At 45.0% G+C, this 72,089-nt stretch overlaps 1 non-coding gene and 1 pseudogene across 1 annotated transcript; both read right to left on the bottom strand.

Moving 5' to 3' along the window:
* Positions 1-28,806: 28,806 nt before the first annotated feature.
* LOC141583606 (large ribosomal subunit protein P1-like) lies at positions 28,807-50,164 on the bottom strand (annotated as a pseudogene).
* On the bottom strand, positions 32,913-33,029 carry LOC120361912 (U5 spliceosomal RNA). The gene has a single exon (XR_005577950.1). It is a non-coding gene; the product is annotated as a U5 spliceosomal RNA (small nuclear RNA).
* Positions 50,165-72,089: the final 21,925 nt, after the last annotated feature.

The raw sequence follows: 72,089 nt of genomic DNA, 5'->3' as shown, positions 1-72,089 counted from the left end.
TTTGTATACAATGTGCCCTTTCCTCATCCCTGGCTAATTTTAAGATTTGTTTTTTTATCACTACTTTTAAATGATTTGATGATACTACACCTTGGTATAGTTTTTGTTAAATGTTTGTTTTAGCCTCTTAAATCTACAGGTTTATAATTTTTATCAAATTTGGAAGCTTTTTGGTGTTATTTCTTCATACATACAAGTGTTTGTGTGTGTGTGTGTGTGTGTGTGTGTGTGTATTTGAGACACAGTTTCACTCTGTGATGCTATTTCAGCTCATTGCAACCTCTTCCTCCTGGGTTCAAGCAACTCTTATGTCTCAGTCTCTCTAGCAGCTGTGATTACAGGTACATGCCACCACGCCCAGCTAATTTTTGTATTATTAATAGAGATGGGATTTCACCATGTTGGCCAAGCTGGTCTTGAACTCTCTGACCTCAAGTGATCCGTGCACCTGGGCTTCCCAAAGTGCTGGGATTATAGGTGTGAGACACCTCACCTGGCCTCAAGTATTTTTCTGTTTTCTTTAGGAACACTGATGTCCAAGTCACTCACCATCACATTTTCCTTATCCCGTTCTCTGGAAGCTAGTCACTAAGCACAGCTCACACTCGATGAGGGGTTTACACGATGGCATGTGTAGCAGGAACTGTGGATCAATTGCTGTGCAGTGTGTTTTACAGTAACTCTCACTTACACTTGATTGCTCGAAGTTGTCCTACATTTGGCTAATACTCTGTTTATTTGTGTTTCAGTCTTTTCTGCGTTTCATTTTGATTTCTTTTTATTGATGTGTCTTCAAGTTTGCTAATCTTTTTTTTTTCCTGTGATGTACAATCTGCCATTATTCCCTTCCAGTGTACTCTTCATATCAGATATAAAAAGTTTTTCTCTTTAGAGATTCTGTTTGGATCTTAGTTATATCTTTTGTTTCTCTACTAAACATGTTCAATCTTTTGTCTAACTCCTTAGAGATATAAAATTTAGTTACAGCAATTTTTTTCTTTTCGGTGAGATGGAATCTTACTCTGTCCCCCAGGCTGGTGTGGTCTCAGCTCACTGAACCTCCGCTTCCCAGGTTCAAGCTATTCTGTCACCTCAGCCTCCTAAGTAGCTGGGACTATACATGCATACCACCACTCCTGGCTAACTTTTTTGGATTTTTAGTAAAGATGGGATTTAGCCATTTTGGCCAGGCTGGTCTTGAACTCTTGAGCTCAAGCAATTTGTCTGCCTAGGTCTCTCAAAGTGCTGGTATTACAGGCATGAGCCACCATGCCCGGCCCTATAACAATTATTTTAATGTCTTTGTCTACTATTTCTATCATTTGTGCCATTTCTGGGTGAGTTTCCATAAATGAGTTTTTTCTTCAGTATGGGGTTCATTTACCTTTTTATGGTGATTTTTAAAATTGGATGCCAAACATTGTGAATTTTATTGGTGTTGGGTGCCAGATATGTTTTCTTTCCCAAAAAAATATATATATATATATATATATATATATATATATATTTTTTTAAAGAGATGAAGTCTCACTATGCTGCCCAGGCTGGTCTCGAACTCCTAAGCTCAATTGATCATCTGCTTTGGCCTCCCGAAGTGGTAGGATTATAGGCATGTGCCACCATGCTGACCCAGGACATTTCCCCAGATATCCTGCTTCATCTCCTCAAACTCAGAGAAGCCTTTAGCTTCTGCCTGGATGTGTCCTCCCTGTATGTAGGGCTCTCTTGGTTTCACTAATCTTTGTTATCCAAGGTCTAATGTCTTCAGAGCCGTTGCTTCTTATATTTGGTCTAGTTCTGTATTTGTTTCAGGTGGAAAGGTCAATCTGATTCCTAGGACTCCATCTTTGCCATGTCCCATGCCTTTTTCTCTTAACTCTCATTTTGATGGAATATTTTCTGCAGCAACTTCCTGAGGAAGAATTTGTGGACATAAAGTTTTGCGATCTTCCAAGTCTGAGATTTTTTTCTCAATTTATATTTGATTGATAATTTGGCTGGGTATAACATTCTATATTTGAAAAATATTTTCCCTCAGAATGTTTAAGAAAGTACATCCATGTGTTTTTAGCTTTTAGTTTTCTGGTTGATTCCTTCCAGAAAATTTAAAACAAACAAACAAACAAAAAACTTTCAGTATGTCTTCTTCATACTTACTACTATTCAATTTCATAGCAGTGTACTTTTTTATGTCCAACATTATGCTGGGCATTTGGAAAACCTTTTCTATTAAAAAATGTCATCTTTAGGAGACCAAGTTGGGTGGAATGCTTGAGCTCAGGAGTTTGAGATCATTCTGGGCAACATGGTGTAACGCCATCTCTACAAAAAAATACCAAAAATTAGCCAGGCTTGGTGGTCCAACCTGTAGTGCCAGCTACTTGGGAGGCTGAGGTGGGAAAATTACTTGAGCCAAGAGGCTCAAGGGTGCAGTGAGCTGTGATTGCATCTCTGCACTTCAGCCTGGGCAACAGAGCAAGACCCTGTCTCTAAAAAATATATATATAGTTTTTAGCTCTAGGAATATATATATATATATATATATATATATATATATATATATATACTTTATCTCTAGGAAATTACATCTAGCTGTTCTTACTGAGGAAGTTAGTTTCACTTTTTTTCTCTCTTCTCAGTCAGATACCATTCATCTATCTGTTTTCACATTTTTAGAACTTTGGTGTCTCTTACTAGCTGCTGTCTCTTAGATTGCTCAACCTACTGAAGAAAGACTATTCTTCTTTCTGCTAAGTCAGTTACTACTAATTCATTTATTGTGCAGCTTCTAGAATTTTGTAGATATCTCTTGTCCACTGTCCTCTGCTCTCTCATTCTCTCTGCCCTTGCGGTTTGTGCCTTTTGCATTCCTTTGCTATCATGTTGGTGGGAATCCAGGAGGGAATGGAGAGAATGTGTGTTTCCAGGGGCCATGTATTGGAAAGACAAGGCAGCGGCAATCAGAATCTTCAGGGTGGAAACACGTGGTGATCAGGAAGCTCAGAGTCCACTTCCTGCTGGCCAGAGCTTGCTGACGTCCACTGCCCAGTCAGGACTAGTTCAAAGAAGAGCAAGGAGGAGACCATAAATGTGCCAATGAAAGAGTTTATGCCCCCTAGAAATAGCTATGGAAATTCATTTAGTTTATTCCAAATGCTTGTGTTAGCAACTCCTCTGTGCAAGACCAAGGAACAGCCCAGCCTGCCCAATTCCAGAGCTGTCATTCTTTTTTTTTTTTTTTTTTTGAGATGGAGTCTTGCTCTGTCACCAGGCTGGAGTGCAGTGGTGTGATCTCAGCTCACTGCAACCTCCAACTCCTTGGTTCAATCAATTCTCCTGCCTCAGCCTCCTAAGTAGCTGGGATTATAGGCATGAGCCATCATGCCCAGCTAATTTTTGTATTTTTAGTAGAGATGGGATTTCACCATGTTGGCCAGGTGAACTCCTGACCTAAGGTGATCCACCTACCTTGGTCTCCCAGAATGCTGGGATTTCAGGTGTGAGCCACCGCACCCTGCCCAGAGGTACCATTCTTAACCACTGATGTATTTCATACCAAGAGAGATCAGAGCAGAAACTTCACCTGCTACTTTTTCCTCTTGTGAGATATCTCGGCAGCTTCTCTTCTTGAGTTGCTCAGAGCCTATGGCCAGAGGCCCTGTGTCCTGCCTATGCAACAGTCATTTGATATTAAAGACTGATGGTGGCGGAACTACTAGCTAATCTAGGTTTTCTGGTGGTGAACTTTAGATGAACAATGCCCCTTTGATCTTCGGAAGCAGGCCACAGGATCCTGCCTGCTTGGGGCTTGCTGGGCACAGGCTGCGGAGGTCAGTTGGAGGCCCCGAAGAGTCCAGTTTCCCCAGCTGCAGGTTGGAGTGATTTGCATTTCAAAGGCTCTGGATAAACTGCAAAGGACCACATTGCGGAAAGATTACTTCTAATTCCTAATGACTCAGAAAGGCTTGGTAATCTTTGGCCACCCAGCTGAAGCCTGCCCAAGAGTGAGTTTTAGAGTGAAATAAGAGAAGGTAAATGCACCCAAGCACTGGGGGAAGCACACGGAGAGGTTGAAATGAGAGAAAAAGAAAGCACGGGGAACTAAAATCAGAAGCACCATGTTCATATTTTACCTGCATTTTCATCCGTTTTCTTTCATTTCCAATATAAGAGCAGGAATGGCCTTTTGTAATTATCTGGCTAACACCAGCTGAAACCATGGTGACGTGGTTTCACAGAGAAACTTTAAAGGTCAAATATCTTGTTTATGGCCAGATGGGTGAAGCTTGATTCAGGATTGGAAGTCAAGTGTCCAATCCCCTAGTCCTAAACTCTTCTCCTCTATAGCTTAACTATCTGAGGACACCGTAGATATTACGGCAGGCTGGAGAGTTTGGATTTGGAAAGTATCACCATGAGACACAGAGGAAGGAGATTATGTGGAAGAGGTCTGGAGTTATATGATTGGCCTTTCCATTTCTCTTGCTTTGTGCTTAATTTGGAAGTTTTGAAGTTTTCACAACTATTAAAACCACACCTATCAAAAGCCTTAGAATTGTGTATTTTTAACCTAGCAATGCATTTGTAAAAAATTATTTTCCAAAAATAATTGAGATACGCATAAAATTTTAGCTAAAGCAATGATGATCTCAGTCCTTTTTGGTTTTTCTAAGCAAAAAAATTGAAAAGAAATATCTAACAATAGGGGAGGAATGAAGTAAATGTTGACACATCCATGTGAGAGACCACTGTGCAGCTATCGGTATTACAGTGATTTTACAGAACGTATGTAATAAAATGGAAAAACGTTTTACATGTAAATGAAAAAAGTAGGTTATACAAGAGAATGTAACATGTAATCTTATTTTTGCATAAATAATATATATATGAATGCAAAAATAACTGGAAGTATATATCAAAATTCAACAGTAGGTATCTCAGGTAGTGCGATTATTGTCTTTGTGTACTTGTCTACATTTTTCACATTTTCTAGGTCTGAATATGTATTACTTTTATCAAATAAAAAAACTGTAGGCTTCTCCGAATGAAAATAAATTGCCAAATAATATAACGGGACTATTTTTTACTCAATTCACTTGAATAAAAGTGTGATCTTTCTACGGATCAACTCCTAAACACTCTGTAATAGTTATCCTATCCTTCTGGGTCACCACTTCTCATGTGCTGGCCCTCCACTTAGAATTTAAAAAAAAAAATTAATTCAACTGAATTGGGGTGGGTGTGTGTGTGTGTGTGTGTGTGTGTGTGTGTTTTAAATCACAGAAGAATCCTTATCAGACAATAGATAAAAGAAATGTTTAAAGCTTTGAAGCAGAGACAAACAAATCATCAGGGATCTTGGCTTGCAAGTTTTAAAAAAGGATACATATAACTGTCCCCATTGAATGACTTCAAAACAAAGCCTGCAGTATCAATCTTGACAACCCTCAGACGGTTTTACCTTGTAGGTTTCAAACCAAACAGTAATAAAGAATTTACAAGAGGCAGCTCTGACTATGAGGTCTGAAGCCAGCTGTTGCCAAAACAAAACATGGATGGGGAATTTGTAGGGTGAGCATATCACCCAAACCAGGACACTTCTGAAAATCCAAGAGGGTGAAATTGTCATGACACAAGGCAACAGGCAGAAACGGGCTAAGACGAACTGGGACTTATAAATCGACCCATGAATTTGGCTTCTTTTTAAAGACAGTTCTGTTTGAGAGGCTATGTGGTGTGAGAGAGTGATGGAATGTGGGCTTGGACACGCCCTTGGAGGCCCACTGCCAATGCAGCCACCTCGTTGTCTGATGGGGAAGCTGAGGTGCAGATGGGAGGGCCTAAGCCGAGGCTGCACTAAATTTGTGCCAGAGGCAGCTCCTAACTAATGATCCAAGGCTAAATGCCTTTCAATGATTGTTTTCTGTAAAAGAAACAAAATCCTTTGGCTAAAAACCAAAGGCCATGCAGAGGCCACGAAGGTATTCAGAGAAGAGGCAGCACACAGAAGCAGAGAGAGACCCGTTGGAAAGCCCTGGCTTGCATCCCAGCTTTGATTCTGGCTTTTTGACTTGGGAGCAGTCACTCAACCACTCTGAACGTCCATTTCTTCATCGATCAATTTGGAGGGTAATAACTTCCTCACATAATAGTTATTCAGTTTGCTGCATGCTGCAGCAATCACTGCTATTATTCAGATTGCACGTTGACTTTGCTTTTGCACTGTGGTAACATACATAAGATTTATGATTTTCACCATTTCTAGGCGTACAGGTGAGTGACATTAAGCGCATTCACGATGTTATACTACCATCACCGCTATCCATCTCCAGAACTTTTTTATTTTTTCAAACTCTATACCTATTAAAAAAATGACTCCCCATTCTCCCCTCTCCCTAGCCACTGGCAACCAACATTTTACTTTCTGTGTCTATGAGTTTGCCTCCTCTATATATGTCACGTAAGTGTAATCATACGGTATTTGCCTTTGTGTGTGTGTGCGTAGCTTCTTTCACTTGGCGTAATGGCATCAAGGTTCATTCATGTTATTGCATGTTTCAGCATGTGATTAGCATGTAAGTCTTTTAAAGGCTGAACCACATTCCATTGCATGTACATATCACATTTGTTTATCGATTCATCTGTCAATGGACATGTAGGTTACTTACAGCTTTTGGCTACTGTGAATAATGCTGCTATGCACATAGGTGTGTAAGCGTTTGTTTCAATCCCTGCTTTCCATTCTGTTGTGTGTATACACAAGAAGCAGAATTGCTGAACCATATGGCTGTGCAGTGAATATTAAGAGATGCTCGTGGCCCAGCTCGGTGGCTTATGCCTGTAATCCCATCACTTTGGGAGGCTGAGGAGGCGGATCACAAGGTCGAGAAATGGATACCATCCTGGCCAACACAGTGAAACCTCATCTCTACTAAAAATACAAAAAATTAAGTCGGGTGTGGTGGCATGAACCTGTAGTCCCAGCTACTTGGCAGGCTGAGGCAGCAGAATTGCTTGAACCCGGGAGGCAGAGGTTGCGGTGAGCCGAGATCGTGCCATTGCACTCCAGCCAAAGCAACAAGAGCAAAATGCCATCTCAAAAAAAAGAAAACAGGCCGGGCGCAGTGGCTCACGCCTATAATCCCAGCACTTTGGGAGGCCAAGGTGGGTGGATCACGAGGTCAAGAGATGGAGACCATCCTGGTCAACATGGTGAAACTCCATCTCTACTAAAAATATAAAAATTAGCCGGGCCTGGTGGCTCAGCCTGTAGTCCCAGCTACTCGGGAGGCGGAGGCAGGAGAATTGCTTGAACCCAGGAGGCGGAGGTTGCGGTGAGCCGAGATCGAGCCATTGCACTCCAGCCTGGGTAACAAGAGTGAAACTCTGTCTCAAAAAAAAAAAAAAAAAAGAAAAAGAAAAGAAAACAAAACAAACAGATGCTTGCAAATAGGATTAGAATCTTGGGCAGGTTATGAAATCTTTCTGAGTGTCTTTGGAATAATAACTCTGTTAGACCCTACCACAAACATAATTTACTATATCAATAGTGATGATAAATAAGATACAGGTTTTTACTTTTTTTATTTAAATTTTTTTTTTTTGAGACAAAGTCTCACTTTGTTGCCCAGGCTGGCATGCAGGGGCACAATCTTGGCTCACTGCAACTTCTGCCTCCTGGGTTCAATTGATTCTCGTGCCTCAACCTCCTGAGTAGCTGGGATTACAATGCACACCACCAAGCCCAGCTATGTTTTTGTACTTTTAGTAGAGACAGGGTTTCACCATGTTGCCCTGATGGTCCCAAACTCCTGAGCTTGAGCAACCTACCTGCCTCAGTCTCCCCAAATGCTAGGATTACAGGCTTGAGCCACTGCACCCGACAGCCAGATTCAGGTTTTTAAAAACGAGGTAGTGCTGCAGGGTCGTAAACAGGCTGGGGTAACCGAAAGCATTCGTCCTTTTGAGAAGGTCTCAGTAGGTCTCCCCTGCTTGTGCAGAATCCACTGTTCCAGAGACTTCACTTCCCAGCCCAAAGCGAGTGCCCCTCACTTCCCTTCGGCAGATTACGCTTCTGGAAAGTTGTGTTTAGTAATATCTTAAACACTCATTATTCAAGGAACCCTGCAGTGGTTCCTTCTGTAAAAGCAAGGCTCTGTTGGTGAAGGAAATAACAAGCTCTAAATGACTTGTAATAAATTAGAGCTTTGATATAAAAAGCTCTGACCTATGTGTAGGACTTCACAGTTGACAGAATTCTCTCACCTCAGTTTGTCTGCGCCATCTGCTATTTATCGGGGTGAAGCCACGAAGGGATCCTTTTCTGCAGAGGAGAATGGGTTAAGCATTGCAGTGGAAAATAGCACTCTGGAGGCCCACAGTCCTGCCTTCAAATTCCTTCCCTGCTACTGACTATGCAATCTTGGCTGAATTATGTCTTCTGTCTGGGCCTCAGCTTTGTTAGCTGGAGAATGGACAGCAGTTACCTCCTGGGGCTGCTAGGAGGGGCTCCAAGAAGGCAGTTCTACTAGCGCAGGAGCATGATATTCACATGAAATCTCAGAAATCCTATTCTTACAAGTACTTCTTTCCATGAGAGTGTCAGACCAGCAAAACTAAAGTTATTTTTCCTGCAGAAATGTTCGTAATAAAGGTCTTTTCATTACCATACATTTCTAGCTTTCAAACCACGTCCCTAAAGATTACATTGCGCTCCCCCTTACAAGCTAGGGCCTGTTCTTTATAACAAGAAAGTAGAAAATTCTACAAGGAGCAAGATTTTTCAAAAATGGAAATTGTGATCAGTATAATGCAAATTGTTCCCTAAGCAATGGCTGCGTATATAATCTAGATGAAAACTGGAAGCGGTTTCCTCTGGGGGAGAGGGCGGGGGGCTGTTCCTGCCCCACAGGAATCAGGATAACTGCCCTGCCATCTGTTCGCTGCTTTGGAATTTTCACATTCTTCTGATTCCACTAGCACTCTAGATAGGCAGTGCTGAGGCCACTGTCCCCATTTACAGCCTGCAAAACTGAGTTCCAAACAGGTAAAGTCACTTGGCCCAGGAGGCCCAGCTGATGGGTAGATAAGAGGTGTTTCCTCTCTCCACCCCAGACCTGTGGGTCCCAGAGCTAAGGGTGTCCCTCGGCGTTTCTACCTCTCTGTCCAGGGCCACCCTGAAGGTCTCCACTGAGGAACGCTTGCATCCCGCCCAGCTTCAGGCGATGACAGACTGACGGCAGAGGGGGCCCTTCGTGGGGCTAGAACTGAGAGCTAGAGATGGGGTGTTCCTCCAGGGGGAGACCCCAGTTTGTGGAACCGTACAGATCCTTGGTTCAGATCCTTAGTTCATTAATACATAATAACTGTCATTCTAGATGTTTCAGAGCCGACTGTGCAAGAACTGAGGAGGCAGCCACCTGCCTACAGGCCAGAATGGAATTCCCCAGTGCAGGAAGCAGCGGGAGAACAAAGCACTCTTGTCTCTGGCGAGGCAACTGAGGTTTCTTGGGCTCCTGCCCCCTCCTCTGCACTGGCCCGCCCTGGCCTCTGGGGTCCACTATCTGGGAGCAGCAGCCAGGTCAAGGGTGGGGCTTCTTGGTTAGCTAGTCCCCCAAACTGGAGCATACTTGGTAACCCCTAAACATTTGTTGAACGAAGGACAGATTCACCCTCTAAGTCTTGGTGATTTCATCTGTCAAATGGGTCTAATAACTAATTAATTTGGTTCAGCTGTGAGGATTGAGTGAGAAAAATCAGCAAAGCAGCCTGGGAATGTGGAAAGGGTGCCCTCAGTCGGCAGTGATCCTCCCTTTGACTGTCATTAGCCGGGGAGCAGAGAGGAGAGCTGTGTCTTTCGGGTCTGCCCACGAAGGCCTCCTGCCTCGGTGAGCTCGAGACTGGATGTGGAAGGAAACGAAGACTGGACTTTCTGGAAGAAGAAACCACAGCATCATAGATGGAGGGGACCATGGGGGCAAAAGCCAGGGCGCGGGGCAGGGTGGTGGGGGTGGGGGCAGGATGGTGGGGGTGGGGGTGGGATGGCAGGGGCAGGGGGGCAGGATGGTGGGGGTGGGGGTGGGATGGCAGGGGCTGGGGGCAGGGTGGTGGGGGTGGGGGGTGGGATGGCAGGGGCAGGGGGGCAGGATGGCGGAGATCGGGGGCAGGATGGCGGGGGCAGGGGGGCAGGATGGCGGGGATCAGGGGGCAGAATGGCAGGGCAGGGGCAGACCTGGTGCATGCTGGCTGCCAGGCCTCTTCCTTGGTCTTTATTCAGAGCCAGAGAGGACACCCCTTCCTCATGGCTCTTCCTGAGGCTCAGTTCACAACTCAGGAGTGAAAGTGTACACACTGCACAGCCAGCTTCAAACTTCCTGCAGCCAAGAGACCAGCTTGGACTGGAGCAGGCTTCTCACGTTTAATGTGCATGTGAACCTCCTAGGGCTCTTGTAAAAATGCAGATGCGGACAGCCTGGGGTGTGCCCGAGGCTCTAACAGGCTCTCAGGGACGCTCATGCTGCTGGTCCTGGTTCAGGGACCACCCTTTGAGTATTGGGGCTGCAGACTAGCGACACTCCTGGTGCCGTGGCTCCCAGGATCCACAGTTGATAGAAAACGAGTTATTGCTATGTTGTTTGGCCAGGATGGCCTCCCCTATGTCTCTCTCTCTCTCTCTCTCTCTCTCTCTCTCTGTGTGTGTGTCTCGTTTGTGTGTGTGTGTGTGTGTGTGTGTGTGTGTGTGTGCATGCACACGGGCATGCACTTTCTCTCCATCTACCACTCTACTCCTCTCCGGCTGATCTCTTTTTCTCTGATTCCGCCTCCATCCCTGTCTCTCTGGGTGTCTGTCTCTGGCTCACCGGCTCCACTCCATGGCTCTCTCGCCATGGGTCTCCCCCTGACTGCAGGGTGCTCGGGCTTTGAGTGCCGTGTGCCCATCAGTCTGCCTGTCAGGAAGCTCCTCTGGGCTCTGGCTGATGATGGGAGCTGTCACGTGGCGGGGAGGGAAGCAGAGTACTAACAACTGGTTGACAGCTGGTCACAGCTGGTGACAGCTTGGGCAGGCCTGGGCGTGGGAAAACACAATTCAGGCAGCAACAGCTGGGACGGGGACCACACTCAGAAGATGAGCCGATAGACTACCACATAGTGTGCAAAGGGCAGCGCCCAAGCCCCACTCCTACCAGCCCGGCCACCATCCCTTGGAGTGAGGCAGGCGCCAGGGATGGTTCTGAGGCTTTCACACTCCTGACATCCACTGCCCCTGCTGGGAGGGGGCCACAGGCAGCTGCTCCTCGGCTCCTGCTTCTGCAAAATATGGATTCTATTTGTGGGGGTTCAGAAAGGGTGAGAAGGAGCATCTGTGTGCATCCATGAGAACACTCCTGGGAAGCCGTGTGTGTGCCCGCCTGCGGGTAGGGCGCTGAAGGAGAAGGGGGATCGCGTCAGGGAGCTGCTCCCTCTGTAGGGCTCAGGGCCTGCCGGAGGAATGTCATAGGTAAATACGGTGCCTGCAAACAGCATGCACTGAGAAATACAAACACGGGTTGCTACCATCGTCTTCATTATTGCTGCTTTAAGCATCAAAATTTTCTCTTATCCATTTTGAATAGAAACAATTCTAAAATGTGCTACAGATGTCCTGCTTTCTTAACGCAGGGACACTGAGTATTAAGTAACCCGAGAGCATGAACAGCCACTGGAGACGCAGACACAGCCACAGCGGGGAATCCTCAGGCGTCTCACTGCAGAGAGCCAAGGTTGCCAGAACTTGGCACAAAGTAAGAGCAGGTGAGCTCTCAGTGAGGGGCAGGGGCTTTTCAGGAAGGAAAGGATATGGCACTCGGAGTTCAGAGACTCCTTTTCTCTTGTTTACCTACTTTTGGCTCTCTCTCTCTCTCTCTCTCTCTCTGTGTGTGTGTGTGTGTGTGTGTGTGTGAGATTGAGAGAGAAAGGAAGAGAGAGAGAATGTGCCACAGACTGGCCACTCCCCAGCGACCCAATGCTGCCTGTCCTGGCAACCCAGTCTACCCTGTGCGTCTGTTTCACAGGTGAAGGCTGCCTTCTCTGTGTCCTCTGGAGAGACCAAACTCAACATTTCTAGAGGTTTTATGCCCTCACTCCCACCAAGGACCTGTGGGAACGCAAACGTTGACAGGAGGCGCCGTCAACAGTCTGTTCGCTCGGGTGCAGCCAGTGCTGGAAAGTGAGACCAGAGAGCTACTTGGCAAACTCACGAAGTTATACAAATGTGCTGGAAAGCCTCCCGTGGCTCCCCACTGCCTTTAGAAGAAAAGTCAAGCAGTTCTCCAAGGCCCACCAGGCTTCACGGCCCGCCCCCTCCATCTCCAGCTTCCAGCCTGCCTTGGCATACCAAGCTCCCATAATTGCCTTTTTTTTTTTTTTTTTTTTAGATGGAGTCTCATTCTGTCATCCAGGCTGGAGTGCAGTGGCATGATCTCGGCTCACTGCAACCTCCACCTCCTGGGTTCAAACAATTCTCCTGCCTCAGACTCGCAAGTAGCTGGGACTACAAGCGCCTACCACCACGCCCAGCCAATTTTTGTACTTTTTTAGTGGAGATGGGGTTTCACCATGTTGGCCAGGCTGGTCTTGAACTGCTGACCTCAGGTGATCCACCTGCCTCAGCCTCCCACAGTGCTGGGATTACAGGCATGAGCCGCTGTGCCCGGCTCACACTTGCCTTCTTTCATTTCCCCCAAACTTTCCAAGTTCATTCTGCTCGCAGCCTTTTCGGTCATTGTCCCATCCACCTGGCGTCTTCTTCACACCTGTCCCCACCCTGCCCAAGTCTCGCTCGTTGCACAGCGTCAGTGTTGCTCTCTTGAAGAGGCCTTTGCCAACCATTCTACCCAAATAGGGCTCCTGTGTTTCTCATGTGACATTATGCACCATAATTTGGATTCATTTTGTAATTTCCTCCCCACACCTCCACATAGACTGTAAGCCCCAGGGGGCAGTCACAACGGCTGGCTTGTTCTTAACTTGGTCCTAGCATTTTGTTGCCAATATTCAATAAATATTTATTGACAGAATCAATGAATTTAAAACATTGCACATCTCAGAAGTCCAGGCATCCCAGAGCAACAGGACAGAAAGGGGTGTGGAATTTCCTTAAGGAAGGGCTGGTTGCCCTAGACCCTGAGGGCTCCTAGGCTCAGCTTGCTAAGGAGGGAAAAATACAGTCTCTCTCCTCAAGAAGTCTGTGGCCCAGTGTGTGAGTGTTCCAATTTCTATGACTGCATCAAATATTACCCCAAAACTTAGTGAGTGTGTAGAGCAACTGTTTGTATGCTGATTTTGTAGATTGGAAACTCAGGCAGGACATGGAGGCAGGAGACTATCATCTGCACCCTCCTTAGCAAGCTGAGCGAAGAAACGCTCTGCTCCATGATGTCTCAAGTAGGAAGAAACTCAAAGCATATGGCCTGGGTGATTCCTGGGTGATCGCCTGAAGTTTCTTCCCTTGCATGATTGGTGGCTGATGCTGGCTATCTGCTGGGGGTCTCGGTTCCTCACTATGGGCTTCTGCCCGTGAGCTAGTCTGCTCTCCCTCACAACATGGCGACTGATTTCAAAGATAAGCATCCTAAGATATCCTGGTGGACACTATATTGTCTTTGATGAACTAGCTTCAGAAATCATGAACATCACGTCTACCACACTCTACCCCACAGTCCATCACCATGTCCCACCTACATTCATGGGGAGGGAAAATAAATTCTCTCTCTCTCTCTTTTTTTTTTTTTTTGAGATGGAATTTCACTCTTGTTGGGCAGGCTGGAGTGCAATGGCACGATCTCAGCTCAGTGCCACCTCCACCTCCTGGGTTTAAGCAACTCTCCTGCCTCAGCCTCCCAAGTAGCTGGGTTTACAGCCATGTGCCACCACACCCGGCTCATTTTTATATTTGTAGTAGAGACAAGGTTTCATTAAGTTGGCCAGGCTGGTCTCAAACTCTTGACCTGAGGTGATCCACCCTCCTTGGCCTCCCAAAGTGTCGGGATTACAGGCAAGAGCCACCGTGCCTGGTCAGATTCTAACTTTTGATGGTGGTAGCAAGGCTCTGGAAGACCGTGAGGAACTGCAAATATTGCTTTGACCATTTTTGCAAAATACAATTGGCCACAAGAAGACAATAAATGATAACATAGAATGAAAAGGGGACACACCCTCCAAGATTTCACATCAAGGGGTGGGCTTGGTAAGAAGCAATAATCACAGTAGTTATAACGCAGGGAGAGAGTGAAAACTATTTTAAGTTGACCACCTACTCACATAACAGGTGGATATTTTACATCTATTATCTCCCTTAATGAGATACCATTAGTTGAGACTTTCACAGCTTACAGAGCATTTTGACACATCATATTTTTAATCCTCATCACAAACCTCCCAGCTCTGAAGTGTCTCCACTTTACACATGAGAAAACTGAGATTCAGAGCACCACAAAGAAGCCTCACCCGGCTCCCAGAGCTGAGAAACGTTGGTACTCTAAGCATGTAGCATTCTGTGTTCTGGCCCCCAGCCCCACAGCGGAGCTGACGACAGGCAGACTAGGATAGGATTGCCGATTCTTTAGAGCAGGGGAAAGATGTTGACAATTTCATATCATTTTGCACTTTGCAGCTGGTATGAAAACAGACGCTTTGCTCTGAGAGGCTTCTGTGCTTTCTTCCCACAGACAACCTGCTGTCTCCCAAGTGGCTTCTGTGCCTGTTGATACTGCAGCCATTTTAGGTCAATCCTCAAATCAAATTCTGATGAAGTTTCCTCCAGAGAGCCAGCCTCATTTCCTCAACAGGCATGGTCTCCAGCGCGTGCTCACTGATGATTCAGGCTCTCAGATGAGGCCACCTCTGTCCCCACCACCCTCTGGTCAAGCAAGAGGAGTGAGGACAAGTTGTTTCACCTATTTGAGCTTCATTTTTGCACTGTTGAACATGAACAATAATAGGGGCCTCCCATGCTAGCTAGAAAGTACAGTGAACAGCTGGAAGAAAAGGCTGATCCTGAATCATCATGCCCTGGGCACATCATCTGATTTTGCTTGATAAAGGAACTCATCAGGGAAAGCTCACTCTCTTCTTTTAGGGTCAAGGTTATGAATGTGGCTCTATTGGAAGATATGGATGTACTACTTTGGGTAAAGCCAACTACTATTGGTTGGGTTGTGATTTGGTTATTAACGAATAAACCAAAAAAGTACAGTGGTTCAAATAAGGTGTAAATTTTCTTTTAGAGACAGGGTCTTGCTCTGTCACTCAGGCTAGAACTCCTAAGATTGAGCTATCCTGCCTCAGCCTCCAGGGTGACTAGGACTGTAGGTGTGCACAACCACACCCAGCTAATTTATTAATATTTTGTAGATATAGGGTCTTGCTATATTGCCCAGGCTGGTCTCAAACTCCTGACCTAAAGCAATCCTTCTGCCTCATCTGTCCAAAGCTCTGGGATTACAGATGTCAACCACTGTGCCTGGTCTAACTTTTTTTCTCTTTCTCATTAATGTGAAGTCCAAAATGGATATTCCTCATGACTCCCCTCCAAACTCTAAGTCGAGACCCAGGCTCCTTCCGCCTTGTGGCTCTGCGTCTGTCATCATGTCCCTTGATCTACTCATGCACATCAAACCAGTGGAAAGAGAATGAAAACAAGGTGGGGCACCTGCCTCTTAACCCTGTTGGCCCAAGAGTGACCCACATCCTTCCACTCACATACCATTGTGCCAGAGATGGGATGGCACACAAAGTCTACCATATCTAGTCCTTTACAGGCTGAGTTTGCCAAGCCCTCATGTATGCATATGGACATACTTTCTCGATTGGCACACTGCACTCTGTTGTGCTCTGTGATTGCTGGCAGTAGCGTCATACTACAACTTACAGACCCACATTTTCAGTGGATAATTGTAGTCATCCTACTTGTGTAATTTATTTATTATTATTTTTGAGACAGAGTCTCACTGTCACCCAGGTTGGAGTGCAGTGGCATGATCTTGGCTCACTGCAACCTCTGCCTCCCGGGTTCAAGTCATTCTTCTGCCTCAGCCTCTCCAGTAACTGGGACTACAGGCACACACCACCATCATGCCCAGCCACTTTTTTTTTTTTCCATTTTTTTTTTTGAGAAGGAGTTTCGCTCTTGTTACCCAGGCTGGAGTGCAATGGCGCGATCTCGGCTCACCGCAACCTCCGCCTCCTGGGTTCAAGCAATTCTCCTGCCTCAGCCTCCCGAGTAGCTGGGATTACAGGCACGTGCCACCATGCCCAGCTAATTTTTTGTATTTTTAGTAGAGACGGGGTTTCACCATGTTGACCAGGATGGTCTCGATCTCTTGACCTCGTGATCCACCTGCCTCGGCCTCCCAAAGTGCTGGGATTACAGGCTTGAGCCACCGCGCCCGGCCTTTTTCCATTTTTAATAGAGACGGGGTTTTGCCATGTCGGCCAAGGCAGTCTCAAACTCCTGACCTCAAGTGATCCACCTGTCTCAGCCTCCCAAAGTGCTGGGATTACAGGCATGAACCATTGCACCTGGCCACATAATTTATTCAAGCTGTTCTCTCTTTATGAAGATAAGGTCATTTTTAGTCTTTTGTCATTAATTATATCATACATGAAGATCCCAGTACTTATATCCTCATCCTGTAGGATGAATTTCTAAAAATTGGATTTTTCAAAGGGTATAGGCATGCACTTTAATAGCTGTACTACAAATGAAGAGGTGGTAGCAATTTATACTTCCACCGTCAAGGCCGGAGCTTTTCCCTGAAGCAGCTTCAACGGAATAGTATATACTGAGACTTCTAACTTTTGCTAATTTTTTAGGTGAAAACCATTATCTTTTTATAAACCAAATTTGTATATCTCACATTACAAATGGAATTGAACATCTTTTCTGTGGTATTCATTCGTATTTATTTCAAATGCAACTCTTAGTTTATGTCCTTCGCTCTTTTTTTTTTTTTTTTTAAAACAGGATCTTACTATGTTACCCAGGCTGTGACCACACCTCACTGCAGCCTCAACCTCTTAGGCTCAAATAATTCTCCCACCTCAGCCTCCCTAGTAGCTGGGACTACAGGTGTGTACCACCACATCTGGCTAATTTTTAATTTTTTTTTTGTAGAAATGGGGTTTTGCCGTGTTGTTCAGGCTGGTCTTGAACTCCTGGGCTCACGCAGTTATCCCGTCAGCCTCCCGAAGGGCTGAAATTACAGATGTGAGCCACTGTGCCTGGCCGGTCCCGGTTTTAATACTGAAAGTCTCATATGCTGGGTACCTCTTTAGTCTCAGGTAAATCAAGATGGTTGGCCACTGTAACTGGTTTATTGCTTTTTTAAAAGTCAATTTGAATAAATCCCAAAAACATTATGGATTTTTTTTTGTATTTTGTATGCTTTTTAAATTTTTCTCAATATATTTAGTTTTCCCTTTATGCCAAATACTTTCCAGTAGAATTTATCTTATTAATAAATATTTCCATATTCCTCTCTAGAAGAAAATAACTCTTTAAAAAATAAAACAAAAACCCCACAATATTATTATCATATCATAAATTTAACAGTAATTTCTTAGATTATCAAATATCTAATTACTTTTTAATTTTCATTGGCCCATGAAGATTTCTTTTTCTTTCCTTTTTTAGAAAATTATTATTTGTTTAAATGAATCACAGCCCAAATAAGAACCATCATTGCAATTGGTTGACATATCTTTTCAGTTTTTTAATCTATCGAATCCCCTTTCTTTTCTTCTTTTAACTAAAAAAAAAAAAAAAAAAAAAAAGTCTTCCTGTTTGTTTGCTGAAGACACCAGCTTATCTCTCCTGTGGAGCTTTCCAAACCAAATCATGCTGATTGCATCCATATAATGTTCTTTAATCTGTTTCTCCATTTCTGTACTTTCTGGACAATGATTGTTAAGTCTAGAGACTTGGTCAGATTCAGGTTAATTTCAACTCTCCATCCATCCGTCCATTCATCCATCCATTCGTCTGCCTATTTATTCACCCATTTTGTCATCTGCCTATTTATCATCTACTTATCTATCACAAGAATACTTCATACTTAGGAATGCATACTTCCATTTGGATGTACGTAATACCTGATTTTCTCTCTTTTTTGCAATTTTTGATAGTCATTAACTAGATATTTTATTTCATCAAAGGTCACAAAATTGTTATATTTTATTATTCCTTCTTTATTTATTAACTAGAATACTTCTATAGAGAGAACCATCTCATCATCAGCTGTTTGGTTACCCCAAGATGCATGGGAAAGGCAGGTGAAACGCTGTCTCTTAACTCTGCATCTGCCACTGTTCAAAACAATGTGTATGTTAATTAGATTCCTCCAAAGTCATCCATTATTTTTGCTTTTGTGCTTTCTAATTTATTTAGGATCACTGTCAACTTGTGGATTTAAATACATTTGTAGTGTTTTCATCAAATCCAGTTTTATTGTTCTTCTGATGTTCAAGCTGCCTCATCCTATCCTTGGCAATGGAGCCTATTCAGATTATCTCCTGAGTCCTTCAAAAATGATCTCATTAAGTGTCCTTAATTTGGGGTACATTTCAAATAATACCTTTTCTATATTATTTCTCCCATGTGCATTTTTTGTGTCCTCAAAGTGGGCTCAGCCATTTTTTTTTAAGTAATGGGCTATTTAGGGAGCCTTAGTTTCTTTTAGAGATAAATGATATTTAATCACCGTGATCTAGACCCCAAGGATACTCATTGTTATTGAGCTGGTCATTTCATACTTCCTAAGCTGTTTTGGTAGACAGAGCTAGGATATATGGGTTTCTCCGTCTTTTTCTTCTTCACCTCATTCCTCTTCTTTCTCTTCCTTCTCTTCGTTCTCTTCTTCTAAAACACATCATGAGTTCAAACTGATAGTTCTACTTTAAATGTAAGACTATAGGGGCTTCTATTTAATTTCATGGATCTTACACTTATGTATCTTTTCTCACTGATGCCAGAAACCTTGACTTCTATTAACTTCACTCAAATTATTTTTTTGCAGCCTCCAAAAGCAATGCCAACAATTACCACAAATGTACAATTACTGTAAAGAAGCTAAGACTACCTGCAGTTCTCTTCTGTTGTCAAGGGATCTCCTACTGGGGATATGCAGTTAAATTACCATGCTTTGAAAGCCATGGAAAGAATTCCTCTCTGTGGGGTTTTGCCACCAGCAATTAGATCCACTTGTTTCATTTTTATTTCAATTTTGAGATTGCTTTAAAAAATTTTTAAGCTATGTTTCATTTAGTTTAATTTATTTATGTAAAATAATTACAGGGTTCCAAAATAGAATGTACTAAACATGGTATATAGTTAGAGATGTCTGTTTGCTGTGTCTTCTTCCTGTTTCATTCTTCCCCTACAGGTTAAACTTTCCATTAGTTTTTGGTTATTTTATTTATTTATTTATTTTTGAGATGGAGTCTCACTTTGTTGCCAAGGCTGGAGCACAGTAGCACGATCTCGGCTCAATCGCCGAAGTACCTCTCGGGTTCAAATGATTCTCCTGTCTCAGCAACTGCTCCCCCTCCCCAGAACAAGTAGCCAGGTCTACAGGCACATGCCACTAGGCTCGGCTAATTTTGGCATTTTTAGCAGAGACAGGGTTTTACCATGTTGGTGAGGTTGGTCTCGAACTCCTGACCTCAGGTGATTTGCCCACCTCGGCTTCCCAAAGTGGTGGAGTTTCAGGCATGAGGCACCGTGCCTGGTCAGTTTTTGGTTATTTATTTCATTTAGAAAACTACATGTAAGCAAATTGGCATATATATTCACTCTACACTATTTCCCAATAAATAACAATATCAAATGATTTCGTCCATTTTGCTTTTTCACTAAATAATATATTTCAGAGATGGGTCTATTTTAGGTTAGAGAGATAGTTCTTATTTTGCAGTTGTGTAATGCTCTGCTATGTGGATATACCACACTTTATTCAACTGACTCCGTATTGATGGACATATGAATTGTTTCAAGCATTTTGGTACTAAAAATAGTGATCTATTTCTATTTTGATACATGACTCCTCTTCTAAAGTGTGAACATTTTCTCTGCTGTCTGAATTCAGTCAACTAAAACCTGGGGAAAGAGACCTCGCTTTTTTTTTTTTTTTTTTGAGACAGAGTTTCGCTCTTGTTACCCAGGCTGGAGTGCAATGGCGAGATCTTGGCTCACCGCAACCTCCGTCTCCCGGGTTCAGGCAATTCTCCTGCCTCAGCCTCCTGAGTAGCTGGGACTACAGGCACGTGCCACCATGCCCAGCTAATTTTTTGTATTTTTAGTAGAAACAGGGTTTCACCATGTTGACCAAGATGGTCTCGATCTCTTGACCTCGTGATCCACCCGCCTCGGCCTCCCAAAGTGCTGGGATTACAGGCGTGAGCCACCGTGACCGGCAGAGACCTCACTTTTATCCCAGGACAGGTAGGACCGGTCCATTTGTCACCCAGCTGCCATTTGCAAGTGGTGAGGGATGGAATGGAAATGCTTTCCCAAACCCTCATCCTCCAAACGTAACAAATCCCTTTGAAGGACTATGGAGCTTTTGAGACTGGGCTCTGGCTGCATCATTTTATTTCATGTGGCTGCACTATAATTTCTTGAACCATCTCTATAGGTTGATTCTGTTTGTTGTTATTGTTGTTGTAATTTTAAATGGCAAGCTCTGTTGTGAATATAGCTTTAAAATGTATCCTGTGTTAATTTCGTGAGGTCTTAAGGTGGAGAGAATTTAAACACCTGCTTACTCTGAGTCTTAGTCCAGAACTTTGCAGGTCTTTATATAACTTTAACACACCCATAACCTAGCCTCAACAACGTATTTGGCCAGTCTCCTCTCGTCTTGTTCAGACTTCTATTTTTTTTTTTTTAACTTGCTGGAGGATTCCATAATTTTACATGAATTCGTTAACACAATTTTTAAGTTTGGAGTTAGGTACTTAGTTTACATGACCAAAGGTGCAACTTTTTACCTACCTAGTTCTCTTCCCAGAGGCGACCCACGTTCTCTGGTTCTTGCACATTCCACCCAAGATACTTTATATATATAAACATACATCTTTTTTCTACTTTCTTTACCCAAACAGTGCTGCCTGGTGCTGCCTGGAACACCCTCAGATATCTCTTTATGCACAGTTAAGAGTTTTTCTAGAGTGTTTCCTAACGAGCAGGCCTGTTGGAATCCATGTAGATATTTATTAGATGATGCCAAATTATTTTCCAAAGTACTTACACCAATTTTTCTTCCTATCATCAGTGTGTAAATATTCTGGCTGCTCCAACCTCCCCAGCATTTGATGTTTTCAGACTTTTCTATTTTTGCCACCCTGGTCAATATAAAATGGTATCTTTTTGTTTTATTTTAATTATAGTTAAAATAAATTGTTTTAAATATAATTGTTTTATTATTTATTATTTTTTAATTTTTAAATCAATAAACCAGAGATGAACTCATTATAATTTTAAATTGCCTTTTCCTAATTAGTAAGAAAATTGAACGGCTTTGTATAAATCATAAAAGGTAATAGATCATAAAAGGTGCTCTCTTTCTCTCTTTTTAAATACAAGATCCTTGTTAGGTACGGTGTCTCTCAAAGTCTTTTGCTAAATTACTTATGGAGTTGATTTTATTGTGTGGATAATAATCAGTGCTTTCTCTTTATGGTGTCCATCAAACATGAGTTTTACATTTTAAGATAGTCAAATGCATTTAACTTTTCTTTATGACTTGCACATTTGGTAATTTGTACATTATGAGAGTTATTTAAGAAAGCTGCTTTCCTTAAGATAAAAAGCATATTCTCCTGTACTTCATTCTAAATCTTTTATAGTTTTGTTACTTTACATATCTAATTCACTTGCAATTAATTTTTGTGTGTGGTGTGAGGTAGGGAGTCCAATGCTGTATTTGCCATATAAATAACCAATTATGTGACCACTTATGAAAAGTTGCTTCCTTTTTCCTCTGATTTGCAATGCCTGCTCTGTCACAAATCCAGCTCCATATATGTGTGTGAGTCTGGTCCTGGCCTCCCTAGTCTGGTCTTACTTGTCTGCTTGATAGTCTGAGTCTCCCTGCATGGGTGCTAGATTGGCTTTATTATCATGTCTTTATGATAATTCTTGCTATTTGATAAGATCCAACAAGTCCACTGCTTTGTTCATCATCTTCAGTACTGTCTGGGATATTATTGGCCCTTTGCTTTTCCATATACATTTTAGAATCAAATACTATTCTAAAATGAGGGTAATTTCTACTTCCTAGGATGTTGTGAGTGTTTAATCAAATGATGTACGGAAAGTGTCTACTGTAATTCACAGGTACTTGGTAAAAGGCTGGAGAAATAAGCTGGTGGTGTCCCCTTGGGGAAGGTATTCTTCTCTCTGGGATTTCTCTGCATCTGTGGTGTGGTCTGACACTGGTCCCTCCCACTACACCACGGAGTCAACATGGGAGTATAAGTAAGGGAAGAGATGTGAGAACAGATTTCAACTGTAAGTTGAATTTTGTATTGGTCTCATGGGGATTATCAAGCAGTTATCAATATGATTACAAAGTCCTTGGATGAATGAGAATTGACACTGGGGACCTCACCAAATGCTGTGCAAACTCAGGCAGTTTTCATGGTCACATTCCTTTTAAGAAATATTTCTAGGCCATGTGCAGTGGCTCAGGCCTGTGATCCCAGCACTCTGGGAGGCCGAGGCAGGAGGATGACTTGAGTTCATTTAAGACCAGCCTAGGAAACATAGGCAGACCCCTACCTCTCCAAAAAAATCAAAATAGTATGATTTTGTATGGTGGCATACACCTGTGGTCACACCTACTCAGAAGGCTGAGATGGGAGGATCACTTGAGCCTGGGAGGTCGATGCTGCCATGAGCTGTGATCACACCACTACACTGCGGCCTGGCCTACAGAGTGAGACCCTGACTCAAAAAAAAAAAAAAAAAAAAGGAAGCATTTTAGTTTTATAAGTACTGTGAAGGCCTTTACCTGCCGGAGTGCAGTGGTGTGATCTTGATTGACCGCAACCTCCACCTCCTTGATTCAAGTGACTCTCCTGCCTCAGTCTCCCGAGTAGCTGGGCTTACAGGCACCTGCCAGTATACCCAGCTGACTTTTGTATTTTTAGTAGAGACAGGGTTTCATCATGTTGGCCAGGCTGGTTTCAAACTCCTGACCCCAAGTGATCTGCCCACCTCAGCCTCCTAAAGTGCTGGGATTACAGGCGTGTGTCACCACACCTGGCCTATCTACATGTGTTTCTTATTCCAGTGACACACACATGTTTAGCTCACTGAGATGGTTGTCAGTAGTTGCTTCCTGGGTCCTGAACTATGAGAATAGGAATTTTGATACAAAATAAAATATTCTGGTACAGTGGACATTGCTCCTCAACTTCTAGCTGCCCTTGAGATACTTCCAAGTTCACCCACAGCCTGTGTTCCCAACACTCATCACTGAACACCCTGCCCTTGCCTGGACTGTCTGTTCCTCTAGGCAGCAGGTAGAACTTCGCACCTGGTCTGCAGAGCTCACTTCTCGCACAGGCCCCCAGCCAGTCCTCAGACAGCCATAGGAGGCAACTGGGGGCTGGAGAGGCAGAACCCCATTTTGTTAGTTTAAAGGACTTGGATTCTGGACTCGGCTCTTGCCCTTCTGGGCTCTGTGACTAGGGGCATAGGACTTCTACCCTCTGCAATTTCCCTCATGAAAAATGGGGATGGTACTACTTAATCTTCTGTGAGGATGGCTGTCAGCTGTCAGGCACCGGGCGTGGGACCTGGAAGGGACTAGCTCGTCATTTTGGCCAAACACGCTCAGTAAATGGTGAGAGTAACTGAGACAGGGCAAAGTATGGAGCCCGCTTGGGTGGGGAAGCTGAGTAATGGTTCATTTTTGGGGGTGGCGTGACATTGTGGATATGTGTGCACTGGACATTCATAGTTGGAGGTGATGCTGGGAGTGATTAGTAAGGTCCAATTTTGAGAACTTTGAAAGTTAAGCTTACAAAGTGGGACTTTGTGCTGGTGGTGTTTGATTCAGCTTAATTCCCTTTACTAAAACATTTTCACTCGCTTTCCAGCCCAGACAGCTGGCACTCTGCTGATGATGCTTGTGACCACGTTCAAGAACCCCGGGAATAACCTTGAATTGTGTCTCCTAATCCCGGTGCCCCAGCTTCCCCTTGAGATTTTACTGTTGCTTTATGCCTGAATTATCCTTCAGATGGACTCCTCATTGCTTACTCTGCCTGAGTTTTTATTTTCATTGCCCTCGAATGGTTCTCTTAGTTTTTATCCACAGAAGCCTGTGGGCATATCGTGCTCTATCCAAATTCACTGTCTCTCTAAATCTGCCCTTCTCGCACTGGGGTCTCCTTGTTGCCTGGAGGAGAGGTGGAGAGTCATTATCCAGGAGCCCATGAAGAATTCTCCAACAGGTAAATGTCTGGGATATATGACCAGGTGATCACCTTAGGTCAATCAGACAAGCGAAGAGTGTGTCCAGGCTCCTAAGAAGAAATGAATCAGCTGTAGCAACCAGTATGGGGAAGTGGGAGGTGACTATGTGGAAGGTTCATTGTGTGTTAAACACCCAGTGCATGTATGTAAAATACCTTAGCCATGGAGCTATCCCGCCTGATCCTCCTGGCGACTAGAATCTTACCTCTTCTTGCCTAGGGGGTCTACCTGACCCACATATAGGGACAGAGATGGATCCATTTTTGTGGTGCCTGAAACTTATGCAATTTGAGAGATATCTTTAAAAAAGAATATAGAATTACAAATTTAATAAATGAGCACAAAAGTGAGCATTCATCCTAAATGAGAAATTACAGCAAATTATAAATTTTTAAATAAAATCTGAAAGGCACAAAAATCACTTCAAAATCCAGAAAAATAATATACTTCTATTCATTAATTATCCTACAACTGTTATAATGCCCTTTTAAAAATATTCTTTTGCTGTATCCCATGTGATTTGGTAGTATTTTCTATGAGAAAACAGACAATTGCTTTCTTTCCTTTTCTTTCTTTTTTTTTAAGGCAGAGTCTTACTCTGTTGCCCAGGCTGGAGTATGGTGGTATGATCTTGACTCACTGCAATTTCTACCTCATGGGTTCAAGTGATTCTCCCGCTTCAGCCTCCTGAGTAGTAGGGACTGCAGGTGCGTGCCACCATGCCCAGCTAATTTTTTCTATGGAGACTTGGTTCTACCATGTTCGCCAGATTGGTCTCAAATTCCTGGCCTCAAGTGATCTGTCTGCCTTGGCCTTCCAAAGTGCTGGGATTACAGGTGTGAGCCACCACACCTGGCTGGATAATTGTTTCCGTAACATAACTGATCAAACTTTGGGCTTCATTTTTCTGAGTTTAGAAAAGCTTCTTTTTTTCTTCTTTTTTTGAGACAGAGTTTCGCTCTTGTTGCCCAGGCTGAGTGCAATGATGTGATCTCAGCTCACTGTAACCTCCGCCTCCTGGGTTCAAGGGATTCTCCTGCGTCAGCCTCCTGAGTAGCTGAGATTACAGGTACCCACCACCATGCCTGGCTAATTTTTTTGTATTTTTAGTAGAGACAGGGTTTCATTGTATTGGCCAGGCTGGTCTCAGACTCCTGACCTCAGGTAATCCACCCGCCTTGGCCTCCCAAAGTGCTGGGATTACAAGCATGAGCCACTGCACCTAGCCAAAAGGTTTCTTTTAGCTTTACAACTCAATTAGGAAAGTTATGCAAATTTTTCAGATTGTGGTCAAACCTGGGAAAATTGATTCTTTTTTCTATGAACTATTATCGAAATATTCATGATTGGTATTACTGCTCCATATCTGTGTCCTATAAACAAACAGGGGAATTCTGATGAATTCTATTTCACACAACTTCTACCAAAAATGAAAAAAGGATATGGTCACGATCTCCGCTCACTGCAACCGCCACGTCCCAGGTTCAAGTGATTCTCCTGCCTTATCTTCCTGAGTAGCCGGGATTACAGGCGTGAACCACTGCATCCAACTAGAATGTTCATGATGAGGAGATTTTGACTAGGCATACCTGAGGACCTGCTTACAATCTTACACATGTGCTGATCGAGAGACATTCCCGCAGGCTTGCCTCTGGCTCTGTATATTTCAAAACTTGCTTCTGCTCCACTACGCACATATTTCTGATATGCGACACGTGTGTACACTGAAATACAACCACACCATAAGGGGAGTTGGCACTATGGCTGATAGGGAGACTTCCACCAGCATGCCTCCACCAGGATGGCTTTTAAGAACCCAGTATATCCAGAAGGGACGCTAAATCACATAGTATATTCCAGTAAATCCAAATGTGACCTCAACTGGAAAAAAGAGGTCGTTTAACAGAAGGAAAATGTGATGGAGGGGAAGTTGAAGTGGAAGAAAGGGGACGGTCTTGCCTGATTGAGATTTAGTTATCTGTCTTTTGAAAATGTTACCAAGACCCATGACTAGGCCAGAAATTTCCTGGCTGTTCCCAGGGCCCTAGAAGAGGCATGACAAGTGAGACACCCTGAATGTAAGCTTCGTGGTATGTGTGCCTTCGCTTCAAGGAGTCCTTTAACTCAGAAGTTTACACGAATGACACAGAATGACTGAGTTATGCTCTTGAATGGTATCAGTTTAGAATCTCATCCTGTTAGTACTCTATAATTCCAGCTGGATTTTGCTGGAAACCTTTACAAAAGTAAGGCTCATGGAAGGAACTACTGGTCGGAGAGTCTATGGCTAATTCGATCCCCACTGTGTCCTCAGCACAGAACCTGCCACATCATGGGCATTTACTGGGTGTCTGTTTAAGGAATATATTTGTCCCTGAGAGGATATTTATGGTTTCCTATGGGTCCCTGGCCTGTTTCTCCTCTTCCGAGTATTCCGTAATGATCTTGTCCTGGGCTCTCCTGATCTAGGAGGATGTCGCTATATTATTCCATTCTTTTACTGCTATAAGGACTTACCCGAGACTGGGTAAATTATAAAGGAAGAGGGTTAATGAACTCACAATTCCACATGGCTGGGGAGGCCTTACAGTCATGGTGAAGATGAATGAGGAACAAAGTCGTGTCCTACATGGTGGCAGGCAAAAGAGCGTATATAGGTGAACTCTCCTTTATAAAACCACCAGATCTCGTGATACTTCCTCACTATCATGAGAACAGCACGGGAAAAACCTGCCCCCGTGATTAGGTTACCTCCCACTGGGCCCTCACATGACACCTGGGGATTATGGGAGCTGAGATTAGGGTGAGACACAGCCAAATCACATCAGTTACTTCTGGCATAAGAAGGACCTTTTTTCTAACCTATTTTTCACAGGTAAGTTTAAATCTATAACTTCTTTTCTTGTGCTTCCATTCTTTTTCCAATATTTTGCTTTCACTACTACACCTGGAGCCAGGTTCGTTACTATATCGGGAGTTTGTTTTTAATGAACAGTAAGTGACTTTTCTTTCCCTTTTCTGTGCCATTTCTTTTTAAAATCCCAGATGCCTCCAATCTGAGAGCCGAGTGATCCTATTTCCTTCCTGTCTGAGGGCTGAGTATCCACCTGGCTGTCTCTCAGTTCTGCTCATATTCTGATGATGGGGTTCATTTTGCTAAACCCCAGCTCCTGATGGATGAATAAGTAAGTTACTTCCAGATTGTCATTCAAATGGAAATGGATTCCTTTACTGGGCAGAGACATATGAGATGAGATGAAAGCTTGAAGTAGTGTTCTTGGAGCTTTTCATTTTTGCCATCTCCCACACTACCTAGCCTTCTCCTTTCAGGCACAAGCATCAGATGAGGGTTTTCACAGCAATAACGCAAGAGAAGGAAACCATATCTGCTTCTTTGATTATGACTTCCAAACTAGGCTCTTACACATCATCTTTCCAGATAACAGAAGGAGAGGTGAGACCTGGACGAAGGGCCCTGGGCAGGAAGAGGAGCAGGCAGAGCAGCACAGGCTTTCGCTGGGAGAGCCTGCAGTGCAGGCCACATGAGGTCTTGGTGACAGACTGCCTCGCCTGAATGTGTGAGGAACTAGCGCCTTGACCCTGAGAAAACAACACGAACTTCTCACTTTGGTTTAAATTGTGGAATATCGCAAACACATACAGAAGAACACAGTGTGTCAATGCATAGCAAAATAAATACATCTGGAGGGAGCTCCTGTGTGCCCGTCACCCAGGCAAGAGGTAAAACATTGGCATCGCCCCTCAGCCCCCTGGGTGTTCTCTCCCTGGTCACACTCCCTTCCCTATCTCCTAAAAGGAACCACATCCATAATTTTATGGTAAACAGTTTCTTGTTTCTTTATAGTTTTACCACCTCTCTCTCTGTGTGTGTGTGTGTGTGTGTGTGTGTGTATGTGGACACAATGTACTTTTGTTTTGCCTGACTGAACACTATATTAATGGAATCATGCTATCTGTGCACTTCAAGTCTTTTTTTTTTTCACTCAGTATGCTTTGAAAATTCATCTGTTCTATTGCATTTCACAGGATTTCATTAATTTTCATTGTTACTTGGAAGTGCATTGTATGAATGTCTGACATCATTAATTTATTACACTGTTTATGGACATTTTTGTTGTTCTCAGTTTTTTAATTACAAACAATGCACCTATGAGCACTCTTACGCTGGGTCTTGAGTACATACGCTAGAAATTTTTTTTTATTTTTTTCATTTAATTTATTTTTTTTGAAGTTCAGCTTTTTATTGAACACGTTATCAAAGAGGTTTAGTCAAGAAGACCAAAGCCCACGTCATCATCAGACTCCTCAGATTCTTCTTTCTTTGCTTTCACTTTCTTCCTCGGCTGGAGCAGCAGCGGTGGAGAGGCAGGAGCTCTTGCAGGTGCAGCACCAGCTGCTGCACTGCCGATGAGGCTCCCAGTGTTGACACTGGCCAGGGCCTTTGCGAACAAACCAGGCCAAAAAGGTTCAACATGATACCGGCTGCTTTAATGAGGGCATTGATCTTATCCTCCGTGACAGTCACCTCATCGTCGTGCAGAATGAGGGTTGAGTAGATGCAGGCGACTCAGAGACGGATGCCATGTCGCAGGAAGGCATGGGCTGGCCCTGCTGGAGGCATTGCTAGAAGCTGGATGAAGTGAGGACCTCACCCTAACAAGGCCTTAGCTTCTGCAGAAGGACCGAGCACCTTGATGACAGCTGAGGAAAGGCAAGAATGTTTAAAAAGAGTCTACATTCAGGATTGGAATTGCAGGGTCTTGTAGAAGATGTGTGTTTTCAGCTGTCATTGGTAATGCCCAGCTGTTTTCCAAAAGCAGTGTGGAAGCACACCTCCTGCCGCATGCCCTAATACTTGTTCTTGTCAGACTTTTTTTTCCAATTTAATGAGAATACACTATGTCATCATGGGTGTAAAATCTTGATGATGAATAAGATTGAAAACCTCTACATTTGTGTTTTTCCTCCTCTGTAATATCTGTCACAGTCTTTGTCCATTTTTTTTTTAACTAGGTGACATGATTAGGCTTTGTGTCCTCACCCAATCTCGTTTTGGATTATAATCCCTATACTCTCACATGCAAGGGAGAGACCAGGTGGAGGTAACTGATTCATGGTGGCAGTTTCTCCCATGCTGTTCTCTTGGTAGTAAGTTTTCACAAGATCTGATTTCTTTTTTTTTTTTTTAGATGGAGTTGCTCTGTCGCCAGGCTGGAATGCAGCAGCGCAATCTCCGCTCACTGCAACCTCTGCTCCTGGGATTACAGGCGTGAGCCACTGTGCCCAGCCCATCTGATGTTTCTATAAGGGGCTTCCCCCTTCACTTGGCACTTCTCCTTCCTGCCGCCTTGTGAAGAAGGTGCCTTACTTCCCGTTCACCTTCTGTCACGACTGTAAGTTTCCTGAGGCATCCTCGGCCATGCTGAACTGTGAGTCAATTAAACTTCTTTCCTTTATTACCCAGTTACAGGCAGTTCTTTACAGCAGTATGAAAATGGACCAGTACACTAGCTTGTCTATCTTATTAAGTTCTTTTCTTTTAAATATTTTGGATAAAAGCCCTTTTTTGGTTATATATGGTGCAATTCTCTCGTATTTCTTGGCTTTTCTTTTTCTTTCTTTTTTTTTTTTTTTATACAATCTCACTCTGCTGCCCAGGCTGGAACACAGTGGCATGATCATGGTGCACTGCAGCCTCAACCTCCTCAGACTCAGGTGATCCTCCCATCTCAGCCTCCAGGTAGCTGGGACTATGAGTGAGCCCTGTAGCCACCCTGACCTGCTAATTATTTGTATCTTTTTGTGGAGACATGGTTTCACCATGCTGCCCAGGCAGGGTATTTTCCTATTAATGATGCCTTTTGAACTGAAGTGTTTTAATATTTTCATATTTATCTTTTTTTATTACAGATAATGCTTTTTAAAATCTCATTGAGAAATCTTTCCCTCCCCAGAAGATATAAAGAGATTTACCCATTTCATTTTTATTTATGTAACCTTCTTAACACATGAATTCTTTTATCTTAGTACAGTTTTATTCCTCTGTCCTTTGGCTGTTGTTGTTGCTGTTGTGAGGTCAGGTGCTAATTTTGTTTTCTCTCTTTTGAGGTGATCTCTTTTATTTTTGGTTCACCTACTTCAACATTTTAGCTATATGTATCTATGAACATTTTCAAACACTAAAAACAGTTAAAAGAACAGAACAGTGAACATGATAACACTTGTCCCAAGGTTGAACCATTGGTAACAGTTTTTCCTGACTGTGCTTAAGACCTCTCTTTCTTTGATGTTCTCTAGTTTTATTATCATGTATTTTGTTATTTATTTCCTTTAGCTTTCCTGCTTGGGATTCATTGGAATTCTGGAATCTTCTGGATTGGTATCTTTCATCAATTCTGGAAAACCAATATCAATTTTTTTGTTTTTTAAAATGGAATCTTGCTCTGTGGCCCAGGCTGGAGTGCACTGGCATGATCTCAGCTCACTGCAACCCCTGCTTCCTGGGTTCAAGTCATTCTCATGCCCCAGCCTCCCGAGTAGTTAGGATTATAGGCATCCACCACCACACCCAGCTAATCTTTGCACTTTCAGAAGAGGCAGGGTTTTGCCATGTTGGCCAAGATGGTTTTGATGGAACTCCTAACCTCATATGCTCAGTCCACTCTGGCCTCCCAAAGTGTTAGGATTATAGGCATGAGCCACTGTGCCTTGCCCCAGTATCAGTGTTCTATTACTGAATAACAAACTGCTCCCAAACCTAGTTGCTTAAAACACTCATCTATTTTGCACACAAGTCTGCAGTGTGGATAGATGCCTGAGAGGACAGTGTGCCTCTGCTCCAGGTGGCATCATCAGAGGCAGCCTGGGAAAGAACACCTAGGATGGCTCAGGACCAGCAAACAGATGCTAATGTTGAGTGGTTTTCTCTACCTCTTTTCTAAGAATAGAAGTTCAGAAGTTCAAAGATTCCTTTTTATTTTGTACTGTCTCTGTCTCTTTCAGTCCAAACTGATGAATTTCCTTTAAAACTTTGTAGACTTCTTATGAATCAATTGATGAATTCACTCTATTAGACAAAAGCCACACCCACAGATTTCATAAAGATCATCTTTTCTCTACTTTGAGCTCCTTGTGAAATTTGCAGTACCCAATCGTTTAACAGAGAAGGCCAGTAAGGCACAGTATGAAGACCCTTAAAAGGGCCTTTGATGTGTTTGAAAGGGTCTATGGGGAATCAGCTCAAATCTAACTGAGATTTTAACAGAAGTTTTGGAGTCAAATCCTTGGCTTCAACTTTAGACCATATTCTTGTGACAGTGCTCTGGATTTGATCTGAAAATCATTCTTAATTAGAGAATCATTTATATCACTTATAATAGAAAGAGACTGGAGTAAGAAACATTTTTATTTTCAAACATAGTAAGTTCTGCCCCCTGATTTTTTTAAACTCAACTTTATTTTTTAGAGCAGTTTTTTATTCAGAGCAAAATTAAATGGAAAATATAGAGAGTTCCCACATACTCCTCCCTGACCACATATATACAACCTTCCCACCATCAACATTCCAGTCAGTGTGGTGCATTCTACAGTTAATGAACCAACATGGACACATTATCAACCAAAGCTCATGTTTGACATTCAGGTTCACTCTCTGTGTTATACATTCTGTGGGTTTTAAGTGCAGAATAACTTCCATTCACCATTACAGTACCAGAGAAAAGTTTCTCACTCTTTCCCTAATGGAATTCCAGTCTGAATGTTAGTTCTTCTCCCCCTCTTTGTCACGTCTTTTAGCCTTCCTTTCTTTGTTTCTACGCTGCACTCTAGATCATTACTTGATATTCCAATTTACCTATTTTCCATTTGTCATTTAAACCCACCTATTCAGGTTTTGTGTGTGTGTGTGTGTGTTTTGAGACGGAGTCTCAGCTCATTGCAATCCCCACCTCCTGGGTTCAAGCAATTCTCTTGCCTCAATCTTCCTGGTAGCTCGGACTATGCCTGGCTAATTTTCTTTTTCTTTTTCTTTCTATTTATTTATTTATTTTGATTGCAATAATGCAATCATAGCTCACTGCAACCTCCGCCTCCCAGGTTCAGGAGATTCTCAGGCCTCAGCCTCCAGAATTGCTGGATTTGCAAATGTGAGCCAGCATGCCCAGCTAATTTTTGTGTTTTTAGTAGAGATGAGGTTTCAGCATGTTGGCCAGGCTGGTCTTGAACTCCTGACCTCAAGTGATCCGCGCTCCTTGGCTTCCCAAAGTGCTGGGATTACAGGTGTGAGCCACTGTGCCCAGCCCACCTATTCAGTTTTTAACTTCAGTTTTAACTCACTTCTTTCAAAAATTTGTTTGACTTTTTTTCAGTGGTTAGTCCTGCTAAGGCAAGACCTCAAAAAATTAGTTTAAAAACTCTGAGGTGTTCATCTCCATGGGAATCTTTAGTAAAAGGCAAAATATTTATATGATCTGAAGAGAAACTAGGGCATTGTTTGACTTTCATTACAGTATAGCTTGCAAACAATAAAACGCATATATTTTAAGTGAACAATTTGGTCAGTTTTGACAAATACATACACATCTGTAACCGTCTTCCCAATTAAAATATAGAGTACAACTGACCCTTGAACAACATGGGGTCAGAGGTGCTAACCCCTCAATAAGGCTGAAAATCCATATGTAACTTTGTCTTCCCCAAAACTTATATATTAGTAGCCTACTGTTGACCAGAAGCCTTACTAATAGCATAAACAATTAACACAAATTTTGCATGTTGTATGTGTTATATACTGTAATCTAACATTAAAGTAAGCTAGAGAAAGGAAAATGTTATTAAGAAAACTATAAGGAAGAGAAAGTATATTTACTATCATTCATTGGAGGTGGATCATCACAAAAACCTTCATCATTGTCTTCATGTTGAGAAGGCTGAAGAGGAAGAGGAAGAGGAAGCATTGATCTTGCTGTTTAGGGTTGGCAGAGGCAGACGAAAATCTGTGTATAAGTGGACCTGCACAGTTCAAGGGTCAACTGTATATCCATATATGAGATGGAGTATCCATCTGTACTTCATCCACTCTATATATATATATGTAATGGGCATACACATGTCTATAGCCATTTACTTATATAGAGTACATCCTATTTTATATGGAGTATAACACCTACAGTATATATCCATCCTTTATTTTTATTTGTAGTCAATCCCAGCCAGCGCACCCTTTCACTCTCTCCCCAGGTCACCACGGATCTATCAGTACATACTGGTTTTGTCTGCTCTAGAACTTCAGACACATGATATCATACAGTATGCACTCTTCTGTGTCTGGCTTCTTCTCAGCATAATATTTCAAGATTTACTCATGTCGTTTCAAGTATCACTGGTTGTTCTTTTGATTGCCTGAATATAACACAATTTGTTTATCCACTTACTTACTGGTAGACATTCAGGAGCTTTTCCCACAGGTTTTAATTATTATGAATAAAGCTACTGTTAATATAGCAAACGAATATTTTCTGGGGACATGTGTTTTTATTCTATTTTTTTTTTTTTAATTTTTTTGAGATGGAGATGGCGTCTTGTTCTGTTGCCCAGGCTGGAGTGCAGTCACGTGATCTTGGCTCACTGCAACCTCTGCCTCCTGGGTTCAAGAGATTTTCCTGCCTCAGCCTCCCAAATAGCTGAGACTACAGGCGTTCATCACCATGTCTAGCTAATTTTTGTATTTTTAGTAGAGACAGGATTTCACCATGTTGGCCAGGTGGTCTCAATCTCTTGACCTTGTGATCCACTCACCTGACCTTGTGATCCTCCCGCCTCGACCTCCCAAAGTGTTGGGATTACAGACGTGAGACACCACGTCCAGCCTGTGTTTTAATTCTTTCTGGGTAATTACTTAGAATTGGAATTTAGGAGTGATAAAGAAAGTTTATGTTTAATTGTATAAAGCCAAACTACTTTTCAAAGTGTTTGTCCCATTTTACACTCTCACCAGCAATATATAGAAATCTGTTACTTCACATCCTTGCCAACGCTTGGTATTGTAAGTCTTTTTAAAAACTTTTTACCCATTCCGCTTGGTCTGTAGTAGTATTTCATTTTAGTTTTAATTTACATTTCCCCATGACTAAAGATGTTGAACATCTTTTTAAGTGTTCATTGGCCATTCACGTAACTTCTTTTTAAAGCATCTGTTAAATCTTTTGCCAGTTTTAAAATTGGGTTGCTTGTCTTCTTATTGAGTTGTAAACTTTTTTCATACAGGCTAAATATAAGATTTCCTTAACTATATCCAGTGCAAATATTTCCTCTATGTACTTTCATTAAAAAAAGTTTTTTTGTTACTGTTGTTTGTTTTTATTTTTATTAAAGTTATACATACAGGCACAATATTTAAGAATCAAACAACTCTACCACTGTGTTATTTTTAAAAGATAAAAAAGTAGACACTACTCTCAGAGCACGTGGAGGCACCTCTTTCAGCTTTATTTATTTATTTTTTTTTTAATTCACTTCCTTGAGTCTAGATGACATGCTCTTTGGTGAATTTTATTTTAGCATTATCCTCTGACTTCCCACCAGGGCGGATGAGTGTTTAATTCTTTCCTGCGGGCATCACGTACTCTTTTCATCCCCCCATCTTTCCAATATAGTTACGCCATAATTTTGTCTACCTCAATATTCAATTTACGTGATTGGGATTATATGGGAAGTGCAGAAGGGAGCCATGTTGTAACCTTTTAATACTTTTCCTTTCTCATCTAATATTGTTTAATTGTCCCGTTGGCTTAGTTTTCATGTGTTGATCACCAATTCAACCCCAAACTCGTTGCTGATTGTCTAAATCTCTCTCAAGTTGTTCATCCCCATGAAGTAGCCCTCCCCAGAACGTCTGACTTGCTGCAGTCTTGGCTGGTTGCTCTCCATGTTGTCCTGGGGATTCCTGTCATCTGTGTTAGAGCTCCTGATGTCTTCCTTTCTCAGCACTGGCACCATCTTGGTGGCAAACATCCTCCAGTAACTAATTGTCTGTGCAATTACAGCAGACTCCTGAAACCTCCACCTCCTTCAGTCATGCTGGCTCCTTCCAATCCATTCTCCTTACGGCAGCCAGAGGATCTTCTTATTTATGAGCCCATACCTCATGAAGCCTCAAAGACTGAAAACATGCTTTTAAAAGCATTCTGTCATATCACCTCACCTGCTCTGTTTTTCTCTGTATTTATCACCTGACACATTATATTTATTTGTCCATTCTGCCTTCCCTACCAGAATGTAAATTTCACAAATACAGAAACTCTGTCTTTTTACCCAGTGCTGAATCTCCGGCACCTAGAACACTATCTGTTATCCAAAAAACATTGTCTAACTTTTTTTTTTTTAAAGAATCAATAAAGTCTAATCCTTCCTTTCTCAATGGGATGATAGCGGCTAAATTGAAATTTTAGTTTGGGTATATGTATATTTACTTTGTCAATTGATATCTAAAGTAAAATGTTGGAATATCTGTCTAGTAAAAAAGGTCAGAAAGAATCACCTGGGCAGAAGCAACGCTGGATTCTTACAGGGTTAACAAAAATGCTTCAGGAAAATCATGCCCTTTAGAGAGAACTTAAACGATACTGTCTTCAATCATGTTTTTCTAGGCTGTAGAGCTTTTTAGGAAAGAAATTGAGACTGTTTCCTCACCGAGAGTTATACAATGAATGGAGAGCTATTATCTGTGCATGCACAGTCTGACAATTGCAGCCTTGAATAATGACGTTCATTGAGAGAAGTTTCTGAGAGTCAGAGAGAGGCTGCCATAATAAAATGTATTTATAGAATTCTCTTGTCTTGACTTAGAATAATTTGGTAGACAAATAAAAGTCTTGGCATTAATCCTTTAATAAGAACTCTATGCTGCTGCTTTTTTTTTTAAACTATTAAACAAAGTACCAAGTATTCTAATATGCAACCTCTTAATGTACAAATTCAGAAGTGTCATGAATCACACGGGAAGACACCATGCTTATTTCTCTAATGGTTTCACAGGGTAAATCTTGGCTGATCCAAGCCTGGTTTCACCAATTCAATGAGACCTCAGAAACTGACCTACCCAACCAGGAAATCCACCTACATGCCTATCCAGTTCAGGTTTCTGCCTTTGGTGGCATCTGAGGGTTTAACTTTGTACTCAACACTTGGCTTAGCCTACAGATTGAATTAGGTATAGATTTGCTAATACTATGTGTATATACTGTGAAATAGTTCTGATGTTAAATACTGATCCCAACTTTACTGGGAAAGTCCTTATCCAGAACTAGAATCACTGCCTGTGCAAAGTTGATGTTGTGTGAATGACGTCTCCTGGAGTCTATAATGTGAATGGTGCTCAATCAAGTTGTGCGACTTGGTGGCCCTGGGGCTCATCTCTTCCTCTCTTTGGACAACACTTTTTCATCCTTTTCAGTCCAATAGCTTCCAAGGGTCAGTGCTGACAAGCTTCCTGTGGAGTGCTCTGAGTCTCTCCATTTGCAAGTGCTCTAAGATCAATCTCTAAAGAATAGTTGTGTTCTACCAAACAATGGAGTATAGCAGCTCTTTTTTTCCATTGCTTTAACTGTGCGTTGTCTAAGTACCCCAAGATATGCGAGGATTGTGAAAGATTATACGGTTGAGTATTTGTGACTCTAAGTGAGAGAAGGAACCTTCGAGATTGCATCCTATCTGGAAAATGCCTCTCTAATTTTCTGTTGCCATTGACTTACTGCTCATTCCCAATATTTTACCATGGAAGTAAGACTTCTGTCCACTGGTTATAGGTGTGCAATTTAGCAAGCCTTATTGATAAACCAGCCATGTCCCTCTTACAATTGTACCCTTGGCACAAACTCAGTTAATTTTTTTAACTAAATTAAAATTGAAAATTTGTAAGCTAGGTAGTTAAATAGGTTGTGATCTATTTGTATTGGTTTTGCAGTAGAAGCAATAGATGGATGCGCATTGAATCAAAATGCTGATCCGAGTTGATTAAAACAACTAAACAAACACAACCTATGAGTTTGCATTTCATAGAAATTCATAGGGAATTTGTTGTAGGAAATATTTATCTTAAAGCTTTTCTTTCTGACCAACAGGGCTGTTAGCTACGAGAAGAGCTCCTGAATTATGGGAACTGATTTCTTAGAAAATTTTTTAGAATAGAAGAGGCAATAATGTTCTTTGGATGTTTGAGTCGTAATCTTTTTTTTTTTTTTTTTTTTTTTTTGAGATAGAGTCTCACTCTGTTGACCAGCCTGGAGTGCGGTGGCACCATCTTGGCTCACTGCAACCTCTGCCTCCCAGGTTCAAGCGATTCTTTTTCCTCAGCCTCCTGTGTAGCTGAGATTACAGGCGTGTGCAATCACACCCAGCTAATTTTTATATTTTTAGTAGAGATGGGGTTTCACTGTGTTGACCAGGTTGGTCTCAAACTCCTGGCCTCAAGTGATCCACCTGCCTCGGCCCCCCAAAGTGCTGGGATTGCCAGTGTGAGCAACGGCACTCTCCCTGAGATGTAATCTTAAATGGAATCCAGTTAAATTTTTCATTAATAACTAATAGAATCACTTATTAATAATTGTATCAGCACTTTTCAGTTAAACATGTGTAATTGTATAAAATATATCATTTGCGCCTCATGTAAATCTCAAAACTGTGTGATATTTTTTTAATTTCCATTTTGAAGATGAATAAAATTGAGGTTCAAAAAGATACAACTGATTGATTCATATTTACCCAGCTGGCAAGCATTTCAATTCTGAAACAATATTTTTTCCACTCCACTGCTTTATGCATTTTAATGTCATGAATGAAAATGGAAGGATTCATATTAACAGCTTGTTAATTAATGTTTCAGGTGTTGCACCAGGTGTTTGAGACCCAAGGGTACAAAATAGAATAAGACATCCCTGCAGCATTCATGGGGATAGTGATAGGCAGTTTCTACCACGAGAGTGCCTGGTGGGAGCAGGCACTGCTGCTGCGTGAACACACAGTCATGGAACCCTGCGAGCCTTTCAAGGATGGGGCCATATTACATCTTCCAATAGCCTTAGCACCTTAGACACATAGTGTGTGCTCAGAAAATATTTGTTAGATGGAGAGATGACTGTGTTGATATAAGAAAAAATGAGGGTCAGGCACCGTGGCTCACACTTTTAATTCCAGCACTTTGGGAGGCTGAGGTGGGTGGATCATGAGGTCAGGAGTTCGAGACCAGCCTAGTCAACCTGGTGAAACTCTGTCTCTACTAAAAATATGAAAATTAGCCTGGCATGGTGGCGGGTGCCTTTAGTCTAAGACACTTGAGAGGCTGAGGCAGAAGAATTGCTTGAACCTAGGAGGCTGAGGCTGCAGTGAGCTGAGATCACACCACTGCACTCCAGCCTGTGCAACAGAGCAAGACTCTGTCAAAGAAAGAAAGGAAGGAAGGAAGGAAAGAAGGAAGGAAGAAAGGAAAGAAGGAAGGAAGGAAGGAAAGAAAGAAGGAAGGAAGGAAAGAAGGAAGGAAGGAAAGAAGGGAAGGAGGGAGGGAAGGAAGGAGGTAAAGAGAGAGAAAGGTAGGAAACAAGGAAGGAAGGGAAAGAGGGAGGGAAGGAGGGAGGGAGGTAAAGAGAGAGAAAAAAGGAAGGAAAGAAAGAAGGAAGGGAAGGAGGGAAGAAAAGAGAAAGAAAGAGGAAGGAGGGAAGGAAGAAGAAAGGAAAGAAGGAGAAAGAAAGAAAGGAAGGGAGGAAAGGAGAAAAAGAGAGAGATATAAAGGAAGAAGGGAGGAAGGGAGGGAGGGAAAGAGAAGAAAAGGAAGGAAGGAGAAAGAGAAAAGGGAGGAAGGAAGGGAGAAACAGGAAAGAAGGAAGGAAGGAAGGAAAGGAGAGAGAATAAGGTGACTCCTGGATCCCAGTGTGCTGCATCCTAGTGGGGATAGGAGTTTCCCAAGACTTTCCAGGCAGAGGTAGTGGTGAGGTCACTGTGCACTTTTAGAGGTCACCTGGTTACAGAGCAGCCACCTTGGCTAAAGAGATGTCCGTGCTGAAACAATGAGAGGTGGTTTCTTTGTACGTCATTCTTCAGCTGGTAGAGGCAGACCAGCATGTGGTCTCCAGCACTGTTCATTTCACTGTGCCGGTGCTGTTCGCTGGCGCAGCGAAGAGTCTCACTTTCATAAGATAAAAGCACTAGAGGCTGTTTCTCTCTCCCCTTTCCCCCCATTGCCTTAAAACTGTACTACCTTTTCGTTCAGATCAAATGCCGCTCTTGAGAGAACAATCTCTGTTTCTGAGCGATTTGTTGAGAACATCAAGTGCCAGACCACACGCTAATTAAAGCTTGTCACATACCATAATGGCACCTCAGTAATACTCCAATTAACAGTTACTTTAATTACACCACTTACATGAAATTAATGAAGAGTCTAGCTGATGAGAAGTAAGAACCTGTACATTAGAGCAACACAGAACGTTCATCAAGTTTCTGATGAAACAGTCTTTGAGAAATCTGTTTCTCTCTGTTGCCTGGTTTAAAAAAAAAAACATTTTCAGGGGGGCAGGAAAGTGGCTTTTTGTAAAATGAGCTGCCAACAGATGAAGAAAGAGCACCCATTCTCTCTGCTGGAAGGGCTGATTGCCCAGGCTTTCACGCCTTAGAGACTGAGTTCAAATCCTAACCCCCGTCTAACTGTGCTTTCAGTGAATGAGGAATAGAAGAGAATTTCCTCACCCTGACAAAGGGCATTTAGAAAATATCACCAGCTCACGTTGTACTTGCTGATGAGAGACTAGATATGTTTCCCCTGCAGTCATCACTAACACAAGGAAACCCACTCTCAAACTTCTATTCAGGGTCTTACCTTGTATGTTGTAGTTTATAGCTAGTGTAGTGAGGCAAGAAAAGAAAAACACATTGAAATACAAAAAAGAGCAAAACTTTCTTAATTTGCAGACAACATGATCATTTATTAGCAAAGCCAATAAAATCTACAAAACAAGGTACTAGAATTCATAAGTGAGTTTTGCAAGGTTGTAGAATATAAGATCAATATACAAAATCAATTATATTTCTATATACCTTGAGCAACTTTTTTATTTTTATTTTTTGAGACGAAGTTTCACTCTTGTTGCCCAGGCTGGAGTATAATGGCACAATCTCAGTTAACTGTAACCTCCATCTCCCAGGTTTAAGCAATTCTCTTGCTTCAGCCTCCCAAGTAGCTGGGACTATAGGCATGCACCACCACGTCCAGCTAATTTTTTGTAGAGATGGGGTTTCTCCATGTTGGTCAAGCTGGTCTCGAACTCCTGACCTCCGGTGATCTGCCTACCTCAGCCTCCCAAAGTGCTGGGATTACAGGTGTGAGCCACTGCAACCTTGGGCAACATTTTAGTCTCCCTGGATCTGTTTTCTTACCTGTGAAATGGCAGAAAATTTATATTATTTATAGAGTTGCTTTGAGGGTTAAGAAAATACAGGTTCTGGACTGGGCACGGTGGCTCACGCCTGTAAACCCAGCACTTTGGGAAGCTGAGGCAGGTGGATCACAAGGTAAGGAGTTCGAGACCAGCCTGGTCAACATGGCAAAACCCTGTCTCTAACAAAAACACAAAAATTAGCTGGGTGTGCAGCAGGCGCCTGCCTCCCAGCTACTCAGGAGGCTCAGGCAGGAGAATCGATTGAACCTGGGAGGCAGAGAGTGCAGTAAGCCAAGATCATGCCATTGCACCCCAGCCTTGGTGACAAGAGCAAGAGTCCGTCTCAAAAAACAAAAAATACACACACACACACGCACACACACGGGTTCATATTGCAAGGTTCAATAAATGTTGGTTTGTTCCATTTTTTTTTTTTTTTAGAGCATACCAGATGGAGCCTTCAGTGGTCCTAACATGGTCTCACCTTCCATCTAAGCATAAAAGAATAAATGGTGCTCTAGAGGAAAGTCACTTCAACTTGGAGTAACACCCAGGGAACCACTATAGCTGGAAACCATGCAGAAGGAGCAATTGTTAAGAGAAGTTCCAAGCCCAGAGCCTAAGCTACTCACATCTAATCTGTCTCTCTCACCCGTTACCCTCACCACCACTCCTTCCCATTTCTTTGGTTCAAGCCTGGGCTTTTATAGTGACCCCCTAAACAGTCTTCTTATTTCTAATCTTGCTTCTCTTGAATTCAGTCTAACCACTGCTCCCAGGTTGGTGCCTTTGGAAAGCAAATCTGATCACCTCATTGTTTCATTTAAACTCTCCGGCAGCTTTTTATTGCAGTCAGTTAAACCCAAGCTTCTCAGCCTGGCTTGGGCACAAACACTGGGCACCCCTTGGACTGAACTATTTGCACTTCTCCCAAAACACCAACCATTTTCTTGCTTCCCAACTTCCGTCAGTCTAGTCCTGCTTCCAGAATTCCGACAACTGTACTCCACAGCTGCCAACCCCACCAAGCCATCACCAGGCAATCTACTTACTATGCGTCCTTCCAGCCCAACTCAAGGTCATTTTCTCTCTGAAGTCTCTCTGGACTGCTCTGGGCAGGAAAACTGCACCTCCTTCAAGCTTCCAAAGAAAGTTTACATCTTTATCATGACACTTACTATGTACTACTGTAATCTTTATGTACTTGCCTTTGAGCTCCTTGAGGGCACAGCCATGCCGCATTCTTCTCTGTGTCTCTTGGAATCCTTCTCTGCTTCCTGATATGTTCCTCTGGCCCCACCCAGACCTGACAAACCCTACCTGCTCCTTTCTGCCATGATGGTTATCATTCCTTTCATTTCAGCCTATCTCTAAGAGCTCTGCTGAAATCTGACCCCTTCTAGACACTCTTCCCAGGATTTTCTTTCCACTGGGTTCATGGTGGCCATTTGGCCATCTGGGTAGTCCAAGATGGCTTTCTGGTTCTCATCTTTGCCTTCTTCTTATATAGATAGGTAGAGAGTGCGTGAGAAATGAAGAAAAACTACAAAATATCATGCCAGAAAGTAAGGTACTACCACACATACAAACGTGGATTTGTGAAACAGAAGGCTTAGGCTAACACTAGCTCTAGAGCACATAGAACTTAACGTACGCTACCGTAGTCATAACGAGGGGAAGGACCATTCAATAGATTATGCAGGGACAATTTGGAAGCCAATTAAAAACCCAAGCTTCAAATTCTCATTAGTCTCCAAAATGAATTTCAGTGACCTAAAGAATTAAAACTAAAAACATGAAAACATAAGAAATCTAGAAGGACATACAAATAACTTAATGCTTGGAACGGAGAGAACCACCTAAAGTTAAAGCAGTGGAAGAAAACACAAAGAGAAAAACCAACAGATGTGAATACACAAAATGGGCATCTTAAACGATCTATATTAAAAGGTAAAAAAGAAAAAGGAAAAGACCTGTAACCAGTTTAACTAAAAGTCAATACGTGGTTTATAAAGAGTTTACCAAGTGCACAGGAAAAACACTAAGACCTGATTTAAAAAAAAACTAAGCAGGACAATGTGCTTCATTAAACAATGTATCTGAGGGCAAACAAATAGCTAAAAAGTACTTTGAAGTATCAAATCCCAAAGAAATCAAACGCCAAGTAAAACTATGACATGATTTTCGCCATTAATTTTTTTTTTGTCAGAATCTTGCTCTGTTGCTCAGGCTGGAGTGCAGTGGCATGATCTCGGCTCGCTGCAACTTCCACCTCCCAGATTCAAGTTCTTGTGTTTCAGCCTCCCAAGTAGCTGGGATTACAGGTACACGACACCACACCTGCCTAATTTTTATATTTTTAGTAGAGACGGGGTTTCCCCATGATGACCAGGCTGGTCTCGAACTCCTTACCTCAAGTAATCTGCCCACCTCAGCCTCCCAAAGTGCCGGGATTACAGGTGTGATCCACCATGCCTGGCCTCAAATTTCCAAAGAATTTAAAAGGTGACAATAGTTGTTACTGGTGATAATACTTATTACTGGAGGATGCTGTAAGATAGACTTTTTCATACACAATTTTTGTTTGTTGGTGGAAATGGAACTTTATGGAAAGGATTTGGTAGTAAGTACTGAGAGCCTTAAAAATTATTGTCAAAAAGTAAGTTAAAATTACATGGGACTGGCCGGGTGTGGTGGCTCAAGCCTGTAATCCCAGCACTTTGGGAGGCCGAGGCAGGTGGATCACGAGGTCAAGAGATCGAGACCATCTTGGTCAACAGGGTGAAACCCCGTCTCTACTAAAAATACAAAAAAAATTAGCTGGGCATGGTGGCACACGCCTGTAATCCCAGCTACTCAGGAGGCTGAGGCAAGAGAATTGCCTGAGCCCAGGAGGCGCAGGTTGCGGTGAGCTGAGATCGCGCCATTGCACTCCAGCCTGGGTAACAAGAGCAAAACTCCGTCTCAAAAAAAAAAAAAAAAAAAAAAAAAAAAAAATTACATGGGACATTGCTGGCTGGTGTGATTTAATGTAAGCATGGTCTATTTTTTTACATTATCCTTTATTTTGCAAATTATCAAAAATAAACATGCTAACTTTATAACAAACAAAATGTTTTTTGTGTTAGAAACCTTAAAAAGAATCTCACCCAATCATCTCATGTCAAGAAATCTATCTGAAGGAAATAAGAACAGACCTGAATAGACCAATGACAAGCAGTAAGATTGAATCAGTAATAAAAAGTCTTCCAACAAGGAAAAACACAGGACTGAATGGATTCACAGCCAAATTCTACCACAAGTACAAACAATAAATAATATCAATACTCCCGAAACTATTCCAAAAATAAATAATATCAATACTCCCAAAACTATTCCAAAAAATTGAAGCGGAGGGAATTCTCCCTAATATCAAAACCAGACAAGGATACAACAACAAAAAAAGAAAACTCCAGGCCAGTATCCCTGATGAGCATAGACGCAAAAATCCTCAACAAAATACCAGCTAACCAAATCCAACATTACATCAAAAAGAGCATACATCACAAATAAGCAGGATTTATACCAGAGATGCAAGGATAGTTCAATACATGCAAATCAATAAACATGATATATCACATCAACAAGATGATGGACAAAAATCATATAATTATCTCAATAGATGCAGAAGAAGCATTTGATCAAATTCAGCATTCCTTCAAGATAAAAGCTCTTAATGAACTTGGCAGAGAAGGAACATACTTTAAAATCATAAAGGCCATAGGTAACAAACCCATAGCTAACATCATACTGAGTGGGGAAGAGCTGAAAGTCCTTCCTCTAAGAACTGGGGCAAGACAAGGGTGGCCACTTTCATGGCTGCTATTCAACACAGTACTGAAAGTCCTAACCACAGCAATCAAGCACTTGCAAAAAATAAAAGGCATCCAAATTGGAAAAAAAATGACATCAAATTGTCCCTGGTATCATATCTAGAAAAATCTAAAAGCTCCACCAAAAAAAAAAAATAGATTTGATAAATTAATTCAGTGAAATTGTAGGATACAAAATCAATGTGTAAAAATCAGTAGCATTTCTATACACCAGTAATGATCTAACTGAGAGAGAAATAAAAAAGACAATCCCATTTGCAATAGCTAAAAACAAATACCCAGGAATAAATTTAACCAAGGAGATGAAATATTTCTACAAGGAAAACTGCAAAATACTGATGAAAGAAATTGAAGATGACAGAAACAAATAGAAAAACATCTCATGCTCACAGATCAGAAGATTTAATATTGTTAAAATGACTATCTTGTCCAAAGCAATCTACAGAGTCAATGCAATCACTATCAAAACACCAGTGTCAAGGCTGGCCATGATGGCTTGGCCACCATGCCTGTAATACCAGCACTTTGGGAGGCCAAGTCGGGTGGATCACCTGAGTTCAGGAGTTCGAGGCCAGCTTGGTCAACATGGTGAAATCCCGTCTCTACTAAAAATACAAAATTAGCTGGGCATGGTGGTGGGCAGCTGTAGTCCCTGATACTGGGGAGGCTGAGGCAGGAGAAACATTTAAACCTGGGAGCCAGAGATTGCAGTGAGCTGAGATTGTGCCACTGCATTCCAGTTTGGGTGACAGAGCAAGACTCCATTGCCAAAAAAAAAAAAAAAAAAAAAAAAAAAAAAAATTTATTCTTCACAGAATTAGAGGAAACTATTCCAAAATTCATCTGGAACCAAAAAAAGAGCACGAATAGCCAAAGCAATCCTTAGTAAAAAGGACAAATTTGGAGGTATCACATTACCTGACTCCAAAATATGTTACAACATTATAGTAACTAAAACAGCATGGTGTTGGTATGAAAATAGACACATAGACCACTGGAATGAAATAAAGAACCCAGAAATAATGCCACATGTTTATAGGCAACTGATCTTCAACAAAGCCAGCAAGAACTTACACGGAAGAACAGACACTGTCTTCAATAAACAGTGCTTGGAAAGTTAGATAGCCAAATGCAGAAGAATGAAATTGAACCCCCATCTCTCCCCATATACAAAAATCAATTCAAAATGTACTGAAGACTAAACTATAAAAATACTGGAAGAAAACCTAGGAAAAACTATTCCGGACATTAGACAAAGAGTTTATGGCTAAGACCTCAAAAGCACAAGCAACAACAACAAAAATGACCAAATTGTACTATATTAAACTAAAAAGCTTCTGCCACCAAAAGAAATAATCAATGGAGTGAAGAGACAACCTATTGAATGGGAGAAAATATTTGCAAACTATTCATCCAACAAGGGACTAATAACCAGAATATATAAGGAACCCAAGCAACTCAAGAGGAAGAAAAAACCCTAAATAATCCTGACATTTCTCAAAAGAAGACATGCAAATGGCCACCAAGTATACCAAAAAATGCTCAACATCACTAATCATCAGAGAAAGGCACTATCTGAGGTATCACCTTAGTCCAGTCAGAATGGCTATGATTAAAAAGACAAAAAAAAAAAATGACAGAGTTGGCAAGGAGGCAGAGAAGAGGGAACTATTATTATACACGGTTGGCCGGAATATAAACTAGTATAGCTGCTATGGAAGACAGTATGGAGATTTCTCAAAAAACTAAAAATGGAATTACCATTCAATTCAACAGTCCCACTATTGAGTATCTACCCCTCAACCAAAAAAAAAAAAAAGAATTAATGTATCAAAGGAATGCCTGCAATCACATGTTTATTTGCAGCGTTATTCCCAAGAGCCAGATACGGACTCAACCTGAAGTGTTCATCAACAGGTAAATGGATAAAGAAAACATTATATATAACATATATATATAATATATATGTATTCTCTTTTACATATAATATATATTTTTCTTTCGTATATTATATATTTTACATTTTTCTATTCTCTTTTATGATCAAATAATATTCCATTGTGTGTGTGTATATTTGTATACATACATTTCACTGAAGATAATGACCTCTAGTTCCATCCATGTTGCTGCAATTGACATGATTTTATTCTCTTTTATGGCCAACTAATATTTATAATATTACAATATTTATAAAACTAAATTTTTGCAAATTAAATTTGTATAAATTTAGTTATATACATATAATCCTGTGCAGCCACATGGACGGAACTGGAGGTCATTATCTTCAGTGAAATAAGCCAGGCACATAAAGACAAGTATCGCATGCTCTCACATGTGGAAACTAAGAAATCTGGTCACATGGAAGTAGAGTGCAGAGACGGGTAACAAAGACTGGGAAGGCTGAATGTGGAGGAGAGGGGAAGATGAAGAGACATCGGTTAGAGGGCACAAACACAGTCAGATAGAAGGAATAAATTCACTGTTTGATAACAGAATGGGGTGATGTAGTTTACAAAATGGATTGTACTCAGGTGATGGACACCCTGAATACTCTAACTTGATCACTATGCGCTATATACATGTAACAAAATCACTATTCGTTATATACATGTAACCCCTTGGGGCTCTGGCTGCTTGGACTCTACCCCTCTCTATGTACCCTGTAAATTTTTAGAAATAAGAATTGTAAAAAAGAAAAGATGATGACCAAAATAAATGATCCATAGAATGCTATTTACAACAGCCAAAAGATGTCCAAAATAAATTAGACAACATTCACGTAGTGGAGTACTGCATGTAATTAAAATATTTAGGAGGCGCTCACAGTAACACGGGAACATACTTAAACTGTTCCTGCTTGTTATCAGCTTGCTGTTCGTTTGCTAAGGCCGCCATAACTAATGGCCACAAACCAGATGCCTTAAACAACTGAATTTAATTGTCCCGCACCTCTGGAAGCTAAAAGTCTGAAATGAAGGTGTTGGCAGGCTTGGTTTCCTCTCGGGCCTCTGAGGGAGAACCTGCCGTGGACCTCTCTCCTAGCTGCAGGTGGCTGCCGTCCATTCTTTGTGTTTCTTGGCTTGTAGCAGCATAATTTCAGCCTCCACATGGCATTCTCCCTGGGTTTGTGTCCGTAGCCAAATTCCCCCTCTTCATATGGACACCTGACACACTAGAATTGGGCTCATCCTGGTGCCTTCATCCTAGCTCAGTCATCTGCAAAGACACTGTCTCCAAATAAGATCACATTCACAAGGACTAGAAGTTAGGACTTCAAGCGCTTATGGGGGGTGGGGCGGGACACATTCAATCCATAACATACAGTGATGTTTTATATACAAAAAAAGGAAATGAAGGTGTAAAACCATAGACATCAAAGCCACTTTTTGAGGCAATGCATAGAAAATGACTGGCTTACCCTGTAATCCCAGCACCTTGGGAGGCCGAGGTGGGTGGATCACCTGAGGTCAGGAGTTTTAGACCAGCCTGGCCAACATGGTGAAACCCCATCTCAGTAAAAGTAGAAAAATTAGCTGGGTGTCGTGGCACACGCCTGTAATCCCAGCTACTCAGGAGGCTGAGGCAGAAGTTCCAGTGAGCAGAGATCGTATCACGTCATTCCAGCCTGGGCAACAGAGCAAGATTCTCTCCCCATCCTCCTCCCCAAAAAGACTGGAAACAGTACCCCAAAAGGTTCACAGAGGCCATTTTGGGAAGTACACTTAGGAGTGATTCTCCCCTCCCCCCCAAATGTTGCTCGTGTTTTCTATGCTGAGACCTAGTAACAGTTCTTCTCTCAGGACAAGGCTTGCCTCTCTCGCCCCCCCGCCCCAAACACACGAAGGAGGCTCAGGCTTGTGCGCTGAGTTATGAACACACCACCAGATCCTCCATCGGCTCCCAGCTCACTTCCAGAATCAGCTCTGTGGTCCGGGGCTGGGACTCTGCAAAGCCCATGTTGGTGTCACCAGCTGGCTCTCTATTAGGCTCTGCCGGCAGCGGGGATGGGGGACTGAGAGGCTGGAAGGACTGACTCCTCCTTGTCACGCAGCTGTTCTTCTCTGCCTTGGCAGCCACAGCTCCTGTGATAACAGCAGCTGGATCCAGTATGTGGTTTTCTAACCTCTTGCAGAAGCAGCCTCAATTTGCCTTCCTCTTTCACCAGCACCAGCCAAGCAGACACCCTCTTCAGAGGTCTGGGTCCCAGCTCCACAGAACCCCTCCTGTAGCTCAGAGACCCCAGCACCAGCCAAACAGTGGCCACCTCCAAAGACTGGATTTGGCGGTGCAGGACCCGTCCTTTAAGCCTCAAACTCTTCCTCTCTTCCCACAGCCTCAGGGGTGGTAGCTGCTTCCTGTGTGGTTACCCGCGTGAGACTTTTGAGTTCATTTTACCCTTTTAGTCACCTGGTTAACAATTTATACTTAACAATTTTTAATATGAAATTCTCTGTGTTCAGTTCATTGGTATGGTTTGCCTTTTGATCGGATCCTGACTGAAGCAGCTTGTCCCAACCCAACCAGAAAGCCCGACCCAGCTACTAGGAAGGTCCTGGAAGGATTTCTCAAGGAAGAGACCAACCCGCCCTTTCCATAGCTTCAGGAGTTTGGAGCTAAACTTGATTTTCTAAGGCAAATGAGGTCCTCTCTTCGTTTTTTGTTTTTTGTTTTTTTGTTTTTTGTTTGTTTGTTTGTTTGTTTGTTTTTTGAGACAGAGTCTTGTTCTATAGCGCAAGCTGGAGTGCAGTGGCTCAATCTTGGCTCACTGCAAACTCTGCCTCCCGGGTCCCAGTTCAAGCAGTTCTTCTGCCTCAGCCTCCCAAGTAACTGGAAGTACAGACATGTGCCACCATGTCCAGATAATTTTTTTTTTTTTTTGTATTTTTTGTATTTTTAGTAAAGACGGAGTTTCACCATATTGGCCAGGCTGGTCTTGAACTCCTGACCTTGTGATCCACCCACCTTGGGCTCCCAAAGTGCTGGGATTACAGGTGTGAGCCACCGTGCCTCGCTGAGTGTCCTCTCTTCTTGCCCTCAAAGCTCCTCTCGCTGTCTCCTTCCTCCTCCATCCTTCCTTCTTCCCATCTTCTCTCCACCTCCCCCTCTGTCCTCCCCCTTCCCACCATTCCTGGTCTACTCAGCCAATCAGAGAAAGAACAAAACATTCTTTAAGAGCTTAGGGACTTTAACTTCACAAGGAGTGCCACTCTAGGATTTTTCTGCTTCCAGCAGGAAGTAATGAAAACAAAAGGAAAGGTGTTACTTCTGCCCTCAGGACACTGGGTCACAACTACCCCAATAGAGCCTTCCGGCCTCATCTGGGCCATGAGTCCGTCCATGGGAGGAACCAACAGAAGTGGATCAAGTGGGTCGGGCGCAGTGGCTCACACCTGTAAGCCCAGCACTTTGGGAGGCGGGAGGATCACCTGAGGTCAGGAGTTTGAGACCAGCCTGGCCAACACAGAAAAATCCTATCTCTACTAAAAATACAAAAATTAGCCAGGCGTGGTACTGTGTGCCTCTAATCCCAGCTACTTGGGAAGCTGAGGCAGGAGAATCGCTTGAACCTGGGGGGCCGAAGTTGCAGTGAGCCGAGATCACGCCACTGCACTCCAGCCTGGACGGCAGAGTGAGCCTCCATCTCAAAAAAAAGAAGTGGACTCAGGTCTGTGGACTTAGCATGAATTAGGCTGTAGATGACTCAAGTAATGTTTTCTCTTTTCTTGAGGTCAAATCAAGGCTCCTCAGCTTCGGCTTCAAGCGCTGGCAGCCATCTGCACAGAAATTCAGGTGACCTTCATGAAGAAGCATTGCTGTGGCTTGCCTGAGGTCCTCTCGAGGCTCCCTGGCCACCTGCTCGGGCCTCGGGCTGCCTGGACTCTAGTCTCTCACTCCGTCTCTCCTCTTCCCTCCAGGACTCTGCTTTTCCCATCCAGGACTCTCTGCCTTTGAGAAATCCTCCTCTCCCTTTAACACCGTCCCTTACCCCATGACTCCCATTCTACCTTCAGTGCCCCTGCTGTGCTCCCACCACGCACTGGGACCCTGTGTGGTATCCATCCTTAGCCCTTCCACTCTTGTTGCCACCAAGACTCTCATCATCCCTTTCTGCCACCAGGCTGGCCCATTCTCAGGACAAGGACTGTATGCCATACGCTTTTGCACCTGCCACACCCAGCATGGGGACTAGCCCAGGGGACACGGGTTTGACCAGGGCTAGGCTGTGCAATAGTCAGAGCTGACTGCACACCACACGGTCTTCCCTGAGGAGCACCAGTCCTCCTGGGGAGGTGGGACTGTCCAGGTGACACCATGACACCTAAGGTGGTGGCTCAGGTGGGGACGCCCTGACTCCAGGGCTCAATGGCCAGGCTGAATCTTCTACCCTACAGCAGGTGAGGGCTGCCCCTCCACTGTGACATGGTGTCCAGGCTTCCAGACATGCTGTTTTTCGGCACATGCCTCAGTCTCCATCCAGAGCATCTTCCAGCAAGACAGTCACGTGATTACAGCCAGGCTGTGCTGGGAAACCGGCTATGAGCAGGTCCCGCCTGCTTCTCCTGCCTCCTCCTGCTTCTCCTGCTTGTCCCTGCTTCTCCTGCTTACACCTGCTTCTCCTGCCTGCGCCTGCTTCTCCTGCTTGCACCTGCTTCTCCTGCCTGCGCCCTGCTTCTCCTGCCTGCTCCTGCTTCTCCTGCCTCCTCCTGCTTCTCCTGCCTCCTCCTGCTTCTCCTGCCTGTGCCTGCTTCTCCTGCCTGCGCCCTGCTTCTCCTGCCTGCTCCTGCTTCTCCTGCCTCCTCCTGCTTCTCCTGCCTCCTCCTGCTTCTCCTGCCTGCGGCCTGCTTCTCCTGCCTGCGCCCTGCTTCTCCTGCCTGCTCCTGCTTCTCCTGCCTCCTCCTGCTTCTCCTGCCTCCTCCTGCTTCTCCTGCCTGTGCCTGCTTCTCCTGCCTGCACTCTGCTTCTCCTGCCTGCGCCTACTTCTCCTGCCTGCGCCCTGCTTCTCCTGCCTGTGCCCTGCTTCTCCCGCCTCAGTACCGTTTTCTCTGTCATGTTCTTTGCTTGGGTCAAGACAATGTTTTCTTGCTGTGAGCACTTTTTCCTGCCTCTGTCTCTCCCCTCAGCTGCCCTGAGCCTCTGGTTTCCCAGGAGAGTGGGGAGCTTCTTTAGGGTCCCCACTCTCCAAGTCAAGTTGGCTTTAGCACTCCCAGTGCCTCCCCCCGGCCCCAGACATCCTAGCTGGCAACACCCCTGATGACCCTCAAAGCCAGGCTCAGCTGCTTTCTCTCCTGGAAACGCGCTCTCAGCAGATCGCTCACTCCCAGCAGAATCAGGGCCTCTATCCTGCGTGTTCGTGTGGTCCATGTGGCTTGTGCAAACCTTTCTGGAGCCTGACCTCACTGACCTGCAGTCACTGGTGGCCTGCCTGCTTCCAGCTGGACTGTGAGTGTCTTTCACGCCTGTCGGCGTCCCTCCAGCCCTGGGCACTGACCTCTGGGCAAGAGGGCTCAGGAGTGCCAGTAAGTAGCAGGTGAGGTCTGGAGAGGCTCAGCTGCAGGCCAGCCATGAATATTCATGGAACTCTCTGCCGAGTGAGGAGCATGGGGCTGGGCACAGAGAGACATTGAACAGTTATGCAGTCACAGCAAACGCCTCAGTCTGTCTTTTGGGAGCTGTCCCTGACACAGGCAAGGGGCTGGGCCCTGACGGGGCGCTGGATGAGGGCTCCTCTGGAAGGGAATGTGAACCTGCCGACTGCTATGTTGGGTCATCCACACCAGCTATGAGCCTGCAACACTCCTGGAGCCAGGGCCGGCGTGCTGCGGCCTGCGGGGCTCTGGAGGCCACCCCTGCTCACAGCACCTGCTTCAGAGCCTCCAATTAGCACCCAGTCTGGATTTTTCACAGCGTGGAATGCAGACTCCTGAATCAGATGACATTCGTGCTGGGGCCCGGAAATCTTCACTAGTGACCTGGGCGACTTTAACATACTCTTAAATTTAAAGTAACTATTCTGGGTCTATTGGCATCCTCCCTCTCAGCTGTCAGTTCGTAAGAGGAAAAGCTGAGATGGAGAAGGACAGCAGCATGACAGATTGGTAGAAGGAGCGGACCGAGCTCCGAGGCATCCCATAATGTGAGCGAGGGAGCTGGGAGGCGGCCTCAGAGGGCACGAATGGCAGACGAGAGCTGGGGGCCCTGGCAGCCAAGCGCCAGCGTCATGTCATCCAGGCAGCACCTCCTGATGAGCCTGCTCCCTGGTCCTGGCCCTGCACAGTGGCCCTCATGAGAAAAGTCGCCATCCTCTCCGTGTGAGACCCTCGTAAGCCGCCCCGCTGGAGCTGTTTCAGGCCGGGAGAGCCAACTACCACTGGCACTGCCCTCTGCAATTTGGAGGGGCTTCTCATTACCAAGAGTGAGGGGAATGAGGTTTCCTTCCAAAGTACACACAACGTTGACTCCTTATCTCAAGTACCCTCTGTGTATCGACTCATTTCATCCTCCCAGCCCTCCAGGGAGGTGAGCACTCTGGTCACCGGCTTTGCACAGAGGAGCAAGCAGAGGCAGTGACGGTAGGGAACTGTGGGGCTTAGCCTGTAAGAAGTGCATCCTGAATTGTACCGCCTGGCACAAGCTGTTTCACATACTTTTCTTCAAGTTTTCCGGTAGGTGTTACTGTGCCCATTTTATAGGAGGAGACTGAGGCTCAGATAGAATCAGCAATGACTTGAGACAATTAGAAATGAGGAGATAGACACATGTGCACAGATATTTGGCATCCTGTGAAATACTTTTTGTAGAGGAATGGAAGGGAGGTCAAGGAGACTCAGCAGGGGCTGTGGGACGCATTATGGTGGAGGCGACCCAGAGCTGCCTCCGTCAAGATCAGAGGATTTGGGCCAGGTGCAGTGGCTCATGCCTGTAATCCTAGCACTTTGGGAGGCTGAGGCAGGCAGATTGCCTGAGGTCAGGAGTTCGAGATCAGCCTGGCTAATACAGTGAAACACCGTCTCTATTAAAAATACAAAAATTAGCCAGCCGTGGTGGCATGCACCTGCAATCTCAGCAGGGATACTAGGGAAGCTGAGGCAAGAGAGTTGCTTGCACCCGGGAGGCAGAGGTTGCAGTGAACAAAGATTGTGCCATTGCACTCCAGCCGGGGTGATAAGAGCGAGATTTTGCCTCCAAAAAAAAAAAAAAGAAAAGAAAGAAAGAAAAGAAAAAAGATAGAGGATTTTGCCCGGTGGATGAGGTAAGGATGGCACCTGTAAATACCAGAAAAAGCATGGCGTGTTCGAAGAGCAGCAGGCAGAGTGGAGCAAAGTGGAAGGAGGTGGACTTGGACTTCACCGTTGAGCATCAGAGGCCCCTGTGAGGTTCTGGAGCAGGGAGGACCTGCCCATTCTGATCTGAGGGACGAGGGAGTGGTGGAAGCTGGGAGGGGTGGGTGTGTGGGGGCACACCTCCCTCTGCATCTCCACCCACTGAGGGTCTGCACGTGACTCTTCTCAGGAAGATGGAGGCTGCTTCCTGCAGATTTAATTCAATGTCAGCTGCAAAGCTCTATTAGCTAAATTGGCCATCAACCTGGGTGTCTGTTCCACATAATGGGGTTTTGAACAAAATGAGTTTTTCGCTGTGTTAAAAAGTGTCATGTTTGAATCAAAACTTATTCCAACGTTCGGGCTCATGAAAGCCTCAAATGAGCATTGATCAGTGGGTTCCCAGGTGTTTCCATAGAAACAGGAGAAGGGAGGCAGCGCATCAAGGTAATGCTCCGGGTGCTCATTGGTGTGACCCCCTTCCCATCAGTTCCACCTGAAAGCAGAGACCTACAGGTGGGGGCAGAGGGGGCTGGATACCATGTGGGGACCCAGGGGAGGGAGAGACAGAGATGCCTCAGCCTGCCTGGGGCTTGAGCCTCAAGGTCTGAGTTAAGCATGCTTGCTGCAGCAGCTAAACACATATTTAAGAATTTATTCGCTGGGTGCGGTGGCTTGTGCCTACAATCCTGGCACTTCGGGAAGCCAAGGCAGGTGGATTACCTGAAGTCAGGAGTTCGAGACCTGCTTCGCCAACATGGTGAAATCTCATCTCTACTAAAAAGGCAAAAATTAACTGGGTGTGGTGGTGGGCACCTGTAATCCCAGCTACTGGGAAGGCTGAGGCAGGAGAATCGCTTGAACCTGGGAGGTGGAGGTTGCAGTGAGCCAAGATCGTGCCACTGCACTCCATACTGGTGACAGAGCAAGATGAAGAAAAAAAAATTTATTTTTGTATTTTTGCTGGGCTTCCCACAAACTGACTAATTGTTCAAAGGCCTCTCATAAACCAGCTCCTCGCCAAGCATTATTCCTGCCATGTGCAGCCTCAGCTGGCTTAGGAGCATGCTGTGGGCAAAGCCACAATAGTTGGGGTTCGGCCTTAAGGTGGGTGCCTCAAAAGAACTGTGAAGAATCACCTCCTCTCTCTGGTCACAGATTCATTGTCTCTACAATAAGAATTAGTGTAAAGCTGCTCTTTTGGGGGCCAGGAGATCTGAATCTAGTTCCCTCTCGGTCTCTGACATGGGGGCAGATGGCTTAGCCTCTCGGTGGGGCAGTTTCTCTATCCATAAATTGGGAGCGGTATCTCGGTTCCCTCCAGCCCTGCCCACTGTGGATAATGTCCTAGGAGTAGGCTTCTTGCAGGCAGGGGCCAGCCCCATGGGCAGCCTGGATGGCAGAGTGACTCCTGCCAAAGAGGGGGACCTGTGGCCGGCGCTTCTGCTGGGACCTCCTGCTGGCATCCACAGGCCTTTTCTCCCCTCACAGATGCCTCAGACTAACATGGACCCCACCACAGGCCCAGCCCTTCCGCAGTCACATGTCTTACCGCCTCTCAGCTTCCAGCAGCCCTGCAAGGCCGTCGGGTGATCACAATTCTCACATCGCACGTACAGCCCCGGGCAGGGAGGCTGAGCCATTTCCCAAGGTTCCACCACTGTTACATGGCGTGGGTGGCACTAGAACCAGGGCTCCTGCCTCCCCGCCTGTGTTCCCTCTGTTTCCTCAAACCACAGTGGCTATTGGGTCCCGCATCCCTGGCTGAGCCCAGGCGTGGGCCCTCGAGAGCTGGCCTGTATAGGCTGCTGCGAGGGCTGGCCGCCAGCCACACGTCCGCCCAATTTACCCACACAGCCATATGGCCGGGGGCCTGTTTTGCTAGGGGATGGTAGAGTCAGTGAATGGCCTGCTCTGTGCCAGGGACCAGGGCCTGATTCAATTTAGACCTGCCTGTCTGGGGACCTGCCTGGAGGAATAAAGCCTGCTCTCTCTGAAAGACAAGGGCAGACCATGGCAGAGGCCCTGTAATCAGGTTTGCTGGGGCCCGTGAGCAGCCGTACGGCACCGCACAGCCTCGTACCCCGGCCTCTGTGGGGTCAGTGTGGTGGCACGCCTGCCCTGTGGCTTCACAAGACTCCTCTTTCCCCCTTAATCGAATCAGGCCTCCAGCCTGGCATTCTTCTGGCCTGAAGTCATCTCTGTGGGGAGGGGAGCTGAGGGCACGGAACCAGGAGCTTGCAGCCTGGTGGCCAGAGCCAGAAGGATCTCAAGAAATCACTGGTAACTCACTCTCCAAAGACACGGGGGTTGAGGCCCAGGAGGGGCGGGTTCACCCTTGCTGTGGTCTGGAGGTAGGGGTCCCTGCAGAGTGGGGACCAGGGGGACCATGGTCCACACAGGCAAGCAGTTATCTTTTCTTCCCATTCTGCTATTAAAAAACTGAAGGCTGAAATGAGAATGAACAGATTCTTGCTCCCCACAACATTGGTGAAACTCAGCACCACAAACATAACGATAAGGAAAAAACAGACACAGAAGGGTACACACTATATAATCACATCTGTGTGAGGGTCAAGAGTGAGAACAGCTCTAGTTCTAGAAGGCGGGGGCAGCGTCCTTTGCTGGGAGGCGGTGGGTGAGGGGCAGACGGAGCTGCTGGGGTGCAGGTCACGTCATGATCTGGACCTGTGAGTCTGTTCACTCTATGAAAATGGATCAAGCCACATGGAGTTACTATCTTTCTCTATGTATGTTATACCTCAATAAAAAGTTTGCAAAAACCTGAAAGCTGGGAGAGACTGTCTTTTTAAGGAAACGTTTCCTGAACACCTGCACCATTACGACCCTGGCTGGGTACTTAGAGAAGACAGGCAGGGCTCTTAACTAGGAGGGGCTGTGCTGTGGTCAGAAGCTGGGCAGTGCAGGGAGCGAGGGTTCTGCCAGAGGGGTGTGCCAGTGCTGAGCAGGGAGGGCCCAGGAAGCTCCTGGAGGGAGTTGAGGCCCAGCCTGGGTCTCTAGGTGCAGGCTTGTGTGGGAGGCAGGAGGGGAGACAGGTGTCCTAGTACAGGCAGTAGTGTGGGCACCTAGGGTGCACTCCAGGAAGCTGTGCCCCAAGGATACCACGTCCAGGATAGGCAGTCTGCTCTGGGAGCTCCGGGCAGAAGGCTGGATGATAAGCAAGGGTCACACAGGCCAACGGCTTTAAACCTCGATATGCGCTAGGGTCCCTCCGAGAGCTCCTGGGGCTCCACCCACAACCCAAAGATCAGAATCTCTGAGATCGTTAGCACAAAAGCAGAAGGCTCGCTATGGCAGCCCTGGATGAAGATTTAGCTGGAGAAGCCACTGATCAAGAGTCGCCTTTTGGAGAGATACTCTGACCCCTGTTGCAGTCCAGCTAGAGGACTGAGGGGTCCCGGCCCCAGTGAGAAGCAGCAGCGGTCAGACCTACGGCAGAGGCAGCTGGGATAGAGAGAAGTGGTGAGAGGCGGGCCTGTGGGGAAGGAATCCTGACACACTTGAGCAGACTGCGGCCAGCAGGAGATGGCAAGGGTAAAGCCCAGGTTTCTGGCTTGCACAGTTGCCAACACGGGGATAGCATCATGAGATAGGAAGTTCTCGAGGGGAAGCCAGGAGAATCAAAGGAGAGCCTATGCAGGGGCATCCCATGACGGTGGGCCCTGGGCTACAGGGAGGGTGACAGGAGCAGTCAAGAGAGATGAGAGCTGGACAGAGGGGCGTGGCATCGTGGGCAGACCGAGATCCATTGCCTCGGGGGTGGCAGCGCCCCTGGGGAGACTGTGTAATGTGTGAGAAGGATAAACAGAAGATGAAGCCCCAGAGCACGAGGGGTTGGCTTGGAACTTGGAGGAGCTGCTGGGGCATCCCTCGTCAGGGCTGCTCATCTCACCTGAAGAGAGGAATTTTAGGAACTCGTGAGAAGTTTCCTGGCACAGAATGGGCACTGACTCCATGCCAATTCTCTGCCTGGCTCTCCCCTTCCACAAGGACTATGGTGGCAGGTGCCATGCTCCATTATTAGTCCCCTTAACAAAGGCATTTCTGGCTTTGCCAGGCAGTTACGGTCTTTGATGATATCACTCAGACAATCTTGGAACTGTCCGAAGTTCTCTCTCTCAGGAAGGAGTTTGAAGCTGCGGAAACATCTGTCCGCTTAGGCCTGGAACCATCTTCAGCCCCGGATTCAGCTCACAGTCTTCTCCACTTGACTTCTGAAGGGCTGGCCATCCATCTGCGTGGACTTACCTCGGCTCCCGAACCTCAACCACACATCTGAGAATGAGCGAGTTGAAGCCATGTGCCAGCTCTCTGTGAGGAACTCTGGGCACCAGGAGCTTACAGCAGGGAAGGCCAGGGAATCCCAGGAGTTTGGGTATCACCTAGTTTATTATGTCTTCCACCTGGGGAAACTGAGGCCCACAAGACAAAGGGTCTTCCCCAAGGTTGGATGGGGAACTGGAATCATTTTGTCTGCAAGCACAGGTTGAGAGAGGCAGCGAACGCCCCAGCCTCCCTTTTGTGCAGCTAGCTCTTCTTATCTTCCTGACTCACCTATGTAGATGGAAAAGTGCAGTGAGCAGGACACTCAGGCCTGAGTCAGCTGGAGCTTCGGCCCTCATTCTTTTCTATATTGATCTCCCCTTCTTCTCCACTTTGCCCCATTTCTGCATTGATTTTATATACACGTGGGGTGAAAACGCGCTTCCCCTGATGGTGCGCACACCCAAGGGTTTTGATGGGTAGACTGTCAAGTGGGAATCTCTTCAATCAGTGGTCAGGATGAGATCCCTGGGCACCAGCCACCTGCTGGATCAGGGCATGCTGGATCAGGAAAGAGATCTGAGAAGACTCTGCCCTAGAGAGCCTCCAGCCTCGTGTGTGTGGAGGGTGAGGGGGACGGAGGATCTGATCCCACACCTACTGACAACAGCATGAGGCTTGTGACAGCAGATACTCACCCCTCCCATCTGCCACAGCTCCAGCGTGTGGTCACATCCACCCTCTAATTATTTCTATGCTTTAAATTGGGGAATAATTTACATACAGGACAATTCATTTTTGATATAAATTTCTGAGTCTTGACAAACACAGCTGGGAAACCACCAGGGCAATCAAGATATGGAACAGTTCATCACCCCCAAATTGCCCTGCTCCCTTCATAGTGAGCCCCTCTGCCCACTCCCAGCCCCTAGCAACCAGTGATTGCTTTCTGTGCCTGCAGTTTGACTCTCCCAGGGAATACATTCCACGGCATGGGCGCAGCATTTTTTATCCTTTCGCCAGCTGAATGTCACTTCGGTTGCATCTAGTATTTGGACATCAGGCATAAAACCACATACAAGCATTCACATACTTGTTTTTATGACAGCATAACTATTCAGTTCTCTTGGGTAAGAACCTAGGAGTGAGATTCTTGGATCTTATGGTAACTGGATGCTTAAGGAAACGCCTGGCTGTTTTCCACAGTGGCTGCACCGTTTTGCTTTGCCTCAACAACGAAACACAGAGTTGCGGTTGCTCCACCCCCTCGTCGACGCTCAAACCTGGCAAAGGTTCTGCTTTGTTTTTTTCTCTTTTCAGCCATTCTGATAGATGTATAGTACCTCATCTCGTTTTGATTTGAAATCTGTCCTGGGATGGCCAAGCATTAGCCTTACCTGCTACAGAGGCAAAAACAGAAGCTTGGCGCAAATTGGTGGCTCAGCCATGACCACACGTAGAGACTGTCAGAACCCAGATGCCAGCCGAGGTCTGGGTGGGACCATGGCTCTTCCTGTGTGTTGAGTGGGAAAAGTTCTTCCAGACCTTGGCCATGGCCCTGAGGGAGACCCGAGGTAAGTGGAGGCGATCAGAGGAAGCTAAGCCCTGTTCCTTTGGGGCTACTTCAGAAAATCCCCATTGAAGAAGGCACTAAGCCCTGAAAGACTAAAATGGGGAAAGCAAATCAGGTAGAGGAAAAAGCATGAGCAAAGGTGCGCAGGTGAAAATATATGAGCCATGTTTGGGAAAGTACATCATCCAGTACAGCCCCAGGAGGACATCCAGCTAGAGAGCCCAGCGGGCTCCAGACCCGGGAGGAATGGTATAGTAAGAAGAGCATAGTATAATGGTATAGTAACATCAAGATACCTGGACTGGAGACACAGTCAGAACTGTGGTCTCCTCATCCGTAAAGTGAATCAATAATAGTTCCCTGGCAGTGTTTCTGAGATGCTCAAAGGGCATAAGGTACAAAGATGCTATGACCATGACATGCCACACAGACAGGAGGGGTAATGCTGGAGGCACAGTGACTGCACTCTGGAAGTGTTTGGCGAAACAAGGGAAGTCTTGCATGCTGATGAATGTCCTTCCTAGGCAGCAGCAAATCCTCCTTTCCAAACCCATGGGCTTATTAGAGACTCAGCCCATCAAAAGGATTCTAAAACCTGCAAAGACAACGGTCCTTGCTAGCCAATAGCCAGTGTGTCTTCTTTCCCCACTCCCCAGCCTTTGAAGACAAGAGTCTTGCTCTGCAGCCCAGGCTGGAATGCAGTGGCACAGTCTCCGCTCACTACAACCTCCACCTCTGTGTTCAAGCAATTCTCCTGCCTCAGCCTTCCAAGTAACTAGGATTACAGGCGTGTGCCACTACACCCGGCTATTTTTTTTTTGTATTTTTAGTAGAAATGGGGTTTCACCATGTTGGCCAAGCTGGTCTAGCACTCCTGACCTCAAGGGATCCACCCGCCTCAGCCTCCCAAAGTGCTAGGATTACAGGCATGAGCCACCGTGCCTGGCTGCCAGTGTCTCTTCATGGCAGGACCTTGAACTGGTCTCGGCAGCAGAAGCCTCTGGAAGTGAACGGAGGTGCATGGTGAGTCTCACACAACTGTTTCAGGACAGTGAGACCAGGTGGCAGTGAGGACAGGATGGAGGGCCTGCAGCGCTCTCACATGGGATTCCTAAGTGCTTCGATTATGTCCATTTCTGTTAGGGGAGGGGTCTCTGTGTAACACGATGCTGCTGGTACCCCTGTGTTCAACTGCAGGTGGAGATAGGCACTTTGTGGTTACCGTGCTGACGCTCAAGCCAGCACTCAAAGTCCTTCCATCCACCTCCCGGCCTCATCCCCGTGTGCCGCCCTGTGGCTCCAGCCACATGGACTGTGCCCAGCCCTGCACACACACCCCATCCCCACAGATCTTGCATACCCATCTTCAGGCTGCACTCTCCTGACTCTGAGACTCAGCTCAGACTGCATGTTCTGTAGGGCTCCAGGATGCCCTTCTTTCTCCAAAACTGCCAATGAAATCCACACCTCCTCAAGACCAGCTAATTTTCACTCCTTCCAAGAAGCTTCAGGCCCAGATATCTGCATCTGAATGCATCTGTCCCCGGCCCAGTCTGCCACAAGGCTCTAAAAGGAATCTGGCCGCCCAGGGTTTAACTTTAAAGGAAACTGCGCAGCTGTTTTCCAAAGTGGCTGCACCATTTTGCTTTGCCCCAGCAATGAAACATGAGAGCTGCAGATGCTCCACGTCCTTTTAAAAAACATGGTGGTAAAATATACATAACAACAAAATTTACCATTTTAACACATCTGTTGGTTGTTTGTTTTTAGAGACGGCGTGGCGGGGGGTGTCTCACTTTTTTGCCCAGGTTGGTCTCGAACTTCTGGGCTCAAGCAATCCTCCTGCCTCAGCTTCCCAAAGTGCTGCGATTAGAGGTGTGAGCCACCATGCCCAGCCCATTTTAGCCGCTTTTAAGTGAAAAGTTCAGTGGCAATAAATTCATCCTGTGTACGAACATCTCCACTATTTATTTCTAGAAGCTTTTTATCTCGAAGGGAAACTCTGTACCCATTAAACATTCACTCCCATTCCCTCCCTCCCCCCAGCCCCTGGCAACCAACATTCTACTTTCTGTCTGTGAATTGGACTCTTGCTACTGACAGAAGTGGAATCACAGTAACTGTTCTTTTGTGTCTGGCTTCTTTCACTTAGCATAATGTTCTCAGGTTCATCACACAGATGTTGCCGCGTGTATCAGCGCCTCATTGTTCCACCCGTTATACGTATATGTATAAGTATATTTATACCACATCTTGCTCACCCCTCACCTGCCAGTGGGGCGCTTGGGTTTCTTCCACCTTTTGGCTCTTGTGAATGATGTTGCTATGGATGCTAGTGTACCAGGACTAGCATCTGTGTGAGTCCCTGCTTTCAATTCTTCTGGGTATATAGATCTAGGAGTAAAACTGCTGGGTCAGATGGAAATTCTGTCTTTGGCTTTGTGAGGAACTGTGTCAGGACCATGCGAGCACCAGTATAGGGGCACAAAGAGGGGAGGGCCCATGGTGCCTTCACCTCCCTGTGGCAAACCCTGAAGGAATCTTTGGGTCCTGACAGTCCTGGGTTCAAATCCCAGCTCTACTTATCAGCAGAGCCTCCGTTTTCTTGCTTTTGAAATTCAGATCATAACACCTACCTCACAGGGTGGCTGTAAATATTCAGTCATTAATATTGTAGGACGCCTGGCACACTGCAGGTGTTCACTAAATAATCATCCTGCCCGCATCACCCACTTCTGTCTCCTCATCTGTAAAAAAGCATCCTATTTACTAAATGCCTCGTAAATCCCAAATGCTTTCAGGACAACTGGGTGGAAATGTTCCGTGGCAACTTTCTTTAGAAAACATACCTCCCCTTTTAAAGAAGCCCATAATTCCTCCACATGCTTTTCCATCTGTTCCCCCAAATGTGATAATTAGGAAATGATGCTGTCACTTTGGAAAGTGAGAAACCTGCCCCTCCCATCCATCTCTGAGCAACACGGCAGAAGGATGAGCAGATCTGCGTGCCACAGGCAGCCCCATCCCCAGGCCCAGAGACACGTGCAGCCCAGATTTGATGCGGTTCACAAACCAGATCGAGAAGGCAACCCAAGGTGTGGGGGTGAAATGCTGAGTCCCAGGTTCGCTGAATGGAAGGGGGCTTGGAGATCACCTTGGCCGTTCGCTCACCACGTATGGTGCTTCCCCACTGTGTCCTCACCATGTCTAGAACAGGGGGTCCAACTCGTCCCATTCAGATTGGAGAACTGAGGCCAGCGAGGCAGACTGAGCTTCTGAATAGAGCGAGTTGGTCGGACAGCCAAGGCATAACTTTCCATCTCTCCCCACACCCTCCACCCCACGCTGGAGATGTGGTCAAATGGCATCCAGCCCCTTCAAGTAAGCTGAGGATTTGGTTAGTTTTAATCTGGTATATACTAGGCTGATAAGTGTCCACCCAAAATTCCTGTCAACCTCAGAATGTGACTCTCCTTGGAATCAGTCTTACAGATGAAATCAAGTTAAGATGAGGTCACGCTCAATTAGCAAGGGCCCTAACCTAATATGGTGACTGGTGTCTATAGAAGAAAGGAAAACAGAGATGCAGATAGACACACCAAGTGAGGATGCCATGTGAGGACAGAGGCAGAGATCGCAGTGGTGCCGCTGCAAGCCAAGGGCTGCCAGGCTGCTGGCACCACCAGAGGCCAGGGAGAGGCAAGAAAGATTCTTCCCAGAGTCTCAGGACAACACCTTGCTAATACCTTGACTGCAAACTCCCAGGCTGCAGAAATCTGGGAGGACAAACCTCCGTATTCGAAGGCATCCAGTTCATACTACGCCATTGAGCAGCCCTAGGAAATGGATTCAAGGGGAGAGCGGGAATCTGGAGCTCCGGGGCTACCTGTCCTTCAAGCTTTCATGCCAGCCAGTTCTGTCTCCTGCTTGCCTCACACTGTTTTCCAGTTCTAGCTTGAAAGCCTTTATTCACGCAGTGCCCTGTCTAAATTTGGATGCCTCTCAAAGCAGAGCCTGAGACAAGGATTTGAGTGCATGCTGTTTCTTTTTTTATGTTATTTACTTTGAGAAACAAGCATTTGTGTTTACTAACCAAGGGGAGGAGGAAAGTTGGAGCAGTGCAGACTCCTAACCAGTCCCTTCTGTAGTCTACCCACCTAGGCCAGCTGCCAAGGACTGGGAGGAGCAGTAGATAGGCCCCCTCCTCCCTGTGCTGACCCCAAGGTGAGTTCCCTGGGAGCCAGGGCTCACTGGGTAAGGAAGAGAAAGTCAGCAAAGGACGGAGGCTGATACGGCTTGGCTCTGTGTCCCCACCCAAATCTCATCTTGTAGCTCCCTTAATTCCCACATGTTGTAGGAGGGATCTGGTGGGAGATGATTGAATTACTGGGGAGGGTCTTTCCTGTGCTGCTCTCGTGAATGAGTTTCCTGAGATCTGATGGTTTTGAAAACAGGAGTTTCCCCGTACAAGCTCCCTCTTTGCCTGCTCCCATCCACGTTAAGATGTGACTTGTTCCTCCTCACCTTCCACCACGATCGTGAGGCTTCCCCCGCCATGTGGAACTGTGAGTTCTTCGTTAAACCTCTTTCTTTTGTAAATTGCCCAGTTTTGGATATGTCTTTCTCAGCAGCATGGAAACAGACAAATACAGAAGCCAAGCGAGGAAGCAGGAAACCGAGCCACTGGGGAGACAAGACTGGGGAGACCCCGGGGCCCCTCACCCTCAGTAGATAGGGCAAAACAGCCCAAATGCAGCCCCACAACAGGAACTAAGCAGCAGTACACTCGTGTCAAAAATGTGGGCGGAGGGTGGGAGGGCTGGGAATGAGGGTGGCCAAAGCCAAGAACAAAACCCTCCGGGCTCAGTCCTTGCTGGTCCAGCCTCTAGCCATTGCCTCCATACCAAGTCGACACCAGGGTGCAGCCTCTGACATGCCCAGACTGGGGAATGGATGCAAGAGAGGTCAAGGGGCCACTTGCCTCTCTAACATCTGTCCTGTGGCGAATTCTGGGTCCAGTGGCAGCCTAGCCTTCGGCTGCTGAGAAATAATCTCATCAGAAGTGAGATTATTTGAGAAACGATCCTGGAAATCTGGAATGAAAACGAGAGACGGTGGGAGGGCAAGTCCAAAGGCATGTGTCATTGAGCTGGTTTTCACTATGGCAACCGGGGCTCGGTCCCACTGGGAACTCTCTGAATCAGTGTGCACAAGTGTCCTTCCAAAGCATGGAAGGCCAGGGCGTTTATTCCCGACTACTCTTGGTTAAGAATTGTATTGGTTATCTATTGCTAAGGGACAATTTTGTGGCCCTGAATTTAGTAGCTTAATCCACAAACCTCAGAGTGTCAGTGGGCTTTAGCTAATCCCCTCCATGCTCTAGAGATGGCAGCTGCACTTCCAGCCAGCACACGCAGACACAGCAATGCCCCTGGACAGAAAGCAGTGTGTATTCCCTGTGGCTCCTTTGACGGGTAAGGACCGCTTTCTCAGAAGCCTCCCAGCTGACTTCTCTTCACAATTGATGGAGAAGATCTTGGTCCCCTGTCAGCCTCTAACCCACTCTCTGGCCAGGGGAGCAGAATGATGATGACCAACCCAGATGGGTCAGTGACTTCCCATCCAGAATAGAGGATGGGGTCACATTCCAGGAGCCTTTGGCCTCAGGAAGGGGTGGATGCTTCCAGCCTTGGAATCTAGCAGAGAGAGTTCAAATCCCTGCTCCACCATTTGCTGTCTCTGAGCCTGAGTTTCCTCCTTTATAAAATGAGGGCAGTGAGACCTACTTTGTGTGGTTAGAGTCTGGCTCTTTGGCATCCAAACAGCTCTTCAATTAGTTCAGTTACTTCATGGCTCACCATTCCATTGCCACCAATTTGATCCACCACTCTGTCTCTCTCCTCTCCTTACCTCCCTTTCTCCTTCACACATAAACACACATCTTCTAGGTTTTTAAATTGATACATATCTTACATACAGAAGAAATTTAAATCTTACACGTACAGCTCCAGGAGTTTTGACATAGATGCCCATGTAACTACATCCAAATCAAGACTCAGATCATTTCCAGTATGCCCAGAGGTTCCCTTGTGATTGTTCCCAACCAATACCTCACCAAAGGTAACCTGCATCTGACCTCCACCAGGATTTATTAGTTTTGCCTGTCTGGGGGCCTGTACAAATGTAACAGTACGGTATGTACTTTTTTGTGCCTGCTTCTTTGGTCAACATAGAATCCAAGAAATTAATCCTGTTGTTACATATAGCATTTTTCACCGTTACCTTGTATACTGTTGTATTAATATGCTGTAATTGCTTTATCCAACTACAGTTGGTGGACATTTGAGTAGCTTCTAGTTTTTGACTACTATGTATTATGAGGCTATGAACATATTGACACCTCCTTTGGCAAGCATAAGCACCGATTTTTATAACCAAGGGGGAAACTGCTGGGCATAGGGTATACACATATTTAGCTTTGAGGATTACTACCAAACGCTTTCCAAAGGATGCCTACTGATGCACATTCCCACCAAAGCATGCGAGCTCCGTAATCTCTTTCCTGGACTACTGCGACACCCTGACCTCCTTGCACTTAGGAATGCCCGCTCAAAATGGTCTATGACACAGTCTATCTTTATTATTTTCAGATTCTATATTGGCAAATTCACCTACTGGCTAATTTTTTTTTTTTTTTTTTTTTTTTTTGAGATGGAGTCTTGCTCTGTTGCCAGGCTGGAGCGCAGTGGCGCAGTCTCAGCTCACTGCAACCTCCACCTCCCAGGTTCAAGCGATTGTCCTGCCTCAGCCTCCCAAGTAGCTGGGACTACAGGCATGTGCCACCACACCTGGCTAATTTTTGTATTTTTAGTAGAGATGGGGTTTCACCATGTTGGTCAGGATGGTCTCAACCTTTTGACCTCGTGATCCACCTGCCTGGGTCTCCCAAAGTGCTGAGATTATAGACGTGAGCCACTGCCCCTGGCCTACTTGCTAAAATTTAGATGTGACCCCAAAATCAATACTCACAGTGCTTTTGTGATCATTTGAAGATACGCACAGAATGGTGAGAAACTTGAGTCAGCCAACCTGCAAGTCCCAGCTGAGGTCAGGCGAGGTGGGGACACGCTCCGCCTGTTGTCTCAGCTCCCAGACTGCAAACAGGTATCTGCTTTGTGGTCTATTTGTTGCCACACTGTGTACACTTTCATGATCTGGCTTTTCAAATGCCCCTCAAGCATAGTGCTGAAGTGCTGGCTACTGTTCCTAGGTTCCTTACGGAGGAACTATGTGTGCTAGAGAAGCTTTGCTCAGGCAGGAGTTACTGTGCTGCTGGCCGTGAGTTCAATGGTGAGGAGTAAGCAAGATATATTCAATAAAGTGACTTCAAGCAGAAACACACATCCAACAAGGTCATGTGTTGATCAGTTGATGAAACTGTGACCAGCGAACCAGGCACAATGGCGCTTGCCTGTAATCCCAGCACTTTGGGAGGCTGAAGCGGGTGGATCACTTGAAGTCAGGAGTTTGAGACCAGCCTGGCCAACATGATGAAACCCTGTCTCTACTAAAAATACAAAAATTAGCTGGGTGTGGCAGCACACACGCCTGTAATCCAGCTACTTCGGAGGATGAGACAGGAGAATCGCTTGAACCTGGGAGGCAGATGTTGGGGTGAGCCGAGATCATGCCATTGCACTCCAGCCTAGGTGACAGAGTGAGATTCTATCTCAAAAAAAAAAAAAAAAATTGTGACCACAGGCTCACAGGAACCTAACCTAACTTTCCCAAGGAGCAACAGTTTTCAATGTTCATGGTGACTTGATAGAACAGAACTACTGCAAACGATAACAATCACTGGGAACTCACACAAGACCATGAATTTTATCAATTATTGTTCACTCAAATTGTTGAGATAGACAGGGCCTTGGCAAAACAATATTTGCCCAGGGCCCTTCGTACCCTAGGGGCACCCCTGTTTCTGCCATGGGTCTGCTCTCAGGCAGGCACTAACGTGATCTAAGGAGGGAAAGCCTTTGGTGTTTTGAGTCATGTAATTGTCAGGGGAGAGGGATGCCGAGGCGCTCACAGCTGGGCCCTCCGTTAGTCTGCTAGGGACACTGTCACAAATACCACACATGTGGCTTAAACAACAGAAGTGTATTTCTCACAGTTCAGGAGCCTCAAAGTCCAAGATCAAGATGCCGACAGGGATGGCTTCTCCCAAGGCCTTTCTCCTTGGCTTACAGATGGCCACCTCCTCCCTGTCTCCTCATGTGGCCTTTTCCCTGGGCATGTACATCATAGGTGTCTCTTCCTCTTTTTATAAGAGCACCAGTCATATTAGACTAAGGCCTCACCCTTATCATCTTTCCTTACAATCTTATTTAATCTTAATTGTCTCTTTAAAGGCCTTATCTCCAAATACAATCACATCAGGTGCCAGGGCTTGCATTAGTTAGGGTCCTTTAGAGAGATACAACCAATAGGATGGATATATACAGATACATGTATATATATGTGTGTGTATATATACGCGTGTGTGTGTTTTCAGAGAATGACTGACCGTTTATTTTAGGTATCAGCTTGATTGGGTTAAGGGCTGCCCAGAGAGGTGGTAGAACATCACTGTGGGTGTGCCTGTGAGAGTGTTTCTGGAAGAGATTGGCTATTTTTTGAGACAGTCTGGGTCTGTTGCCCAGGCTGGAGTGCAGTGGGGTGATCTCGGCCCACTGCAACCTCTGCCTCCTGTCTTTAGGCGATTCTCCTGCCTCACCCTCCCAAGTAGCTGGGACTACAGGTGTGCACCACCAAGCTCGGCTAATTTTTGTATTTTTAGCAGAAATAGGGGTTTGCCATGTTGGCCAGGCTGGTCTCGAACTCCTGGCCTCAGGTGATTCACCTGTCTCAGCCTCCCAAATTGCTGAGTGCTGGGATTACAAGCGTGAGCCACCACCAGGCTGAGATAAGCAATTGAATCAGCAAACTGAGTAAAGAAAATCTGCCCCAGCACTACAGGCAGTGGGCATCATCCAATCCACGGAGGGCCCAGACAGGACCAAAGGCAGAGGAAGGTCACATTCTCTCTCTGCTTGAGCTGGGACATCTATTTTATCCTGCCTTCAGACCTTGGATTTCCTTGTTTGGGGCCTTTGGGCTCTGGGATTTCCACCAGCGCTCCTCCTGCCCCCCAATCTCAGGTGTTTGAACTCAGATCGAATGACACCACTAGCATTCCTGGTTCCCCTGCTAGCAGACGGCAAAATCACAGGACTTGTTGGCTTCCACCATCATGCGAGCCGGTTCCCATAGTAAACCTCCTCTTGTATGTCTGTATATATCCTACTAGCTCTGTTTCTCTGGAGAACCCTGACTAATAGCGTGGCTGAAGAGGCTGAGCAAGTGAAGCAGGGGTCTAAGAGAGCTGATGTAGGCCTGGGACCTCCCTCCGCCACTGCTTCCCTTCCAGGGGGGTCTTTTCTCACCTGACACCAGTTGGGTTTGGCAGAGCAGTCGATGCTCACTGGATTCTGGGACTCAGAAGAGCTGCAATGGAGTCTGGGAGAAACCTTGAGGAAGTCAATATGAGTCTCAGTTTACCCAGCTGTAAAATGGGATCTGAACCATTGCTTTGCTTCAATCTCACAAAGCAGTTGTGAGGATTAAATGGAAAACTGGACAGAAACGTGTTTACCTCCTAAAACATGAGAAAGGAAAGGTAAAGACAGGTTGCAAATTTACACATCAGGATCAAACTTACTTAGTCTAGAGCAGAGATGAAAATGTCCGTCTACACTGACTTGCATGATTCCTGAGTCCCACTGGGTGGGAGTCCCATGAGCAGGAGACAAGAGGTGACACCATCTCGGCCCTGCCAAGATACCTACACAATCGGCATGGCTAGGACCATCACGGTATTTTAAATTAAAATTCCCAAATCCCAGAGCCCAATACGCTATTTTGGATCTTGAAGAAAATACACGTATGTGTGCATTTGTCATTTAAACCCTACCACTGGCCTCAAAGCCATTCACTGAAATTTGTTTGTTTGTTTGTTTTTGAGATGGAGTCTTGCTCTGTCACCTAGGCTGGAGTGCGGTGGCACGACCTCGGCTCACCGCAACATCCGCCTCACAGGTTCAAGCCATTCTCCCCACTCAGCCTCCCAAGTAGCTGGGATTACAGGTGGGCACCACCACGCCCAGCTAATTTTTATAATTTTAGTAGAGACGGGGTTTTACCTTGTTGACCAGGCTGGTCTTGAACTCCTGCCCACCTCGGCCTCTCAAAGTGCTGCAATTATAGGCATGAGCTACAGCACCCAGCCTATTAAAGTTTTTTTAAAGGCAGAAATTTTGAAAAAGAAAAGTTGAGTATTGTGGTTAGATAATATTGTCAAGAAATCCAAAACAAAACTGTAATTTAAAAAAAGAAATATCTTAATATAGAACCAGTAAATATATATAAACACAGTGAGATGATGAGTAGAAGGTAAAACCTACTCTGAATCTTTTAATAAATGTTATAAAAGTGCCAAGTTGATGCAATGTAAATTTAAAATACTTCATGAAAATTAAAAAAAAAAAAAGTGAATACTGGGCCAAGCATGGTGGCTCATGCCTGTAATCTCAGCACTTTGGGAGGCCTAGGTGGGCAGATCACTTGAGCCTAGGAGTTTGAGACCAGCCTGGGCAACATGATGAAACCCCATCTCTATAAAAAATAAATTAGCAGGGCATGGTGGCATAGACCTGTAATCCCAGCTACTCTGGAGGTTGAGGTCAGAGGATCAGTTGATCCTGGGAGTTTAAGGCTGCAGTGAGCCATGATCATGTGACTGTATTCCATCCTGGGCGACAGTAAGACCCAGTCAAAAAAAAAAAAAAAAAAAAAAAAAGAATACTTAGGAAAATTTATGAACATGGCAATGCAAAGATTAAATGGAGTAACTAAGGGGTCAGGGGCTCATTCTCCGGTACTTCCTTTTCACTAGGTTTGCCCTGATCTGCGTGGCTTCTCTTTCTCTGTCATTCTGTCTTCTGTTTGTCCCCAACAGCCTATCCTAGAAGCAGTCAAATCCACCATTAGTAACCCAGTTGACCAATTAGGTTCAGCTGTAAAGCTGGAATTGGTTGAAATTTTAAATGTTTCAGCTCGGCTCAGGAAACAAATTAGACCAGAAAGCCCCGTTTTACGTAATGAGGCAAATTTACCGTCATTAGTGGCAATTAAGATAAAGCGTTAATGACTCTGTTTACCTCGGTGGGAAAACAGGCAGGGTACATGTGCTGGAGGCGAGGTGAGGAGCTGGACGCAGGGCTGCCCCGGCTTAGAACAGCCTGGGGCTCGGAGGATGTTTCCTTTTCTCCTCTCACAGAATGCTGGAGGATGGAGGGTCCTCAGGGAGCACCATTTCACAGATGGGGAAACTGAGGCTCAAAGCACGGATGGGGCTTACCCGCCCATGGTCCCAAAGCAAGCTGGTAACCCCTGCTCTGAGCCTCTTCCCACCTTAGTAAGCTGCCTCACTGGCACGCAGAGCTATTGCTGACGAAAGGACTCAGTAAGCAGGAGGAAAAGGGGGCACCTATGTGCCAGAGCGCACCTATGTGCCAGGCATGGTCACTATGTATGCGCGTTCTAGAATTAGCTAGCTTGACCCTAACAGCCACTTTCCTGGAGGGGCCTTATTGCCTCATTTTACAGATGAGAGCGTTGAGGCTGGGAGAAGTGGAATCACTTGCGCAAGGTAACACAGCCCTGAAGTCCTACTCCAGATCCTTGGTTTTCATCAGTTTCACCCTCAAAGCCTCAAAAGTCATGTCCCCACTTCCCCCTCCCTTACACATTCACAGCCAAGCTCATCCTCAGCCTCCTGGAAGAACTTTAAGAGACAGGGATCAAAGGTGCTCTGGGCCTGATGGAGCCTGCCTGCCTCTCGCTGGGCTGCCCGCAGCTGTGAGACGCTTCCCACTGAAGCTCCTGGCATGGTTTCCGGGCTGGGAAAAGGGAGGGGTGTAGTATTCCTGAGCTCAGGAATGGCAGCAGCACGGAGATAATTAAGGGGTAGTAAGC

Source organism: Saimiri boliviensis, chromosome 1 (genome assembly GCF_048565385.1).
Source record: "Saimiri boliviensis isolate mSaiBol1 chromosome 1, mSaiBol1.pri, whole genome shotgun sequence".
Classification (NCBI taxonomy): domain Eukaryota; kingdom Metazoa; phylum Chordata; class Mammalia; order Primates; family Cebidae; genus Saimiri; species Saimiri boliviensis.
The sequence above is the reverse complement of the archived record's forward strand: the minus strand, read 5'-3'. Positions and strand labels throughout refer to the sequence as shown.